The sequence below is a fragment of the Camellia sinensis genome, chromosome 7 (assembly GCF_055761805.1).
Source record: "Camellia sinensis isolate YWXY chromosome 7, ASM5576180v1, whole genome shotgun sequence".
NCBI lineage: Eukaryota > Viridiplantae > Streptophyta > Magnoliopsida > Ericales > Theaceae > Camellia > Camellia sinensis.
Window position 1 is genome coordinate 113,443,299 of NC_138967.1, and position 72,089 is coordinate 113,515,387.

At 39.2% G+C, this 72,089-nt stretch overlaps 3 protein-coding genes and 1 long non-coding RNA gene across 5 annotated transcripts; 2 read left to right on the forward strand and 2 right to left on the reverse strand.

The window, feature by feature from the left end:
- The first annotated feature begins 1,702 nt into the window (after positions 1 to 1,702).
- On the forward strand, positions 1,703 to 16,816 carry LOC114322490 (external alternative NAD(P)H-ubiquinone oxidoreductase B1, mitochondrial). The gene is made up of 10 exons (XM_028269807.2): positions 1,703 to 1,899; positions 5,674 to 5,950; positions 6,573 to 6,779; positions 7,041 to 7,291; positions 13,879 to 14,098; positions 14,256 to 14,360; positions 15,156 to 15,419; positions 15,683 to 15,804; positions 16,192 to 16,311; positions 16,426 to 16,816. The coding sequence occupies exons 1-10, from the start codon at positions 1,829 to 1,831 to the stop codon at positions 16,511 to 16,513; spliced, it is 1,725 nt and encodes a 574-aa protein (XP_028125608.2). The 5' UTR covers positions 1,703 to 1,828; the 3' UTR covers positions 16,514 to 16,816.
- A 1,109-nt stretch (positions 16,817 to 17,925) lies between these two features.
- Positions 17,926 to 18,515, forward strand: LOC145795269 (uncharacterized). Its single transcript, XR_014335878.1, has 2 exons — positions 17,926 to 18,063; positions 18,324 to 18,515. It is a non-coding gene; the product is annotated as an uncharacterized LOC145795269 (long non-coding RNA).
- Positions 18,324 to 24,182, reverse strand: LOC114322492 (Tetratricopeptide repeat (TPR)-like superfamily protein). 2 transcript variants are annotated; one of them, XR_014335876.1, is made up of 5 exons: positions 23,994 to 24,182; positions 23,408 to 23,731; positions 19,617 to 20,668; positions 19,343 to 19,499; positions 18,324 to 18,870 (listed from the first exon to the last, which is right to left on the reverse strand). XR_014335876.1 is itself a non-coding variant. In XM_082879126.1 (3 exons), exons 2-3 carry the CDS (start codon positions 23,624 to 23,626, stop codon positions 19,616 to 19,618), a joined length of 1,272 nt encoding a protein of 423 aa, XP_082735252.1. In that variant the 5' UTR covers positions 23,627 to 23,731; positions 23,994 to 24,182; the 3' UTR covers positions 19,475 to 19,615. The 2 variants fall into 2 exon arrangements, 1 of the variants encoding a protein (XP_082735252.1); XM_082879126.1 differs by lacking the exon at positions 18,324 to 18,870 and having other exon boundaries at positions 19,475 to 20,668.
- Positions 24,183 to 33,822: 9,640 nt separating this feature from the next.
- On the reverse strand, positions 33,823 to 34,251 carry LOC145796045 (uncharacterized). Its single transcript, XM_082881023.1, has one exon. The coding sequence runs from the start codon at positions 34,249 to 34,251 to the stop codon at positions 33,823 to 33,825; it is 429 nt and encodes a 142-aa protein (XP_082737149.1).
- Positions 34,252 to 72,089: the final 37,838 nt, after the last annotated feature.

Below are 72,089 nucleotides of genomic sequence, written 5' to 3' on the forward strand. Positions count from 1 at the left end.
TTTTTGTTTTTACTGAATTTTTTTAATATTTTATGCAAAAATTTTTACTTTTTAGACACACCTAACATTAATACACCTAAAAACTAAAAAAAATGTAAAAAAAATATTTTAAAAATTCACTAAATACCAAAAATATAAAAAAAATACAAGAATTTAGTACATTTTTTGTATTTTTATGTATTTCTTAATTTTCTAAAATATTTTTTCACAATTTTTTTTTACTTTTTAGATACATCTAAGTAAGGTGTATCTAAAAAAGTAAAAAAAATGTTTAAAATTTTAAAAATATTCACTAAAAACAAAAAAATACGAAAATCAAAAAACTCAGTTTTCAAAAAACTTAATCCAGAAAAATTAAACCAAACACAGTGATTATCTTTGGTATCTTTCCAAAGTATCAAACAACTTGATTTAATCTGAAATCTTTTTGATAAATTAACAAAATTTATAAAAGAATTACGTTAGACAAAAAAAAAAAAAAATTAAGTTTTTAAAACCATAGTTTGTTATTTAGAAAAAAAAAAATCAATTTTTTTTTGAAAAAATAAAAACTAATTTAATAAAGATAAATATGAAAAAATATATTTAATTTGTAAAACTTATTTGTAACCAATCAAAAGATAAAATTATATAAAAATGATAATTATTATTTTTTATTTCTTATTTAAAAAAATTTCTAAAAATCAAACCAAATATAGCCTAAGAATCTTTTGATAAGCCATTTCTTGCGTTGAAAACTTATTTAATTATATGTTAATTTTATAATATTTTCATCATCTAATAAGTGTTTTTCCTTTTAATTTTGTATTTCATAACTTATTCAATTAATTAATTTTGTATACACAACCTATTTGAGTTTTTTTTTTTGGTGAGTAGTTATTTTTTGGGTAATAAATAAGTACCATAGAATCCTCTCCAACATGGAAGGAACGAAGAAAAAACACTGAAGTAGCTTGAAATTAAAATATTAGTTTAGAAAAATTCAATACATCATTTTATTTTTTTTGGATTCAATGGATTTTTTAAAAAATTTTTACACAAATCTTATACTTTTTAAATATATCTAAATTAAATTAATCTATTCTAGATATAATAGTGAAAATAAAAATGAAAAATTATATTTATATATAAAAATTTATACAAAAAAATCATAAAACATTCTGATAGTGACATTATTATAAATATATAAATTATATTTATGGATGTTTTGTTTTAAAGTAAAATGTCACTATTAAACTGTATCATTGTGTTTAAAAATTCTATACAAAATTTATGTTTCTGTATCATCACTCAAGAATAATATGTTCAAATAAAATTTAATAATGAAAAGTTATAGAATGTAGTTATGATGATAAGAAGAAGAAATTGTAGAAAAAATGATAAGATGGACACTTAGAAAATTTTAGAATGTGACATCAATAATTTAGGGGATAATTTTTAATGAAATTACAAATCTCAAGGAGAGAAGTATAATTTTTCAAATATAAGAGAGATCTGTATTAAACAAAAACTTTATGAGGTGTCAATCTAATTTATTCAAGGATATTTTAATTAATTTACTATCTCCGTTAATAACATGAATTGCCATGTAATAAATGTAATTTTTGAAACTTTAAGGGAAATTTATAATTTAGTTAAAAGTCAATGGTATTGGTAATTTGGCCTAATAATTAAAAAGTAGAAAAACTTTATAGTTTGGAAAATTATTAAAAGCAATCTTTATCTGCTCAACAACCAAAGCCAGAAAAAACAAAAAAAAAATCCACTGCATACAGAGAGAGTGAGGCTTTGCTTTGCTTGCTCGCTCCAAGAACTGAGGCCAAGAATAATGAGCTTTTTCTCGTATATCAACAGGGTTACCCATGGCCACTATAAGCTTCTGGTTCTCTTCTCTGTCAGGTTTTGGATCTTCTCACCCCCTCTTTTACTTTCTTCTTTATTTCAATCCCCATTCCATTTTACTTCATTTTTCGCTCACATCCTTTGATTTTGCTTTTTTTAGTCTTTGGTTTCTTTCTTCTTCTTCTTCTTCTTCATGTGGGTTTTGTAATTTTAATGTTTAATTTTTTTTTAAAACACCCATCTTTGTTTTTTTGTTTTGTTTTTCTCCTCACATTTTGCTCTTACTTTCCAAATCTCTCCCCAAATTCATGATTCAAACACAGCCTTATGGATCTTGAAGTTTCAGCATGTGATGATTGGCTTTGTTTCTGTTAGTTTAATGGGGTTCATCAACACTGTTTGTTGCTTCAAATGATCTTTGTTCTGTTTTTGATAGACCACAATGGGTGATTTGATTGGTTTGTGATGTTGGAAACTTGTGAACAGAATTGTTAGGATAGATTAATTTGTTACTTCCCTTTTCTTTATGCTGACTGTAGTGATTATTAGGTTTTCATAACGTGGAAGGTAATCAAAGTGATCCACTTTGTTTATTTACTTGTTTATTTAGGAGATTTTAGGGTATTTATTGAGCTGATTTTTTGTTTACCATAATTTAGACAAGTACCAAGTTAATACATCAATAATGTTGTTAGAACAGATTAGGCTTCCCCTCCAGTTACATTATTGGTTACAAATGTAAGGTAGCGTTTGGTTTAATTTTGGTTTAGTTTTAGAATTATAATTTCAGGATGGAGTTGGATTTTGAGTTTGTGATTTGTTGAGCCATGATTTAAGAAGAGAAAATTTCTTTGGTTATGAGTTTTGAAAAGAGTTTGAATGCTTGAAATGAGTTTTGAAATAAAAAAAAGTTGTTTGGTTATGTGTTTTAAGAAGAGTTTTTAAAACTTAATTAAAAAATGTATAACTGATAACTAAATACACAATTCAAAACTCTATTGAAAATTCTATTCAAAACTCATGACTAAACTTTTTAAAAATTCAATTAAAAAAATAATTATTGAAAAAAATTAATTTTTTTATTTAAAAAATTCAAAAAATTCCGAAAATATATTTTTTTAGTTAAAATATTGGAAAATATATATTATTTTTTGTTTAAAAAAAATATTCAGCTAGTGTGTTAAAATTAATTTTAATTGTATATTTGATTGGAAATTTTTTTTTGATTGTTTTGTTTTAAAATGTTTTTCTTTTTATTTTAAATATTACTGTGACAAATTAATTTTTATTTAAATTGTTTTTTGTTAATTTTAAATAAATGGTCAAACAATTTATTATTTTAGTTTAAAAAAAATAATTTCTATATTTTAAACATATCAAAACAAATATAATTTTTTTTTCTTCAAATAACAGGTGGTAATTGCAAAAAAAAAAAAAAAAAAAACAGCACTATTCTGGTCAACTGGCCAGACGTCCTGGAGGATGTCCGGGCGGACGATCGAGTAGACCCAAAAATTCAAAAACTGTTTGGGAAGATGTAGATGACTGGATAGACCCAATTTCAAAATTCAAAATTCAAAAACTCACTATGCCATGCATGTGTTGAAAATAATTTTCAAACGTGGGTGTGGAATCAATTTTTGAAAACTATATCCAAACACAACACTGAAATAGGAGGGTGGAATTATGATTTCGCACCTAAACCAAACACAGCCTATGTTTCTATACTCGTGAAACAAAACTCCATTTTCTTTATGGTTTCAATGAAATCTACATTTTGTTTGCTTCTTGGATCTATGCGTAATTTAGGTTGTCACTCAAATCTATAGTTAATGTCCAACTTGAGAAATTTAGGATTGGTTTGGGATGTTCTAAAAAAGTGTACTTTTTGACTTATTGGCTTATATGGGTTGGGTTTGGGTTGGATTTGATGTGATGTGTTAGAGAGGTGATGTGATTTAAATAAGATGATGTGACTTAAATAAGATAGTGACTTTTTGACTTTTTGTATTATTTAATTTATGCCAAACCAACCCTTAATCTCCTGATTGGAGTGTCCTGTCTACTCAATTATATGGTTCAAGATTGCACCAAGTTCCTATAAATAGCCAGCTATGATGCCCAAACAATCTTGACACGTAGACTTCGAAGAGAAAAGAAAAAGAATAGCTGAATCAAATTGAAGGTGTGATGTCTATTTCAACTCGTGGTAGGGGAGGCTGTTAATTAATGTTTATTATAATTGCTATTATTTTTTCACAAGAAATATTATACTTACTTTTATTGTTATTTTATTAAGACAAATGCAAATAAGAGCCCTTGGGTCTTTTTTTTTTTTTTTTTTTTTTTGAATTTTTTGAAAATCTTGTTTTAAAAAAAAAAGTTTTGAAATCAATGAAAAATATTTTCAAATTAGTGAAAATTGTCTTGTACTTTTTTTGTCTTTATATAGAAAGACCTTTTTATTACTGGTGCTACTACCACTATTACTACTGGACTTGAAGGCATTAAAGGAGGGAATGTTGTGATGGGGACATAAACTGTTTGAAAACCACTTGAATGGATTTCTAGAGAGTGATGAAATCACAATCCTTTTTGTAAATACTGGAAAAGTTCTTCTACAACTATTATGATGTGCACTAATCTATTATTATATATGTAGGGATCTAAATACCTTCGACTAGTTATACAACCATTGAGGATTGGACCTCATAACCTCAAGGCATATGCCTTGCTTCGACAGGCGCTCATCAAGCACTTCACATTGGCACGCGAGTCTTCCCTCGCCTAAGTGCTATGGGCAACCCTCGCTCTGTGACCATTTGCTCACCACACTATTCACTTCACAACCATCAGCTCACCTCACTATCTCCACTCGGTGGCTACCTGTTTGACAACATGCGCCTCACCTCACACACTCGGTGGTCACTTTGCCTTATCGAGGCTCGAACTCCAAAATGTCACCCTGATGCTGTACGGCCTTCCTAGGCCAGGAGCAGGGTCTAGGGACCCCCTCAAGGTTGGTTCCTTGGCCATAGAATGCCCAAGCAACCCATGATCTCTTGGCGGGATCACCACTGACTTGTGGATTGCAGCTGGAGCGGTGGGATTGTCAAAGTTGTCTAGCTCACTCCCTTGGAGTCACTCCCTTGGAGTAGCCCCACTTTGATTAGTCAAAGGCATAAGAGCTAGGCCTCTAGATGAAAAGCTTTGAGGTAAAAGTATAGTAATTACCTCAGAGAGAAGACCGCAATTCCTTAGCGGAGAATCCGTATTTCTACCTTATCCCTGGTTATTCTCTACTAAAAACACTCCACTTGATGGAAGACTAGCTTGGCTGAATAGCTGAAATCTTACAATATAAACGTCTTTTTTAAGAAAAAGTTGTGTTGTCCTGTTGGATCTTATCAAGTAGGTAAATAATATTACATTCGCTCACTTTGTGTTGGAAATGTTGTTGACACACGTACCTTAAGAATGTCAATAATATGGTTTGGGATGAGCAACAAGACAGACTGTGTATATTTATGGCGCTGGTCCTGTTCTCAATTTAGTTGCCTAAAAACCCAGCCCTCCTGATTGAATGACCCCAAAAATGTGATCATTTGTCCCTTCTTTTAGGAATTAGGATAGCGTATCACATTTGTGAGGCTTTGACAAAGAATTTGATAAACTTAACAATTAAGGTCTACAGTCCGCTATCTAGTTTCTCAGTGGAATGGAGAATTTAGATGAATTGTTCTAGATGTTTTACTAACAATGTTCTGATTTTCAGTTTGTAGCCATTCTCTCTTGTGAATTGTATTTCTTACTATATGTTAGTTACTGCAGTAGTGGAGGTCTTGTCGCATTTTCGGAGTCACAAACAAATAGTGGAAAACACAGTGCTGAACTCAGTCAAGCGGAATCCAAGAAGAAGAGGGTGGTGGTGCTTGGAACAGGATGGGCTGGTACCAGTTTTCTAAGGGATCTCGACATGTCATCATATGATGTTCAGGTGGTTTCTCCCCGTAACTATTTTGCTTTCACTCCTTTGTTGCCTAGTGTCACATGTGGAACAGTGGAGGCACGAAGTGTTGTGGAGCCAATTCGGAATATGATAAAAAAGGTAAAATTGAATAATTATTGGAAATTTGTTTACTGCATTTTTGTTACAAACTAGAAATATTTGTTGGTGTTAATTATAAAATATATTTTGTTTTGTTGTGTTGATATAGCTCAAAGAATATGGGAGAAAACATATTGATTATAGATTGCAGTTTCAATTTTTCTGCATATGTTTGAAAAATGTAGTGCCATTATTTTAAGAGCGTGTATCTATTATCAATTTTGCTACATAAAGAAGATTAAATGTGTTGGATAGCTTGATATACAATGTCGGGCCCATTTTCTTACAACTTGAGCGTTTGAGCAATTGGTGATCTAACATAATATCAGAGTTTTGGTTTTGAGAGATCTTGAATTCAAGTCTCTCTTTTTTGGATTTGGTCTCCTGTTTGGAAAGTTTATTTGTTTGGACCCTGTTGGATAGCTTGATGTACAATATTATGCTCATATCTTCACAACTTAAACTTTTGGGATTAGCTGTGATCAAAGTGGACATATTGATATTTTGTTGTGCAATCATTGCTCTGTAATTTGCTCTAGGTTTTGTTGACCTTTCTTTGTGGAAATTTGCACTCAATTGAGTATAGGAATTTTGCTAATGCATTTATGTTTTTCCCTGGCAGAAAAGTGGAAAAATTAACTTTTGTGAAGCAGAATGTCTCAAGATTGATACAGCAAACAAAAAAGTTTTCTGCCAGTCTAATCTGCCAGAAAACTTAGTGGGGAATAATGATTTTTCCCTAGAATATGATTATTTGGTCATTGCAATAGGAGCGCAAGTAAATACTTTTAACACACCTGGTGTCCCGGAGTATTGCTATTTTCTTAAGGTAAGAGTTATCCCTGCTTCACCCAGAATGATCCATACAGAGCATGTATATGAGTGCATGTGTCTTACATACATGCAATGCGAATCACAGATGGGTGCTTCTTATTTTCCCTAAAACTTCTTACATACCTCCTCTATCTTGGAAATTGATAATAAGAACAAAATTTTTTTGATGAGAAAACAGTATTATGAAATTCTATTAGGCTCTTTTGGAAGTTTTGGATTTGGTTTTTATTGAAAGAAACTATGATATTTCATGCAGGAAGTAGAGGACGCTCAAAAGATCCGTAGGTGTGTGATAGATTGTTTTGAAAAGGCTGTCCTTCCGGGCCTGAGTGAGGAAGAGCGAAGGACAAACCTCCATTTTATAATTGTAGGTGGTGGTCCAACTGGTGTGGAATTTGCTGCAGAGCTGCATGACTTTGTCCAGGAAGACTTGGTCAAGATATATCATTCAGTTAAAGATCTAGTGAAAATAACATTGATTCAGTCTGGAGATCATATCTTGAACACGTAAGGATATCGCATTCTTACCGTCTATTTAGTTTTGGATTTGAACATATTGTGATTGAAGTAGTATGGTATCTTAATAATTCTAATCGCTTGACGCTCTTCTTTTTTCTTTTCTCCTTCTTCTTGAATGCATTGGAAATGAGATTTTCTATTCCATCGTCATTTATAAGTGAAGCAAAGTCCCCCATCGCTTGAGTACTAAAGTAATGTTAAGCATATAAGCGTGAGGGCACTCTCACCTCAATAGCTAGCTTTTGGGGTTGAGTTCTATCCAAGATTGTGTAATATGGTATCAAAGTAGGAGTACTCAAGGATGGGTACGGTGCGTGTCCCTAGCCTGCACACCGCAGGTGCTGCCGAGTGAGCACTTTAGGTGTGAGGGAGGATTCAAAGTGAAGGCCCTCATCGCCTGAGTACTGAAATAATGTTAAGCATATAAGCGTGAGGGCACCGTCACCTTAATAGCTAGCTTTTGAGGTTGAGTTCTACCAAAGACCGTATGACAATAAGATGGTTTGTATTTGAAATTTAGGATTTTTTCTTTATAGAGTGATTTTAACTTCCTAGCATCGTATCTAACTCTGTGTAGCATGGTTTTATATGCATCTTCTTATATTCCTAATTTTAATTCCCCCCTCACATCTTAAATAGTCAGGAATGATTCTATAACAGTCCAGGAAAAATATAGGCCAAGAAGGACACAATTGAGCTTCTATTTGAACACTACCCTTTGTCTCAGTTTACACCATTTTTGTCGTTTGGATATCAACTTCCAAACAAAAATCAATTGTTCGGATAACAACTTCTGAGAACAAAATGAATTGTTCAGATATCAACTACCGAACAATGTTTTCGTTCGAACATTGATATACGTACTGATAACAGATGACAAAACTTGTGTGTATTAATTAATCAAAAGAATTACAAAATATATAAGCAATAGAATGAAACGAAACCCTAATAATCCCTAATAATCTAAAGTACTAAACTATCCTTAATGAATAATATAAACTACATAATTCACACCCCCCCTCAAACTGAGGATGCGAGCGCAGAAAGCATCGAAAGTTTGCCAAGAAGAAAACGAAAACGAGCAACAGTATGAGTCTTCGTAAAAAAATCGGCCAACTGAAGAGATGAGGGAACAAAAGGGAGAGTAATAGTGCCAGCTTGAAGATGCTGTCTGACAAAGTGACAATCTATTTCAACATGCTTTGTCCGCTCATGAAAGACTGAATTATGGGCTATCTGGACAGCACTCTTATTATCACAATACAACTGAGTCGGATCAGAAAGAGAGACACCCATATCAGAAAGAAGCCAATGAAGCCAAACGATCTCGGAAGTAGCATAAGCCATGGCACGATACTCAGCCTCAGCGGTGGAACGAGCAACAACAGATTGTTTCTTACTCTTCCAGGATATGAGGGAATCGCCAAGGAAAACACAAAGACCAGAAGTGGATTTGCGATCAGAGATGTCACCTGCCCAATCAGCGTCAGCATAGGCACGGAGAGTCAAGTCCGAAGAGGCAGATAACAGCAAACATTGCAACAAAGTGCCACGAAGGTAGCGCAAAGTACGAAGTAAGGCAGCCCAGTGTGTGGAACGAGGAGCAGAAACAAACTGACTGAGAATGTGCACAGCATAGGAGATATCCGGACGAGTAACGGTGAGATAAACAAGGCACCCAACCAACTCGCGATACAAAGTGGGATCCTCAAGAGGAACGCCATCAGAAGCAGAAAACTTAGCATGCAACTCAAGAGGAGTGTCAACAATTTTCTCATCAGTGAGATTGGCACGAGAAAGAATATCACGGCATATTTAGTCTGAGAGAGAAGATAACCAGTAGGAGAAGTAGCAACCTCAATACCAAGAAAATACCGAAGAAACCCCAAATCCTTCATCTCGAACTCCTGAAACAACTGATGCTTAACCTCCTCAATAGTACTATAATCAGAGCCAGTGATGATCATATCATCCACATATAAGAGAAGGAGAACAAGCCCAACAGAAGTGCGTCGAACAAAGAGAGCGCAATCATGATGACTAGGGCAAAAACCAAGCTGAAGGGCAACAGAGTGAAATCGCTCATACCAAGCATGAAGAGACTGCTTGAGACCATATAGAGCACGGCGAAGACGACAAACAACACCAGGAGGGTGAGAGAGACCCGGTGGAGGGCGTATATACACTTCTTCAGCAAGATGCCCATTCAGAAAAGCATTTTTGACATCTAGTTGAAACAGGGGCCAATGATGGGCAGTAGCAACAGAGATAAGAGTACGAACAGTAGTCGTCTTGGCAACGGGGGCAAAAGTCTCATCGTAATCAATTCCATACTCCTGAGAAAAGCCTTGGGCAACTAGACGAGCTTTGTACCGTTCCAAAGACCCATCAGAAAGGGTTTTGACCTTATAGACCCATTTACAGCCTACAACATTCTTGTCAGCAGGTAATGGAACCAAATCCCAAGTCTGAGTGTTAGCCAAAGCAGTTAACTCATCATTCATGGCAGCAATCCAATTGGGATCATGACAAGCTTCCTTGTAAGACCTGGGCTAAAATATGTATGAAGACAAGAAAGAAAAGACTGATAGGAAAGGGAAAAACATGTATTACCAAAACCATACCAGTTCGGAGGATGATGATCTCGCTTTGGGAAGCGATGTGCAGAAGGAGCGGGATCCAAAGAAACAGCTGGAGGGACAGTAGAGCTAGAGACAGGTGAGCTCGGAAGTGCTTTGTGGCGTTGATAAACAATAAGAGGAGCAGGAGAAGCAGGAGCAGGAGAAGCGGGAGCTGGAGATGAGGTAGCTGGGGAGGTATTAGAAGTGCCAGTAAAAGGCGAAGTAGAGACCTCAAGGTCAGAAACAAACTCATCAGGAGAAACATTAGGAGAAAATGGGTCAACATGAACCAATTCATCCTTAGTAATAGGAACAGGGGTGGAAGGTATAGTATAGTAGGGTAGTTTTTCTAAAAAAGTGACATGCCTAGACATATATAGCTTTTTGGTGGTAGGATCATAGCACCGATAACCTTTCTGATTAATGCCATACCCTAAAAAGACACATAGGACACAACGAGAACTAAGCTTGGAGCGCGCCCGTTTAGGAAGGAGCACAAAGCATGCAGAACCAAAAATACGAAGAAGAGAATAATTGAGAGTAACACCAAAAAGACGCTCATACAGAGATGAGCCTGAGAGAAGAGGAGTAGGCATCCGATTGAGAAGATATGCAGCAGTGAGCACAGCTTCTCCCCAGAAAACAGAAGGGACAAAAGATGAGAGCAACAAAGAGCGAGCTATATCAAGGAGATGGCGATGTTTGCGCTCAGCTCGACCATTTTGTGCAGGAGTGTCAGAACACGAAGACTGATGAATAGTTCCATGAGTAGCTAAATACTCCTCAAACTCAGACAAGTAATACTCACCCCCCAAATCAGAACGAAGAATTTTAATGGTGGTAGAAAATTGAGTGCGAATCATGGAGTGAAAATTAGAATATATTTTGTAAAAATCAAATTTTCGAGTCATCAAATAAACCCAAGTAAACCGACTGTAATCATCCACAAAAGCTACATAATATTGCGAACCACCTTTGGTAACTATAGGGGAAGGACCCCAAACATCAGTATGGACCAACTGAAAATGAGAAGATGAAATAGAACTACTTTTATTAAAAGGAAGAGCAGACATTTTAGCCAGTTTACAACCACGACACTCAGAAATATCACTAATGGGAAAATTGCCTAAATGTCCAGACCTAACTAACATCCCAACCGATCACTCGACAGATGACCTAACCTAGAATGCCAAATATAAAACAAATATGACTTATTGTTTAAACAAAAAGAAGACAATGCAGTAGAAGACACTTCTAGAGGAACATGCAAGCTCTCCAAGATATATAGTTCTCCAACTCTACGCCCGATCCCAATCTGCCTCTTGGATACCCGGTCCTGTACAACACAATGAGAAGAAGAGAAAACAACATCAAAACCGGAAACAGATAATTGACTAATAGAAATAAGACTGATTGAGAGGTGAGGCACATAAAATACAGGAGAAAGAGACAAATGGGAACAGGAAATAGAACCAATAGAGTGTACAGGCATAGAAGAACCATTAGCAATAGCAATAGTGATAGAAGAAGAAGGAGAGACACAATTACTGAGGAGAGATGCAACAGGGGTCATATGATGTGAACAACCAGAATCAAAGATCCACGAAGTATGGATATTACCTGAAGAGGATGAACCAGACAAACCGAACTGAGTGGTAGTCATAGCGGAGGCTTGGGACGAAAGATTTGGATTGGCCACATGAAAGACTTGAACTGCTCAAACATAGACTGCATATTGGAAGATGGATCATTCTCAGAAACTGGTGCAGAAAAGGCGGCAGATGAGCGAGATCCTGAAAATGTCGGCTTAGCGAATGGTGAACCAGATGAACGACCCTTGGGCTGCAAAAGTTTAGGACATGCATGTTTCCAATGGCCTTTCTGATGACAGAAGCTGCACTTGTCCATGGAAACCCGAGGCTTGGGCTTACCAGTAACTTGAAATAAATGAGAAGATGGGGTGGGCAAAAGCGGAGGAGTGGCAAAAATTGACTGGGAAGCAGGAGTACCATGAGCCACCTTAAACCGAGTTTCTTCTGCAATAAGCTCACGGACAGCACCATCCACAGAAGGCAAGGGAGACCGATGAAGAATAGCTCCCCGAAGTAGCTCAAATTGATCACAAAGGGCCATGAGAAATTGAACAAGATGTTGTTTCTCCCGATACTTGATATAACTGTCAAGTAACTGCAAATCGGACGGTTCCATCAAAGCAAGCTGATCCCAATAAGTAGTCATCTCATTGTAGAACTCCTGAATGGACTTATCTTTCTGACTAGCACTGCGAATAGACATCTCCAGTTCATACTGCTTTGCAAAGTTAGACTCAAGGTACATAGTCTTCAAATAGTCCCAGACTTGTTTAGAAGTAGAATACTTGGAAAAATTCATACCAATGGTAGTTTGAACTGAATTATGAAACCAAGTAAGAATTTGTGCATTTTCCTTATCCCATTTAGCAACATCGGCCTCAGTTTCTTGAGATTCCACAGGTCTAATAGTCATACCAATAACATAATTCCACATACCTTTACCCATTATAAAATTTTTCATTACATGAGACCAATAAGAATAATTGGTACCATCTAATTTAGTAGTAATAGCTTGCAATTTATCATCAGCCATATTGTATACCCAAACTACAGTGCATTCAAAACAGAGTGAAAGGCAGCAGAGAAGAGAGAGAGAGAGAGATGAATGACCTGTCAAGAGTAGCAATGCACTCTTCTCATAACCACGGCAACCTATAAACCAGAGAGCAGTGATGGAGGTTCACCGTTTACGAGAGCTAGGTCAAAATAGAGAGAAGATCAGTGAGATACCCAACCTAGGTCTCCGAATGAACCAGGGACCAGCGATGGAAGCTTCCTAGGGTTTCGATTGAACCAGAACCAAAACCAGCAAGTGAGACGAGCTGTTTCGATGACGACCTTGCGAAGAGAGAGGCAGAGCTGCGAGAAGAGCTGCTTCGATGACCTTGCGAAGAGAGAGACAGAACTGCGATGGCCTTGCAATTGAAGGAGAGAGAGCTGCGATGTGCGATGAGAGACAGAGCTGCGATGGTCGATGATGACCTGCGAGGTATGCTACTGTTTGTAACCTTGCTCTGATACCATGATAACAGATGACAAAACTTGTGTGTATTAATTAATCAAAAGAATTACAAAATATATAAGCAATAGAATGAAACGAAACCCTAATAATCCCTAATAATCTAAAGTACTAAACTATCCTTAATGAATAATACAAGCTACATAATTCACACGTACAACTGATTATTGCTCGAAAGTTGATATTTTAACAGTAAAATGGTGTGAACTGAGAATTTTTGTGGTGTGCGAATAGAAGCTCCCTGGGCACTGGCTGAGGCGGTAAGAAAGGACATGATTGCCTCATACCTAACTGAGGACCTGACCTTAATAGTGGCAATTGGAGGAAACAGATCCATTTAATGAATCCATGTAAGTGGTTGGGACAAGGGTTTGGGGTTGAGTTCTATAAATAGAGCTTTAACAGTGACAGTTGAATTTCGCATGCCTAGTCTTGGAACTTAATTGTGCACTTCATCTGTAAACATCTTCCTAATTTGCTTCAAATGGGTCTTACCTAAACTTTCTGTTTTCATTTTCCTGATGTATATATAAATGTTTGTGTTTTGTATAGGACTCATCTATAGGAAGTTTGAGTAGCTTCATGTGTATAGATTGTACTAGCAAGTAGATGGGAAATATTTCTTACTGGTCTTATTTTCACTGCTCGAGAAGCCTTGTACTTTTTAATGCCTCTTGTCTAAGCTTTGTTGGCTTTTGATTATGCACAATCAAGAACTCTATTATCAATCAGTTTAGCTCATGCAATTTATTTTACATGATAGCTCTACAGTGTGATCATGCAACAAAAAGGTGGGAGCAAAACTTGAAAACTCAGAAGATATGTTTTTTCATGTCTCTGTAGGTTTGATGACAGAATCAGTTCATTTGCTGAACAGAAATTTCAAAGAGATGGAATTGAAGTTTTAACAGGATCTCGGGTTCTAAGTGTTTCCGACAAATTTATTAATATGAAGATGAAGTCAAGTGGAGAGGTTCTGTCTATGCCACACGGAATGGTGGTCTGGTCAACTGGAGTTGGGGCTCGTCCAGTTGTGAAGGACTTAATGGAACAAATAGGCCAGGTTTGTGTATTATTGTGCTGTTCAATTTCATAGTTACATACATCTTTATCTACCAATGATGCATGCAACCACAAATCTTATGAGATTTTTATTCATTGAAATTTCATAAACAAGCAAAGCTTAATAAGTAATAATTTAGGGTTTAATCTAAATGCAGGGTAAAAGACGTGTCCTAGCGACTGATGAATGGTTGCGAGTAAAGGGATGTCAAGATGTGTACGCGCTTGGTGATTGTGCTACTATAGATCAACGTAAAATCATGGTATGTAAGCTTTTACCTACTTGGTTAGTCAATTAGCTTACTCATTGGGGTGATTGATCCATCCAGGATGCAGTGTAATAAATCGCTAACTAATCATCGAGGCCACCAACCATTTTTATTTATTTATTTATGGATTTTGATGATGATAGTGAGTAATCTACATGTAATTTGATCAAGTTGTGGGTGACATGGTCGTGTTGGCATTTAGATGTATTGTGTCATTAGTCAATTTGTTCAATTGTCTTTTGAGCAATGCATCATGACTTCCCTTAGAGCAAAAGGGCATAAAATGGAAATAACAGCATAGGAATCTGAATCTGCACTCGGGTATTTGCTTTGTTTACTCAGGAATGATGAGTAACTGTGTGACGTTCATGGATAGAGCTTGCCCTGTCAAACCTCATTAACAGTCAAGAGCCTCAACTGGGGTTTTCACGAAATAGTACCTTTTAGAAATTTAATATACTGTCAAAATTCTACTTTGAAATAATTAAAACCAAGTGAGCTGACGGTAGGAGAATTTTTTTTTTGGTGAGAATGAGAAAAAGAACATTTCATGAGATACTAAAACAGAATGTGTGTGATTGTGGTATTATATTTTGCCAAAAATTCCTTCCTTTCATTCATTACAAACCATGTCTCACACATTCAACCCTCGTATGTTTAGGATTATCATATGTTTTTTGTTGTTTAGTAGTTTAGTAATCACATCAACTTAATTGAAAGCATCATTATGAACCATTATCTTTACTACTTTTACAATAAAACATTTTACTGGACATCATTTTCTTTTAGGAAGATATCTTGAACATATTTAAGGTTGCTGACAAAGACAATTCTGGTACCCTAACCAATGAAGAATTTAAAGATGTAGTTGAAGACATCCTTGTAAGGTACCCCCAAGTGGAACTTTATTTAAAGAGCAACCATTTGCCTGATGTGACATACCTCTTGAAAGATGCCGACGGTAATGAAAGAAAAGAGGTGAATTATGAAGAGTTCAAGTCAGCCCTTTGTCTTGTGGATTCACAGACGAAGAGTCTTCCTGCAACTGCTCAGGTATTTACAAGTTCATTTTCTTAGTGAGGGCTTAAAAGATTCTTACCTCTTAGTTTTTGTTTGTATATAAGATTTAAGGAGAGATTTATGGAGGGAAAGGAAAAAAGAATGGAAGATGTGACAAGAATTTAGCTTCTATTTCATTCATTTTCCTTTGCATATCGTCAAATCCTTGATCCAAATACAGCCTTCATGTTTCGTGGTTTTCTGCTGCCAAGGAGAATGTAGTGACTTCTATTTGTTGTCATATTTTGGCATCTTAGGTCGCTGCTCAACAAGGAACATATCTTTCTAGGTGCTTTAACCATATGGAGCAGTGTGATAGTAAACCAGAAGGCCCTCGCCGCTTCAGAGGTTCTGGACGTCATCAATTTCGTCCTTTCCGGTAATCATAACATTAGCAAGGTTCATCTTTCTTAAATGATTGGTGATAATTTGGCAAGGGAGAAAAAACTTACGATTGCCTAGACCTTATAGAATCTACTGTAGTTTATGAAGTACTGACACTCCAAAAAAGGTGTTGTAATGGTGTCAGATACGAGACGTGGTGGGGACACGTACAAGACATGCCACGTGCCATGTCTCGTTATTTAATTTACTTGTTTTCAGCAGACATATCAACTAGTGTTTTTTCTCCCTCTTTTTTAGTTCTTTTGATAGAGATGTTGGATATTTACTTTTTGCTTAATTAGATTTAAATAATTAATAAATCATCCATAAAAAGACATAAACGATAAGAGTTAAGTTAAAAGTAGGGCAATTTGGTCTTCAGGTACAAGCATCTAGGGCAATTTGCGCCTCTGGGAGGAGAACAGACAGCAGCAGAACTGCCTGGAGACTGGGTATCAATGGGTCACAGCACTCAGTGGCTGTGGTATTCTGTATATGCAAGGTGATTGATCCTTTACTGCTCTCTGCTCGAACTGCATTGTGGTTTCCTTAGATTAGAGTGAGGTGTAATGTTGGCGTATCTAATTCTTTTTATTCTTCTGTTTTACATTTTCAGCAAGCAAGTCAGCTGGCGCACAAGGGTTTTAGTTGTTTCTGATTGGACAAGGAGATTCATTTTTGGGAGGGATTCAAGTCGAATTTGATTTGAGCTTCAACAACTGGGTCAAACTCTAGTCTTTCCAGAAGCGGCATGGTTATGTTTATGCTCTCTCTCACTCTCTCTCTCATGTTCATTTCTGGTGGATTCTTGGACAACTGATTTATGCAAATGTATTTATTATCTACAATCAGGTGGGATATAAACATAATGCTGTCAAGGAACTAATATATAAATTGTGTATGTAATTAATTTGAATTATGTGATTAGTTAGAAAAGTGTTGAATAGGTTAAAAAATTGATCTTAGATCAATAAATAAATAAAAATGTTTTTGAAATTGGTGAAGAATTTCACAATAGTGTTCTAAGTTTCACTATTTTTGAAACTAAAGAATGATGGCTGGTCATGTCAACTTTGTTGTTATGTTGTGAAAAAGTTTGTTTTTTGTTTATTTATTTTTTAATCCTTGCACCATTTAGTAGTAACCAACATCAGCTAATTTGTGTTTGTATTTGATGCTTTACAACTTTTGAAGTTAAAATATATTAAAGCTTCATTTGGGAAAACAAGAAAAAACCACCCAAAAATGTTGTCAATAGTTGTGGTATTGGTACGAAATCTGTTGTTTTCTAAACAAATTATGTTAATAACCCATATTTGATGAAGTAAGAAAATGTCTAGTTTCCCAAAATCTTGTTTTTGCTAATCTTTTTTCTTTTTCTTTTTTGTTTTCTTAAAGAGGTCATTGCAGTTAGATGCTTTACATGCCACCAAATCAAGAAAATCTTACTGTACCAAAAAACAGAACAAAAAGAAGAGAAGAGAAAAGTAAAATGAGCTAAAACAGAGCTAAGCAATCACAGCAATAAACATGGAGCTTTGCAATAGGGTCAGGCTCTACTTTGACTCACATTGCTATTGAAAAGTTTCTAATCAAATTAATTTTGACATTAACTTTCTAAAATGAAGTCTAACAAATAGCAAGCATACAACAAACTCAACAAAATTTTAAATATATATATATATCTTAAAACAATATAGGAGGAAAAGACTCACATGTGCTTCATCTCTTCAAAGAGTCCCAATGATTCCTAAACATTCCATCACATTATGGCATTACAAGGGAGGCAAAACTAGACATTTAAATATCGTAAAGGAAGCAAAAGAATGCTTAACCCCACCATTAGAAGAATTATGCCCCGCGGCACACCAATTATTGTATATTTCAAAACTATACTTTGAAAAATGAGAAATGGGGGGAAACCCTTCCCATGTTTTTCATCTTCTACTGTAAAACTTGAGGCCTGACAAACTTCTAGCTGTGCTTCTCTTCATTACAGAGTATGATTTCCTTACAATCAACTCTGCCATTCTCTTAGCTGGTCCAGAATCCCAGTAACTGGTGAATTGGACTGTCCTAACAGGTTGATGTTTATCAGGCATTTTGGCAATTGATTGTTACTCCATAATGTGATTCGAAGCATCCTCCATCAAGTGATTTCTTACCAGAAGATCAACATTCAGAAGATTCGGCTCCAACAAAACATACTAAAGAAACTAACATGCTGACTGTCAAAGAATCAATGAGAACAAAGGTGGTGTTTGGGAAGTAAGTTCCCAAATTTTTTTCTCATTTTTTCTACTAAAAGACAAAAGTTTTGCAAAACCAAAAAAAACACATCCAAACAAAATATCACATCCAACCCCATAATCATTTCACTTTTTCTCTCACAAACATCACATCCAACCACATAAAAACCCAAATATCTTCCCAAACACTAAAAATTTTTTATCTCATAAAAACCTACATCTACTAAAATCTACATAAAAACTCACTTCCCAAACACCATCAAAGTGACCTAAAAAATTTGTATTTCTCCATCTTTTTCATTATTATTTTAATATGTACTTTTGTATTGAGATTATTATGTAACAAATAAGTTGCATCTTATCTGCCAATCAAAATACACATACAGGTTTTTCAATCAATACACCAATGAATAGACAACTATCATCGACCACCATTGCAAGGCTCATAACCAATGATTTGATGAGGATGACAAAAATCCAAGGCATACCCTGGGGCTGCACCTGTTGTCAAACGCAATCCTGAATTTGCATCTGATTTTAAGTAGACTGCATCTTCCCATATAGATATTCATTACCAGAACCAGTTGCTGAAGATTGAATAGCAAGGGCCTTGGAATGACAAAAGCTTCATACATTTGTTCCAGCATTAATCTTGAGAAAGATAGAAATAAGATTCTCCCACGGACCACAACACTGCTTATGCCTCTTTAAGAGCTTCCACTCATGTAGGAGGATGTTACCGATATGCAGATGTGTTTCTCAATGGCAGCTGATTTTTTTTTTGAACCGCCTGATACCTCTAATAAGCCAACCTGTCATAAAACCCCAAAATTAATTAAAAATATATTAATTAATCCACCATTTTGTTGAACCATAAGGTCATTTTGTTTTACATTTAAATTAATTTGAACAAATCACCTTAGATACAGATGATTTTAATGTATGATAGAATGCTGATGAAATCACAATGCTCATATGATGCTGAGGAGGATGGATGGGAAACAGTAGGAAAATATAAAAGTACCAAGGCATTTCTTTTGAATCAAATTAAGATCTTCAGAGGACGTTGGTCAGTAAGTTTTCTTTTAAGTATATTTGTCAGGTTATATTAAATGCAGATGAACTCAAATAATCTGCCTACAGTTATTTGGATGATGTTGATCAGGATGTTTGATACTACTGCAATGAATAGAAATTGCCTTCGGATTTGTTTTAAGTTGAAGATTTGATCTGAAACAGTATGGGAACAACAGAAAAATTGGCACGGGCAGCAAAATTATGTACCTATATAAAAGAAGACAAGCAACAATTCTCCTTGAGCTTTCTGCTGCGTCAGTGAGGATTCAAAGTCTCAAGCTTGGAGTGCTAAACCATTTTCTTTTTTTTTGTGTATGAAATCCTCGGGGCCACCAACAAGATCTGCAAGAGATATATTCATCTCCTGCAAAAAGGTCATTGCCAACTTCAACTTCCCCATCTTTAATTAGGAAGCAAATTGACGAGCTTCAAGCTATTGCAATCAGTGGAAAATCAAAATATCAAGTTTGGAGTGCTAAACTATCTGTTTTTTCGTCTGAAATCCTTTGGACCAACAAGATCTGCAAAAGATGTAGTCATCTCCTCCAAATAACTCATTGCCAACTCTGACTTCCCCATCTTCTTTAAATTATTGATCAATGACCGGTAAATGTAGATAGATGGCTGAATTCGCCTGCGCTTCATCTCGTTGAAGAGCCTCAATGATTCTTCAACATTCCCCGATCTGCCAAAGCTCTCAATCAATGCAGTGTATGTTCGCAAATCTGGTTCAAGTCCTCTCTCTTCCATCTCTTTCAAAAATACTAAGCACATATCCAATCTTCCCAATTTCCGCAAGCTGTTTATTAAGGTATTATAGGAAATGATATCAGGGATGATGTTGGCCTCTTTCATGGAGGCAAACTCAAAAAGCATTTCATCTGCACGACCAACCCTACCCAAGATCCCTAAAACAGTATTATATGTAATCAAATCTGGTTTGCATTTCAGACTCTTCATGTGGTCAAATATCAACAGGGCCTTATCAATCTGCCTGCATTCAGCAAAGGCAAAGATGATTCTATTTGTTACTGTTGCACTTCTTGGAAAGGTCAATTCTGATACTTCTTTGATCAATCCGAGTAACAAGACCACATCATTTATGTTCATAAAAGCCTTGGCAAGATTAAGATAAGAGGTTGAACTTACGGACTCACTAGTTAACAATAGATCCTTGAAAACTTGAGACAGAAGAGCAATGTCACTCCCTTCACCTGCTGCTATCAAAAGAAGATTATATGCATAGGCGCTAAGGAAGATGTGTTTATCACGCAAGGACTTCAGTAGCCTAGTGGCAACTGCAAGATTTCCATCTCTACACAGCTTTTCAATGTAAGTAGTACAGATTTCCCTAGTGGAGATTGGAGCATTCTCTATAGCAGACATGATTTGATTCAAGAATTCATCAGTCAGTTCTTCTTCAGAAGGAGAAGCTTGTGTTGCTAATGACTGATAATTGCCAATGGAATTATTCACAGTGGCAAAAGATGGCCAGATCCAGGAAACCCCAACTAGGATGTATGTAATAAAATTCTGTATTAGAAATCCAGACATTATTAACAAGGTCAGCAAAATGCAATTTGTAACTTGCTTTCCAAACAGCTAGCATTAATGTCTGAAAGAGCAGCCTTGCATGGCTGAGTAATAATGGGGTTGCTAATTCAATAGAAAATAAAAAGGGTAGAGCCATAAAAAATTATAAATAAAGTCTAGATACATAACTTGTGAAATTTAAAATTTAAAATCATCAATATTATCAACTTAGCCAAAAAATTTAAGAAACATAATTTACAAACGAAACAGTGGGGCAAACAAGCAAAGCATAGTCCAGTATTGGGATTTTAAGCCCCTTTAGCTGAACTTTATCAATCTTGTGTCTAGTCAATGATCAGCCAGCTCCCATCACCTTCTTAAGCTCAATAAGTAGGGTCCATAGATCATGAGCATTCCACAATATGGTCTTTAATCATTTACATCCAAAATACAATGCTCCTATGTTTACCAAACTAAATTTTGTGATTTTAATTTACTGCAAATTGTTATTTAATTCCTCATTGTATCACACTAACTTCATGCAGTCAGCATTTTTCCTTCTAAGTATTTTCTTCAAATAAATTACATTAATCAGTTACGTTTTGGGAGTTGTAATATGTGCTCAAATTGCAACTGTTCACAAGTACAATCAATCCAAGCTTACTAGCTTAACTAGTTCAGTAATGACCAAGCAAAAGAAAGCTTCTTCACAAGTCTAGCTCTTAGCTACTCTGTTTGTTTAATACCCCAAATTTGCAAATGTCCCTTCTCGTCCTTATTCGAAATTTTACATTGATGGACAATGGCATTAAGAGAAAGCCATTTAAAATTTTTTCCCTGACGGGGAAGGGGTTGCCAGGGTGTTCCCCAATCTTTGTAGCACTCTATAACAAAATTTTACTTATCAGAGAAAAGGGAATTGCCCAACACTTTCTGAGTCAAGAATAATCCTCATGGATGCACACAATGCTATGAAGCACGAATACTTCAAATAACGTGACATATCCGTGTTGTATCCATATCAGATACCGATGCTCCTTGGATACTAGTGGATATGTATTGGATACTTAATTAATTTTTCACTAATTTTGGAGTATTGGATAATTGAAGTATCACATACTCCAAGTCATGTGTTACTTGCTTTACGAAATTAGAATTGTAGCATTTCTTGCATAGTATATAATATAATATAGTTGCAAGGACAAATATAAGAACATTATTCTAATACTTTGTTTAATTCTTTGATAATAAGAACATAGTGAGTTAAATAATAGAATTTGTCAAATTGATGTATCCTAATTGTTTCATGCATGTCTCCTATAACTACATAAAAAGTAAGGATTAACAAAAGAATTTATAATACTAGTAAAATTAAATATCAATAAATAAATAAGCAAGTAAACTTGAATACAACATTTTTTACTAGTGCCAAAGGAAAAAAGCACAGAGACAAGTTGTAGATTATTCTATTATTGTAATATAAACATAAATGAAATATTTGCAAGTCCTATCGAAAATTTAAAAGGTAAACTAGCTACTAACTTAAATTAATACCTAATTCTTAAATGTTAGTATTTTGCATTATAAATTATATTGTGGTTTCTCAACATTTTTTAACTTATGTGTAACTCAATCACTACTAATAATTTTAGAAAATATATTTTTTACAAATGTATTCTACTCGTACCCATATTCTATTTTTTTAAAGTTCTTTTCGTATCACCGTATCGATATCATATCGTATCGTATCCGTATTTCATATCCTTATCCATGCTTCCTAGACACAATGACAAAAGAACCACATGCATTGGGTAAGTTGGGAAGACGAGGCCAACTGTTCCTAAGCAAAAGCCTCAACCAGCTCAGACAACATTCCAGGACAAGCCACTTGAATATTGCTTTGTGTTTTTAGGAAGCATAAAATGATTCGATATTATACTAGCAAAGCCATGCCCTGTACTCGCGCATTCTATTTTCAAATGTCAAAGCTCACTTCAATTCAGTTTTTCCCTTTCAATCAAATAGGAATTTTCAAAGCCTTGAACTTCAAGAGTATTGACTTATCATAGTGCACTGGAATCTTCTTTAGTCTCTAAAAGAGATTCAAGCCCCTCCTAAGGATGCTTCATAGACATAAAGGCCATGACAATGATAATAAAAGATTGTGAACTCATGATTAAAGTGTTCTACAGAAGTGTTAAATCTCAACATATTTTATTTTGGTTTATACGTTACAAAGATAACTATTTCCTTTTCATGACAATACTAGGGAAATAGAAAGTGTCTGGTGATTCAATCCCATTCATAAAATTGCGCACCTCAAATAGGAAATGGGACTAGAAGACTTTGGCTTTATCTCACGATTGGGTTGACCATAATTTCTTTATATGGATGTGCTCATATCATTGAGATTCAATCTAAAATCACACATTAAAGACAGAACTTAGACATTCCAAATTTTTTATTTAAAAGGGAAATCCTGAATTAACAAGGAACACTTTGCTTGTGACAACTTCCAGACAAACAACTGACCACAGCCAAGTGCACAAATGAATTCACCAAACACCAAGATAAGATAAAAATGACGACCCAAAATAAGAGTTCTAGTGACTACAGTCTTCACTATAACAAAAAACCCAAGGTAAATCAGCAAACATGGTGATCATAGAATTTACAAAACAACGAGACATTAGTGTTCCTAAGTTCACAAAAGCAGAGCTGTGAAGAGCAAGAACTTACAGTGTGCTGGTAATATCTTCTCCGTCGCAATACATGAGAAGATGTTAGAAGGCACCCATTAACATGCTTATCAAACCACCATGTTCTCTTGCCATTTACTTTTTCTCCGATAAGACGATGAATTTGGTAATTCAAGCATGCCTTTTGTTCAATACTAGAAATGTAGGATTTGGGTTTGCATTGGGAAACTTGCTTGAACCACTTAGAAGTAGCAAGCATTCTTGGGCTTCCCCAAAATGTGCTATCGATTAGTGTTTACCAAGAGCATTTGAATTTGGTGCAAATGAAGCTAGTGATCAATCGATTCAGGTTGGGTTCAGGGTTCTGTAGTAAGAAAAACATAAATCAATACACATATAGATAAACAAAGCAACAAAACTACTGCAATAATCCAAAATCAAAACCCATAAACTAATGCAATGCAAAAAGCTAAAATAATCAAACGCAGAAAATAAAAAACAATGGTCGTGTAGAAATTGGGTTTGCATTGGAAAACTTGTTTGAACCACTAGAAGCGGAGAGCATTCTTGCGAGAAAGGCAAAATGGCTAAATTTAAAACCCTAAAAATTGGGGGAAAACACTCACATATTGGAGCAAATATTCCAAAATCTGAGCAAATCTTCCTCTTGCAAATCTTACAAGGTTTTTGCAGTGACTAACCGAGAGAGGGAGGGAAAGAGTCCTGGTGGTTGTAAAAAGACCAGCAAAAACATATATGATATAGCGGTGAGGATGGGGAGGAGAAATAAGAGGCGCTAGGGTATATTGCTGACTAATTACATCTGTATTAGGATTACTAGTAAAAAGTCAATAATTAATAAAAAATTTTACTATTTATTTATAGTTTTTAATATTTTTATTTGATTTGTGTATATAAATTTTACTTCACATCATTAAAAATATTTAATATTTCACATTATTGAAAATTTTAAAAAAGTATCATATATTAATAAATCATCACATATATAATAGCTAATTTATCTAAGAATTACTTCAGACAATCAAAAGTAGAGTAACAAATACATATTATAATTAATCAAAATTACTAATATATTAAATAAAAATAGCACTAATTTTGCTTAATCCATAATAGATATTACATTAATCATCTCATATAATATAATAAATTAAAATAAAATTAATTTTAATTCCCATTATATTTAGTTAGTGGTAAAATTTTTTACATGCTATTTGTTTTTTCGTTATATTGATTCATTAAACACAAATAGGTTTGGAATGATTATAAAAAAAATTTTAAAAAAAATGTTTGAAAATGCATTATACTTGAATTGACAAACATAAAGAATATAAATATTTAAATTATTCAAAAAAAATTAACATTTTAAATATGAGATATATTTCATTTGCTCAAACTCTGAATCTAAATAAATAAATAAAAACTTTAAACAAAGAAGAAATTTGTGGTTTAGTTTTCAAAGGAAATGAGTTACTAAAAATAAATTTAATCATGAATTATTTCAATAGGATAATCAACAATAAAAAATCAACTGATGAATACATTTAAAGTATAAACCATATCTAATAAATTTTGATGTGTTCTTCATTTTCAATCTAACATCTATACCAAAAAAAAATTAAACACAAATAATCAATAAGTGAGAGAGTTACAAATTGATAATAGCAGTGCTTTTATAAATATAAAAAAAGAATAAAATCTCAATTAAATGACACATTATTAACAAAAAGAAAGAAATAAGGAAAAATACAGATTGTAACCAAAATTTTTTTTAAAAAAATAATAATATCCATTTATATGAACCCACTTTCTTACAAATGCAAAAACTCATGCAAGTACACATTTCAAATGTAAAGCAAATATTTAAGATTTTTAGGTACCGAAAAGGGATCAGAAATGGCTCAATGTTGATTGCTTTCGCTCCAATTTTTTGATCATGGTTTCTTTTGCAGGAACTTGTTTTTATATTAAAAAGATTATGTTTAAACAAAAAGATATGTATGGAATTCTATCATGTTTAAAATTTATACGGATAAGTAATTGATGATTTTAAAAGATAAAATATTAAATTCCACTTAAAGATAAACTTTAAAAGAATTAAGTTGAAATATATAGAAATTCTATAACAAACTAACAAAAGATAAATATAAATCGTTAAAAAAATTATCATCTTTTTGGGATATTTATATCCCAATCTTATTATTTTTTTTATTTAAATATTTTGTTATCTTTTATTTGAATTTTCATTAAATATTTATATTTTTATTTTTGTATATTTTTTCATCTATATTTATTTGTTATTCATATATACATAATTACCTTTTTATTTTAAAAATTATTTGACTCGTAATATTTTTTTATTTAATTTTTTTTAGTTGTTCATATATAAATAGTTACTTTTTATTTTTATAATTAATTGACTCATAATATTTTTATTTATTTATTTATTTTATCTTTTATTTGACTATTTATATTATTTTGTAGTTGAAATTTGAAACATTATCTTTTTATTTTATTTATTTTATATTTTTATCTCTACCTCTTTGTTGTTCATATTTAAATATTTATCACTTTATTTAAATATATATAATCCTTTTGGCTTTTGAGATTTAGATAATTGACAAATGATTAAAAATTAGGAAAAATAGGAGGGGAGACTTGAAAAGTGACACGTAGGAGAGAGAATCCATAAGAATTTAGTATTAAGAGTTTGGAGAATTCTCATACTCCACTACATTTGTTTTTGTTTATATATATAGTATAGATACTAGAGGTAATGTACGGAAAAATAAATTATATATATTTTATGTAATAAATAAATTATCTTAATCTTAAATTATGTCTATGCATAAAAAATTATTAATTATAAAAATTGTTGAGAATAATAGTATCACAATCACTTGATAACATAAATAACTTGTATCAAACTAAACAAAACATTAAAAGAAAGAAATTCTATAAACTCAGAAAAGTTATTATAAATTTACTTAGATTTTTAAATCAATGATGTATATTGTTATTGTGGGATCAAATTATGAATAAATATCAACTTTTAATTATAATTTATAAGTAGTTTTTAAAATTTTTTAATCTAAGTTTGTTGTCTTACTCATAAAAAGAATTTCTCAAACAAATCATTAATTGATTATGCTAACAACTCTCTATCTTTGATTTCCTTCAATGACACATGTATATCATATCAAAGTATAAATCCTTCTCCATAGTTTGAAAAATACTTGCATAGTTCCTACATCATTTTTAAAAAATTAATCAAGATAAGAATTTTTTTAAATTATAAAAATTATATAAAAAAATAGTTTTAATCCATTTTATTTATAAAAAAAAGATGAAAAATTATTTGAATTGTACTTAAAGAAATATAACAAATGATAGCTTTAATCATTATATAGCCAAAAAAAAATTATATAGGTTACTCAACAAAAAATTGGTCGAATACAAAAAAGGTCAAGGACATTAAATTAAATCATATGGGCTCTAAATTAATAGTATAATCTAGCAAATCAACTAATAATAACATAGAGATATTGACAAATATGTAGTACTTTCCTATCATCTTTGTATTATATTAATTAATTTCATATATCATATAAAAGTTTTACTCGTTTTGATACTTCAATAAAATAAGGACCAAGGAAACAAATTTGATAAAAAATCGATTCTAAACTTTATTATTGAAAAAACAAAAATTTCAAAGAAAGAATTTAGAGATGAGATTGAAGAAATACTATAACGAATGACAGCCTTATGAAAAAAATAAAAATAAAATAACAATGATCTAATACAAACTATTTTTAATAACTAATAGAAAGAATATCAAATCATTATCTTGTATAAATATAGTGACAAAAATTAATTTTGTGAGATTTTTGTACTGCCTTTTCTCATGCAACCTTCATTATTTCATTATTAATACTCTTCTCATTCAGAGCCAACCAATTTCATTATTAATACTCTTCTCATTTAGAGCCAATAATTTATTTATTTTTAATCTTTATCACTAGGTAGATAACAACGAATAATAAAAATTATCAAGAGAAGGCTAAGAATTTGATAAAAGATAAAGTTATAGATAAGGGCATTTCATAAGATAAAAAATTTAAAATAAAAAAAGATAATATGCGATAGAAGGAGAAAAAAAAATGAGTAAATCAAAATAAAGATTTAAATATATATGTTTTTGATAGATATATAGATTAATAAATCATATCTTTATCTAAATTTTATTATTTTAATTTTTTGTAAATCAATTATTTAATCTTTATCTTTATCTGGAAGTCACGAAATTAATCTTTATAAATTATTTATCAATATTTATATGTTTATTTATCTATAAGTCATGAAATTAATTTTTTTAATTTTTATCTTTATCTATAGGTCATGAAATAATTTTTCATAAATTATTTATGAATTTTTATATGTTTATCTATAATGAAATTAATTAAAGTACAAAATGAAGGGAAAAAAAAGGAGTAATTACGTTTTTTTTTCTCATCTCAAACAACCTATAAGAACAAGACAAATTACCATATTTGTCTTTCTTCACTTCACGCATTGTAAACTGTTGATACACTTCAATGATATAAAACAAACAACATCCTTGTGAATACGATTTGCTACGTATAACTCAAGTGAACCCACATATTCATCTTGAAATTCTTCAAAGATAGCCTTTATGTAAACATTTCCTACCCGAATCAACATCATAGCTTGGACTTTTATCTTGGGCAACTTATATGAATACTCAGCTTTATATTCTTTATATCGTTTCTGATTAAGCACCCTTTCAAAGTGAGTGCAAAATTGAACAAAATTGTAATATGATCTCAAGTAATCTTCTAAATCAGCATTTAAGTTTTCACTAAGTTGTGTGTTCTTTAGCCCTGCTGACCATATCTACCTAACATGTGCCCTAACTAATTTTTTTCTCAATTGAAAATTTTTTTGCAGCCAAGAATTATCATGAACATCAAACTTATTTAACATAGTTGTTATGACCTAAACCCGCCCCTATAAGTTTAGCATTGTAACCAGCCAGTAATACTTGGATTACCAAAGGCCTCTCTTCAGATTAACATAGAATAAAGGGATGCAGAAGCAAATATAAAAGCATACATAGTCCATTGAGTTATGCAGACTTACATGAGATAGATAATTTAAAACTTTATATATGAAATATACATATATGACGTCACATCCACATAAGTCATACAATACTATACAAGTATTATCAAAAAGGACTTAGCCCAGCGTACAGATAAATAAAAAGAAAATAATAAAACATTCTTGACATGGTTCACAAAACTAGACTTTTATAATCGGGAGCCTTTCTGGGAGGCACAAGGGCTGGCTGACAAAACCCAAGCTCCAGGTCATCAACTTTGGGCTTGGTCACGCGTCTGGTCACCTACATACATAACACAAATAATGAGCGGAAGCCCAGTGAATAATAACAAAGTAAATGGGTTTAACGAATGATGTCCCATAACAGATCCAGAAAACAGACTTCATATCAGAAAGAGATTCATATTCATATTCTTATTCAAATCATACACAGAAATCAGAGTTCGTACTTAATTATACATGGTACATCCCTTAGCATTGACAGATCAAGTACAGAGAGCATAAAGGGGCCATGCTTGCCAGTTCCATTAAGGAACCTCCAGTACTGGGAACTTGTAACATACTTGAGCCACGGTATTGTTACCCTTGGGCAAGGGCCATGAGACCACAGTATTATTACCCTTGGGCAAGGGCCATGAGACCACGGTATTGCTACCCTCGGGCTAGAGCCTTGTGCTAAGGATGCCATGAATACTTTTCAGTATATGGATAATCATTCATTGATTCAGAGCATAACATAAAAGAAAACAGAGCATTTCTTGTCATATCATATCATATTATATAAGAAATTACTTAAACATAAACATAGCTTTACAAAGTTATTACTCACAGATGGCTCTAATGCAAATAGACAAAGTAGACAAATCAGATAACTTGAGGTGCGTGACCTACACAGATACAAAACGAATACATACTGAATTACACACCCGGAATCATTACCTTAGTTCTTTCTTATCTTAATGTGTTTCTACTTCTTATCTTCATTATTATGTCTTAATCTTGGCCTAGGAATGCCTAGGATGCAATGAGGATGCTAAAATGCATTTGAAAACACTTCGACAAATATGCTGGAAATAGGGGCCTCGCTCGAGCGGATGTCCAAACAAGTGAATGGTCGCTTGAGTGCAACTTCCTTCGCTCGAGTGGTCTACAAACTTTGCAAAAGTACTGGTTGCTTGATTTTTCTGCTCGACGCATGCTCGATCGTCACTTAAGCGTGAGACTGAGGTTTTCGCTTGAGCGTAACTCTTGTCACTCGAGCGGTCTGCAAAATGTGTAAAATTCTGGGAGCATGCATTTTACACTCAAGTCAACTTTTGGTCACTCAAGCGGAGGTGCAAAACACAAAGTGGTCGCTCAAGCGCAAGATCTGTTGCTTGAGCGGAGAGGCAGAGTCTGGAATTTCCAGATTGCTCTACCAAGTTCAAAACTGAAATTCAACATGTCAAAACTCATCCTTTTGGGCCAAAAACTTAAGGAAACTTGTGTAAACTTGTCAAACATCAAGAATTCAAAACCATTTCGCAAAATCAAGGCCTAAAAGCATACCAATTGTGTGAAATAGAACTTGAAATGTTGAGAACAAATCATGTATGTAATATCTTGACTTCAAAGCTTCCAAATCATGATCAAATAAGGCAAATTGATGGAAAACATGATGAATTCTCAAAACTATGGTAGACTTGGTGCATGCATGTGAGAATTCTTAACAATTAAGCTCAAGATAGAAGAAAATGTACATGTATGCATGGTATGCTCTTCCTTCTAACTTCACTAGCTCAATTCTTGCATTACCCAACTAAATTCTCTTGAATTCATGGTTTAGACATCATAAGTATACAATTCAAGGGTGGAATTCCTACCTCAACTTCTCAATTAAGCTCTAGTTGGTGAATTCACTAAGGTTCCAAGCCAATTCCTTGAATTCTCTAGCAATTCTTGCTTGAACTCAATTCTCTACTCTACTCTCTCTCTCTCACACGTTTTGTTTGCTTAAGATGAGGGAATGAGAGTGTGTAGTTGGGTGTCTTGAGTCATACAAGCCTTATATAGGCTTGATTAATGATGCTTAATTAACCTTGGCTTAAACTAACCAAATGAGGATTAATTAGTCTAATTTAATTCGTTCCGAATCGAATTTCAATTAAACCTACCATAATTTCCTAAAAATCCCCAATAACACATAATCCAAATAAATTTGATCATTGAATGCCGATAAGGCCCTCAATTCATAGAAAAAAAAAACAGAAACACAAACAAATATGTCTACAACCGACAGATATAAACACAAATAATGCCACATATATGCAATTAATTCAAAATTTCATCTTAATTACTCATTAGGAATAATTAATCATGGTTTATTGACTAATCATAGGTCAGAGTTATTACAGTCTTCTTCCATTAAAGAGTTTGGTCATCCAAACTCAAATTACCTTCGTTTTGGAAGAACACCGTATCCAATGAAAACAAGTCAGGATATCTTTTCATCATATGTTCTTTAGTCTCCCAAGTTGCATAGGTCCCTCCATGGTTTTGCCGATCAACCTTTACAAGTGGGATTTCCTTGTTCCTCAGTTTTTTGATTTGGCGGTTAAGAATCTGTGTTGGCTTCTCTTCGTACATGTAGTCATCTTTTAGAAGCACATGAGTTGGCTCAATCACATGAAGTGGGTCTCGTAGATATTCCTGAAGCATTGAGACATGAAAAACATTATGCATATGTTCCATGACTAGCAGTAGGGCTACCCGATATGTCACTGGATTGATTTTCTCAAGAATTTCATATGGCCCAACATATATCGGTACCAACTTGCCTTTTACTCCAAACCGTATTTGCCTTTTCATAGGAGTCACTTTGATGAATATATGATCCTCGACTTCATATTCTTGATCCCTTCTTCAGACATCTGCATAACTCTTTTGGCGGTTTTGTGTAATTTTTAATCTTTGCTGAATTAATTTCACATTTTCTGTTGTTTCTTGCACAAGTTTCGGTCCTAACAAAGGTCTATCACCTACCTCGGCCCAACAAATCAGAGAAAGACATTTCCTACCATACAGAGCTTTATAAGGAGCCATCCCAATACTTGAGTGATAGCTGTTATTATACACAAATTCGACCAATGGTAAGTAAGTCTCCCAATTGCCTTGGAAATCTAGGGCACAAATTCTAAACATATCTTCCAATGTATGTATCGTTCTTTTTGATTAGCCGTCTGTCTGCGGGTGATATGCACTGCTCAGCCTCAACTTAGTTCCCAAAGCGTGCTGTAGACTCTGCCAGAATCTTGAAGTAAACTTGGATCTCTGTCAGATAAAATAGATACTGGCACACCGTGTAATCTCACAATCTCATTCACATACATGTTAGCTAATTTGTCCGCATTATAAAAAGTTTTAACAGGTAAGAAATGTGCGAACTTAGTCAAATAATCAACAATTACCCAAATAGAATCCATACCTTGAGAAGAGCGAGGTAATCCAACAATGAAGTCTATGGTAATATGCTCCCACTTCCATTCCGGTTTTGGAAGTGGCTGTAGCAAGCCAGCGAGTCGTTGATGTTCAACTTTCACTTGTTGGCAATGCAAGCATCTAGCCACATAGTCAACCATACTTTTCTTCATTCCAGGCCACCAGAAGTTTTGCTTCAAATCTTTGTACATTTTTGTATTACTCGAATGCATAACAAATTTTGAATTGTAAGCTTCGGCCATAACTCGTTTTCACAACTCTAGACAGCCTGGCACACAAAGTCGACTCTGAAATTTTAACACATTGTTCTCCAACACAAATCTTGGTTTTGGTTTTGAGTCAATGTCATTAAGAATTTTCTTCAAGAACTCATCCTCAAGTTGTTTTTCTTTAATCTCTTCCATGATTGCAGGTTGTGCGGAAATGGCGGCTAAGATCCCACCCTGTTCATGCAATATAATTTCAATCTCGTTCTTCTCCAAGTCACGTAACAACTCTTTCTAACCGGTGAGCAAACATGACAAATTCCCAATTGATTTTCTGCTCAATGCATTTGCAACAGTATTGGCTTTCCTCAGATAATATAGAATCTACAAATCATAATCCTTTATCAATTCCAGCCATCTTCTCTGTCTCATGTTCAGTTTTTTTGGGTAAAGAAATATTTCAAGCTTTTGTGATCAGTGTACACCTCACAAGTCACTCCATAAAGGTAATGGCGCTAGATTTTCAGAGCAAAAACCACAACTGCAAGTTCAAGGTCGTGGGTCGGATTATTCTTTTAATGTGGTCAAAGTTTTCGAGAAGCATAAGCAATCACCTTCCCATTTTGCATTAGCACACACCCCAAACCTTTGTACAAGGTGTCACTGTAAATTTGAAATCCATTAATACCATTAGGCAAAGTCAAAATTGGTGTTGTTACTAACCTGGTCTTCAACTCTCAAAAGGCTGACTCTCTTTGATCATTTCAATCAAATAATACATTTTTCTGTGTTAACTGTGTCAAGGGCATGGCAATTTTAGAGAAGTCTTTTACAAATCTGTGGTAGTAGCCAGCAAGTCCCAGAAAGCTTCTGATTTCTATCACATTGGTTAGTCTTGGCCAGTCTATAATGGCCTCAATTTTCTGTAAATCCACTGATATGCCGTCTTTGTTGATCACATGTCCCAGAAATACTACGCTGTCAAGCCAAAATTCACATTTGGAAAATTTTGCATATAATTGCTTTTCTTTCAAAATTTGTAAGGTAGTTCATAAATGATTCTCATGCTCTTCCCTGCTTTTGGTGTAGATCAGAATATTATCAATAAACACAACTATAAATTCATCCAGAAATTATTTAAAAACCTGATTCATTAGGTCCATAAATGCAGCAGGTGCATTGGTTACCGCAAATGGCATTATCAAAAACTCGTAGTGTCCATATCTAGTTCTGAATGCAGTTTTCTCTATATCTTCTGCCTTAACTTTTAGCTGGTGATACCTAGATCTAAGGTCTATTTTAGAGAACACTTGTGCTTCCTAAAGTTGGTCAAATAGATCATCTATTCAGGGTAGGAGATATTTGCTCTTGATAGTTACTTTGTTCAATTCCTAATAGTCTATACACAGCCTCAAAGATCCATATTTCTTTTTGACAAATAAAACTAGAGTGCCCCATGTTGAAGTGCTTGGGAAAATAAACTTCTTGTTTAACAATTCCTGAAGTTGAGTTTTCAATTCTTTTAGTTCAGAAGTTGACATTCTATATGGAGTTTTGGAAATTAGTTGTGTTCTGGGTACAACATCAATAGTAAACTCAATTTCCCTATCAATTAAATCTCTGGCAATTCATTTGGAAATACATCAGGGAATTCATTTACTACAGAGATGTTCTCTACAACAGGATTATTAGAAGTCACAGTCAAAACACAACACATATATCCTCTACATCCTTTTCTAAGCAGTTTAACAGCTTCTTTGACAGAAATCAAGTATAGGGGAGGAATTACCCCATTTCTAGTAAACACAAACTCAGGTATTCCAGGTGGATGGAATATAACAGACTTATTCACACAGTCAATAGTTGCACAGTACTTCATTAACCAATCCATACCCAATATGCAATCGAAATGATCAATCCCCAAAGGTAATAAATTAACATACAATGTCATATCACCAATCACAATATCACATGATGGATAAACATAAGCACATACCATAGAACCCCCAAATGGCATAGATATAGACAACAAATAATTCATGGGTTCTAAGGGTCTAGTTAATGAGAAAAGGCATGCGACACAAATGAGTGGGTAGAACCGGAATCTATCAAGACATATGCATTTTCGGTACAGATGGAAATTATACCTGACACCATAGACTCGGTGTTTTGTACATCCCCTGGCACCAGCGTGAATACTCACCCTTGCCTTAATGTTTCATTTATAGTATTACCTCTAGCATTAGTTCTTGCATTTGACCTCGTTACAGAGGCAGATTCGGTTGAACTTGTCGCAGGACGGGTAGTATTGTCGAATCTCATCGGATATCTCTAATCATGTGGCCGGTCTTGCCCCATCAAAAACAAGCGCCAGATGCACGGTAATACGTGCCTTTATGCTTCCTTCCACATTCTGAATAAACTGGCATAGACCCACTACTTTGGCTTGAATTGTTTGAGGATCCAATATTTTGTTTTTTGTTAGTAAAGGATGAACGGCCCTTCCGAAAATTGGTTCCAGGTCTTTTACTTCTTCATTTTGTTATTGGCGTTTTGACTTGTTTCATTGCTGCCAGGGTGGCCTCTACCATCAACGCTCTGTCCAGTACCTCCACATATGTAGGCAATTTCAGGACGCCTATGTGATCAAATACATCAAAATCTAAGCCCCCTTCAAAATTTTAAGCCTTTTTGTAATACATGTCGACCATATGAGGAGCAAATCTAGCTAACCTAGTAAACTTAGCCTCATACTCGGCTACGGACATCTTGCTTTGCTTAAGTTCTTGAAATTCTGACACTTTATGGTCTTCGAAGCATTGGGGAAAATGTTTTTCATAAAATATTACTTTAAACTGATTCCATGTCATAGTCCCATTAGTATCTCGAATAAGCGTCCACCACCGTCTAGCTTCTTCCTTTAAAGTATAGGTAGTCGAAAGAACTTTTTGAATTTTCGTGCATAGGAACACCTCAAATATCTTTTCAGTCTCTAGCAGCCATGTTTTAGCCTTCAATGGCTTAATACCACCCAGAAAGATTGGCGGCTTCATTTTATTGAACTTCTGTGTCAATGAAATCATATTTGTGTTTTTCGGCTCAATTGACACTGGAGGTAGAGGAGGAAGCACAGGTTGTTGTCTTTGTTGCTGTCTTATTGTTTCTGTCAAGACTTCTAGCATCTGTTCCATACGGCTCATTCGGGCTTCGGAAGATTCATTTGCATCATTACTTCATATATTTTCCATTGTTATAAGTAAATAGAAGAATAATAAACATAGGCATAATAATCTTGTTCTCTGTGTTCAATCCCACATCAATTTACTTCATATTAATTCATGTGTGTTCATATCAATTCGTTTTAGTTCGAGTATGTTCAATAGGTCACACACCCACACAAGCAGATGGAATGCCCCTAATTCTTTCCAAGGACACCCTATAGCTTACATGGACTCGTGCGTGTGATAAAACACGTGCTCTGATACCACTTTGTCATGACCCAAATCCGCCCCTATAGGTTTAGCATCGTAACCGGTCAGTAATCCTTAGATTACTAAAGGCCTCTCTTCAGATTAACACAGAATAAGGGGTTGATGAAGCAAATATAGAAACATACATAGTCCATTGAGCTGTGAAAACATACATGAGACAGATAATTTAGAACTTTATACATGAAATACACATATATGACGTCACATCCACATAAGTCATATAATACCGTACAAGTATTATCAAAAGGGACTTAGCTCAGTGTATAGATAAAAAAAAACAAAATAATAAAACATTCTTGACATGGTTCACGAAAATAGACTTTTATAACTGGGAACCTCTCTAGGAGGCACAAGGGCTGGCTGACAAAACCCAAGCTCTAGGTCATCAACTTTGGGCTTGGTCACGCACCTAGTCACCTATATACATAACATAAATAGTGAGCAGAAGCCTAGTGAATAATAATAGAGTAAAGAGGTTTAATGAATGATGTCCCATAACATATCCAGAAAACAGACTTCATATCAAAAATAGATTCCTATTCATATTCTTATTCAAATCATACACAGAAATTAGAGTTCATGCTTAATCATACATGGTACATCCATTAGTACTAACAAATCAAGTACAGAGGGCATAAAGGGGTCATGCTTACCAGTTCCATTAAGGAACCTTCAGTACCGGGAACTTGTAACATACTTGAGCCACGGTATTGTCATCCCCAAGCAAGGGCCATGAGATCATGGTATTATTACCCCCGGGTAAGGGCCATGAGACCACAGTATTGTTACCCCCGGGCTATGGTGTAGACGCGCCCGCGTGGGGGGCCCTCGCTACAGTTCGGACTCGATTTGTGTCATGGTTCTAAATCTGAACCAAAGAGTCCAAATCTGGCAAATCGTTTTGAGAAATAGATTTTTTTGAAAAGAAGTACCAAACATGGACTGCTTTGCCAGATACAGAGTCGCCACCTAAATATTTTTTGAAATGGGAGAATTTAGGAAACCCTGACTCGGTGCCAAAGGCCACGTGTCCGTCATCACCAAAGTTGCCTCGGCTTGGGAACTTAGGTACGATCGGGGAAGGTCAGCTATGAGCACCCCCTCTCGCCCGATCCGAAGATCGGCCTCTACTAACCGTGATATCCATTTTTGAAGACGTTATGTGTTCTTAAACCAGTTATTAGCCTAGAATTACTATGTTATGCGCATAGCACACAAGTATAGACTAGATTGCCTAATTTGGAAATAAGCATTGCATATCCATTTGTCTTGAAAAACACTTTGGAATTCGCTACTCGCAAGTAGGCTAAAATACGGATTTCAACGAGTTTTTCCAACTCAGACAATCCAACCTTCACCCGCAGACATTCAAATAGTTTATCACATAAGCATCTAGCCACATGGTAAGCATGCTGTCATGATAGCATTCACATGCATGCGATATGCTAAAGCAGGAAAATACTTACATAGTACTCCGTGCCAAAACAATAAACTAGTTAGCCAACATGCATGGTCCTAGTTCATGTCAAATTGCCTAATGCAACACATACGGGATGCATTTAGAATAGGCTCGGCTAACCTAAGCATGGCATGTGAAATGCAGTCAATTGATGCACGTATTCAATTTGGAATTGAAGTACGAATGCAGTTAGCATGATGTACCGAGCCCGGTGCATGCAAGACAAATGTATGGATGCACGCATGCATAGCAGGAGGTATGCTAAATTAAACATGTCCTATTACTAACCATCAAAGCAGGTAAGTAAAAAGGAAGAAAGAAGTGGGGATTGGAAGACATGCACACACACGCACCCATACTTATTACAGATTTGCCCTCGCTCGGAGGGACCGAAAGAATAATACAAATCGAATAATAAATTAACTATCCTAGCTAATTAATTATTACAATTTACCTAATTAGTCAACAAACTAACTACGCTAGGAAAAATAGTAAACCGCCTCGGGAAGAGAGCTCGATGCAATGCGTGCTCGGTCCTGCCTGGAAGTGCACTGCCATGCCTAGGCTGCCTCTATTTTCCTTGATATACTCCTCTGGAGACTTCCAAAGTCTCAGGACTGCTTCCCTAGACATTGGGGGACACCACCGGCTGAATAGGATTGCCACCGGTAGTGGTATGTGGCCACCGGCCATTGGTGAAGCTATTGGCAGAAGAAGGACTTCCGGTCGGCACTTAGCACTGCCGGTCGGCAGAGAGTTCCTGCAGAACCTGCAATTGACAGCAACAGAGGGCAAGGCAGAGCATGGCAGTACAATTCAAGCCATATATGCACCAAACATGTTCCTTATCATGCTAGTGACTCAAAGGGACATGCTCCTTGGCTCTCGGACCGTCAATCGCGCATTTCCATGCGTGATGGCCCAAGGGACCAAGTGTGCACACTTTGATGTCAAATGCAATGCAAACCAACAAACCAAAGCCCAATTCCTATCACTAGATCAAGGAACAAGACATGCATGCTAGATGCAATGCAACCTAGGCATGCAAGCTAAGAATGCAACATGGGAATGCAAAATGTACATGCAAGCATGCAAACAACATGCAAGGCAAGCATGCAAGCAAGCAAAGGATGGACTTATAAATGATTTGGGCAGCCCTAATTAGGCCCAAAACAGTGGCCATAGTGTTATAAAATGAGGGCTAAATGACATGCAAACATGCATGCACACAAGGACCAACACTTAAGCATAAAAAGGCAACTCTCAAGCATACTTGAAAGAGGCATAACATGGACTAATGGCATGCAAGGTAAGCATTGAAAATCATGCGAGAACATGGTGCCAAACCATGCAAGCAAGATAGGCTAAACATGCAAGAAATGGCCCAAGCATTCAAAGCAAACTAATGAAGTATTGGACTACACTTAGTAAGACCAAACATGGCATGAACTTATTGACCAAAAACAGAGTTTTAGCACATTAAGACAAGGCCTAAAGATCACTTAGATGGCATCCAAATGACCTAAATTCAAAGGCATGCACAAATGCCAAAACATGGAGCATGCTACACAAGCTTTCAAAGTATTAAAGAGGTGTCTAAGGCAAGCATACGAGCATGTCAAAGGGACTGAAATTATGCTATAAATGGTGCCAAACCATCAAAATAAGGCAAGTAATGCATGCTACACACTCAAACACTTAAGGCCAACAAGCCAAAATACAAAGGGGCTATACAATGCATGCCATGGCCGACCCAAACAACTATGGAAAGACCTCTAGCATGGCAAAATAAGCACAAAAGCTTCACAAAGCTAGACCTAAAACATGCTTGAACAATGGTTTACAACCTAAGGCATGTTAAGGCCTAAACATAGCATTATAAGGTAGGTATGCTAAGCATGCATGGTGTACCAAAACCAATTAAAAACAGAGGCATATTATGACATAATAAGCATAAAAAACAGCCAAGGCATGGTCAACATGAAGCTTAGCTAGGTGCTCCCTCAAGAGGCCAAAAATGGTCCTTTTCAAGGACAACAAGGAGAGGGGGTGACCCTCTCCTCCCTAGGACCTCAAGGCACCATCCTCACCTCTGAAATCCTTCAAGATTTCAGTGGTGAGGAGGCCCAAACACCAAGGTCCCGGAGCTCACTCAAAATAGCACAAAATGGGGCCTTTCAAGGCCTAAGAGGGGTCAAACTCCTCCAAACCACAAAACACTCTAAGCAAACTATTTAGAGGGCTTAAAAAAAGAACTTTTTTATGTTATACACTAAGCACAAAAATAGTTCTAAGATAGGCAAAAAAACAATGCAAAAATGGGGAATATAAAGGCAAGTTTCTTACCCTTGAAGACTTTCTTCAAAAATGGTGGACCAGCTGGTTCTCTAAGCTCAAAACCACCCAAGAACTTCAAGAACAACCTCTTAGAACCTCAGTAGCCAAGGGAAGATGTAACACTATGTGTTTGTGTGCAATAGTAAGGCACAAACACACCTAGACACACACAAAGGCCAAATGAGAGAGAGGTATAGAGATAGAATATGTATGGAACCCTAGACCTAAAACCAGAGCTCTCACACAACTTTTCTCTCTAACGTGTCTAACCCTAGAACAAGGAGAAGAGCTCTCCTCTTATAGAAGTCCTCCTTTTGTAAAGCTTTCCAAACAAGCTTCTTAGAGGGAAATCTCTCCATACACGTGTATGGAGGGAAGCAGAGTGGGTGCTAGCTATCACAGCTGGCACAAAATATCTACAAAAAGTAGATGAACAGTAGTCGGCTGCTCAAAATTGCCATTTTAACAAAAAGGAGTGCCGACCGGCAATATACATTGCCGATGGCAACAAAACACCAGCCGGTGGCCTCTAGCCATGGCCGGTGATGTGTGGGGATGCCTCACAAGGCATTCCCTGCCCCTCCAAGGCAAAACACAAGTGTTTGGTGCAAAACCAGACACTAAACAGTCGAGTTCGGAGATCCTGAGGCAAAGCGCGTAGCCGAGACCTCCGGGAACTCCAAACGAACACAAACATGGATGATCACCGGGTGTTCAAACGGTGACGTCCAAGTCTTGAGGACGGTCAAAAATGGGGTGTCTACAGTTGCCCCTCTTTGACAGAACTCGAAAGTCATAACAATGACGGGGGTGAATGTCAAAGCCCAGAGACGACCCATTTTTGACAAGGCCGAAGACTTAGACAAACATGCAAGACAAACAAGGTATGAGCCCGAAGGCAGGGGCAAAATGCAAGACAATGCACAGAGCCGGACATAACTTATGATCATGCAAAGAAAGCTGTAATGAAGCATACATGCGACAGTTTTAAGCTAGCATACACCGAACTACACTACAATGCAGAAAGGATGTAAGAGAATTATGCAATTCTCAATACGTCTCACTCGGAGGATACAATACCTGTGCGGCTCGTCTGGTTGCGCCAACTGCAAATGAACCGTACATACAATATCGTGCCTGCAAAGAAAACAACTCAACAGGTACGATGTTATTAGCAACATGCATGACAATGCAAAAGTGGATGCAAAGTGATATGCAATGTATACAAAACAATGTATAAACAATGCAAATGAAGATGCAATGTAATTGAAACAATGCAAACTATATGCAAAGCAATTGAATCATGATCCAATCATGAGCGGTTCGAAACCACACCTATGTCAAATAGATTGATGGAGGTAACAAGTCCGTCTACCATAGAACGGTCCACTGAACTATGAGTAATGTAGACGGACACAAGAACAAGTATTTGGGGGAATGACATAAGTGGGGAAACGACCCGCTGGGGAAAGGACTACAATCCTAATGCTGGATGCGAAAATTACACTACAATGTAATATATATATGGATATGCTGGGGAAATGGCAATGGACATGGCGCGCGGGCCAAACCAAATCTTGCCTAGGCAAGGCATGCACGCATACAAGCCATGTTTAACATGGAACGGTCTACTGAACTATGCTTCGACACGAGAAGTATGGGCACATACCAGACCAAGCTCAACATGGAAAGGCGCAAGCCATAAACGGAAGGTGATGCAATGAATGCATGCAAGCTAAAATGCAATATACACTATATTCTAATGATGCATGACAATGCAGCTATTTATGATGATGCATGACAATGCATGTTTTTTTGTTTTTGTTTTTGTTTTTGAAATGCAAATGATGTATAAAATGCATGTTGCATGGAATGCGCGACAACACGCGGCTTTTGAGATGCACGACAATGCAAATGGGCTGTGCACTTCAATGCACTAAAGGTTTTGCACCTTCCGAGGATTTAAGGTCTCCTAGACCGTATACAATTCACAAGAAATGCATAACAACGCAAGTGATCTTGAAATGCGCGACAATATGCGGCTTAAAATACGTGTATAATGCAACTAATCGAAAGTCGTTCGGGCACGACAAACATCGAAGGACTTGCACCTTCAGAGGATTTAGGGTCTCCTAGACTGTCGATATTGCACAAGAAATGCATAACAATGCAAGTGAACTTGAAATGCGCAACAACGTGCGGCTCAAGACATGCATGGCAATGCAAACGAACTGCTCACATCAATGCGCCAAAGGTTTTGCACCTTCCAAGGATTTAAGGTCTCCTAGACCGTCAAAGGTCTTGCACCTTCCAAGGATTTAAGGTCTCCTAGACCGTCGATATTGCACAAGAAATGCATAACAATGCAAGTGAACTTGAAATGCGCAACAACGTGCGGCTCAAGACATGCATGGCAATGCAAACGAACTGCGCACATCAATGCGCCAAAGGTTTTTCACCTTCCAAGGATTTAAGGTCTCCTAGACCGTCAAAGGTCTTGCACTTTCCAAGGATTTAAGGTCTCCTAGACCGTACAATACCTGTGCGGTTCGTCTGGTTGCACCAGCCTCAAATGAACCGTACATACAATATTGTGCCTGCAAAGAAAACAAACTTAACAGGTACAATGTGGTTAACAATATGCATATTAATGTATTTGAAAATGCGTGACAACGCAAAGCAAGTGGGAAGCATAACAATGCTGTGAAAGGCACAGACATGTAAGTGGAGCATGCGGTCTATGCAGGCAACGAAATTGATCATAAACATGCGGTCTACGCAAGCAATGAGATCGAACATAAGCATGCGGTCTACGCAAGTAATGAATTGAACAAACATGCGGTCTACGCAGGTAATGAAATTTGAATAATCATGCGGTCTACGCAGGTAATGAAATTGAACAAGCACGCGGTCTACGCAAGGAAGACATGCGGTCTACGCAAGGAAAACATGCGGTCTACGCAGGTAATGAAATTGAACAAGCACGCGGTCTACGCAAGCAAAACATGCGGTCTACGCAGGTAATGAAATTGAACAAACATGCGGTCTACGCAATCAAAACATGCGGTCTACGCAGGTAATGAAATTGAACAAACATGCGGTCTACGCAATCAAAACATGCGGTCTACACAAGTAATGAAATTGAATAATCATGTGGTCTACGCAATCAAAACATGCGGTCTACGCAGTCAAAACATGCGGTCTACGCAGGTAATGAAATTGAATAATCATGCGGTCTACGCAATCAAAACAGGCGGTCTACGCAGGTAATGAAATTGAACAATCATGCGGTCTACGCAGTCAAAACATGCAGTCTACGCAGGTAATGAAGCTGAACAAACATGAGGTCTACGCAATGAGATGCGCAAAATAGCGCGATTGAATGCATGTAAAATGCAATGAGATGCGCAAAATAGCGCGATGCGTTAGACAACGCGAGTGCACAAGACAGTGCGATGGAAATGCAATGCACAAGGGGCAACTTTTGAATTTTGTAAAAGCCAAACGGATACACCTTGCACGAATTCGAGTGCCACGCACAGAAGACACGACCCGAGGTCAAAACGGAGGCCGGTTGAGCGTCGGAAATGCACTATTTTGCACTGTTTTGAGCACTAAAGGCCCTGGACCCCACACATGACTCAAACAAGGGTGTAGGAAGCTCCAAAATCACTGTAGAAGACCATCGGATGTCCACCGGCCATCAAAATGAGTCACCGGCCATCATACAATGCCATCGGCACAATATTTTGCCGACCGGCAAAGAGTGTGGCCGACCGGCAAAGAATTCCTGTGTCGGGGGCAGTTCTGTCATTTCGGTACGGGTCTTTTAAAATAGGGTTTCTAACCCTATTTTATTACTTCTCCTTGGTCGAAAATTGCCCCCCTCTCTCTCTAGAGTGTTTTCCCCCCTTGATTCTCGCCTTTTCGTGCGTTCTAGCCCCCGTTCCGTTGTTCGATTCGCGATCTCCTTCGCGTTTCGGACATTTTCAACCGAACAAAACTTCGTTTCGGTGTTCCTTTCTTAATTTTTGCCACTCGGGGCTTGTTTCCCTCGAGTTTTTCTCGATACCCGTGCCTTTTCTGCACTCCGGCTTTTCTGGCCTTTTCCGACCCTCTCCGGGTTTGACTTTTTGTTGACTTTTCACCTTCTTGTCCGGTTTTCCGTCTTCTGGCCATTTTCACATCCACTTCGAGATGGCGGACGACCTTCCACAGGGCAAAGCCCCTCCAGAGCACGAGATGGACCCCGAGGTCGAGCCCTTGCCACTCCGCGTCCGACTGTTCGATCTGGAGACCTACAGGCCCGCGGTTCACGAGATGCTCCCTGACGGACTACGCCAGTTCAGGAGCTTTGATAGGCACGTGCCTCCTGAGCTACTACTGCGTGAGCCTACCACCCACCTGTCCTTTGGCGCTTCCGAGGTAACTTTCTTTCTTTGCTTTACTTTCTGCAATGTAGGATGCAAAACTGCCGTAGCTAATTATGCTCTTTAATTGCTTAACTCTGATATACTGTATACTGTAGTTGGTCGTAAACATACGTGCAACTGATATCTGTTTGAGACTGACACATGCACACACACTGCACTAACCCCGAATCGCCCAAACACACGGCGCACACTGTATTTCACTGCATATACATTGGTACCCGGTATTGGCTTGAGTCTGAAAACATGCACACATGCTATATCTGCCCTGAACCACCCAAACACGCTGACACATCACACGTTGTAGTCCACTGTAAGCACACCGGCACCTGGTATTCGCTCGAATCTATTAAAACTCGCACGCATGCTGTATACCTATATGCTCCTTAGAATTGCATTTTGAATATTGCCTTGCAATTGTTGTTTTTTGATTACAGGGGGATTCCCATACCATCCGTGGGTATAGGAACACCGGCGCTCAGGACTGGTACCTCGAGCTGCCGGATGCGGTTCGTGACATCGTCGACGAGGCCGGCTTTGGTATCTTCTGCAGGGGGCTCTCTCGACTGACTACCTGCCGGCCCTTGCTCGCTGCTCTGGTGGAGGGGACATGACGATGATCCCTTACGACTTCTCGATGCTTACTGGCATTGGGGTAGGGGGTGATCCGATCCCCATCGACACGGATATGGACGAGTGGGACGCTGCCCAGCTGTACCTGCTCGGTACTCAGCCTCCCCTCGCTCGAGCGGGGTTCGTTAGGTACTCGTGGTTTGAGAGCCACTTCCGGATCCAGCCGGCCTTGGCAGAGGAGGCGCAGATGTCTCCAGAGGAGGTGGACTAGTATGCTCGGGGCTTCATTATGTTCCTCTTCGGGACGACTCTCTTCGCCGATCGGGCGAACACCGTGCCCTTATGCTTGTTGAGCACGCTGGTGGACGTCAGGCAGATCCGCCATTACGACTGGGGTGGCGCCGCTCTGGCCACTTTGTACGGTTATATGAGCTCCTCTTCCCGCCTCAGCGGACAGCTCCTTAGTGGCTACTGGCGAGCTTGGGAGGTACGTCTTCTTCCCATTTTACATTTCTACTTCTTGCTTTCTGTATTCTGCACACTGCACATATATTGTACACTGCCTTACACTAACTGTACACTGCACACCCGGCACACATATACTTTGCTTTATACTGACTGCACACTGCACACACTGTATACTCTGCACAATACACTGCACAACACACGGTTCTGCTATTTTGCTTTATTCTGTATTCTGCCTTATCTGATAGTCATACTAACATCTGTTCTGGAGTTGTGGGTGTATGCCTACTTTCCTAGGCTTGCCCCAGTGCCCGACGAGGAGATCCCATTCGGCGTCCCCTTCTCCCATCGCTTCGATGTGCGATGCGTGCGGAGACCACGGGAGTCTCTCATTTTCTTTTGCCGATACTTCGACACCATCACCGCCGCGGAGGTATGTTCAACTTTAGAGTTTATTTTTTGGCTTTGCTTAGCACTATATGTTTTCAATAACAGATAGATAATAAACTGCATTTCATTTTCAGATCACCTGGCAGCCCTGGGCTCCGTTGCCGGCCGTGGTGAGAGATCATTATGAGGGCTCAGGGGAGACTGCCCGATGTCGGATTTTGCTGGAGGGCCCGGTCTGTTGGGCTTGGTACCTGGGTGAGCGCTTCTTACGTCAGACCCTAGGTTTACCGGAGCAGATAGTGCCGGGTCCGCCTCCTGGCCACATGAGAGACACAAAGAGGTTCACTGCCCGGGAGGTGAGAGAGTACACCACCGGCTGGGGTGAGGAGCATCACAGAGGCGAGGGCGACTACACAGAGTACGTCCGGACCTATATTATGCGACCCTTGAGCGGTGGTCGCTGAGCTGAGGGGAAGAGGCCAGCGGCGCCGGCAGCTGGAGCGAGAGCTGGGGCTGGAGTGGGCACATCGAGGAGGACTCGAGGGCATGGCAGGAGCGGAGCTCGGGGGGGACGGGGGACTGGCTGGCCCGCCCTGCCCACTACACTATCATATAGAGGGCAGGATGAGGCGATCTACCAGATCCCTTTTGCTCCTCCCCCGGCTGGTCATGAGTTAGCCGGTATCCCCGACTTACCTCCGGTATGTATTACTTCATTTTGCATCTTGCATTGACATTTCATTTCAGTTTATTTGATACTCCGCAGAACACTGATGTATCTTATACTCTTGCAGGCGTCCTCTGGGTACACCCGGCAGTCCGTGGAGTTGAATGCCTCCATGATGGGGATGCTACAGCGGACTTTTGACCTCCTAGCCCTCTACAGTATCCCGGTATGTCCTTCTGACAATGGCCTCAAACCATTCATACACTGCTTCACATAATTTGATGTACGACACAACACCTGACACACTGATCTCACAGCATCTGATACACTGCATTTATACACTGTACTCTGCAATGATAAACTGCTCATGGCATTCACACACTGTATACTGCATTCTGCACTGATACACTGCTCTCGGCATCCACGCACCGCACTCATACACTGCATTCTGCACTGATAAACTGCTCACGGCATTCTGACACTGTACTCATACACTGCATTCTGCACTGATAAACTGCTCACGGCATTCTGACACTGTACTCATACACTACATTCTGCACTGATAAACTGCCCACAGTATACTGATGTATTTGCCTTTTGTGATTTTCAGCCTCCCTTCCAGATCCCTCCGGTGGGCGGTGCTCCGGCTGGGCCCTCTATTCCTGTTCGGGGAGGGCGTGGAGACACTGCACGTCCCCGTACCAGGGGAGGGCGTACTCATGTCGGGAGTAGTTCTCGGGTGCCGACCCCTGATGATGATGACGATGACGATGATGAGTCCGAGGCAGAGGTAGAGGCCGGGTCATTTGAGGAGGCTGGAGACGACTCAGACTCAGGCTCAGATGGCGACACTGATGATGATGCCCCTGGACCTTCGTCCAGGAAGAGGGCGAGGGCAGATCCCCGGGCCCGAGACTACTGAGGATGACCCAGATTGCTGCTTTTGTTCTTCTTGTACTTTTTTTTCTTTTTCTTCTCTTTCTTCTTTTTCTCTTCGCTGGTAGTTAGATTACCTTGTGCTGCCGCAGGCAGATTTTTGTTTTCCTCAAAACTTTGTACTTAAAAAAGATTATGAAATGAACAAACTTTTTGCTTAAAAAGTGTTACATTTACATATCTCATGTATTGCATCGCATCACATCATGTTACACCTCAATGTAAATGGAATTGATCTGTGGTCTGAATGTTGAACACTTGTATTGTAATAACATGATAACTAAACAGCCAACAGCAAAGCGACCCATACAAACCACTGCTTAACCTGAACACACGGTCCACACTTTGCTGAGGATTAATCTGCATACAGCCCATAACCCAGCACTTGGTTTATTCTGCACACGGCAAACTTTAAACAAAACAGCCCAATCTGACAAGACGGCCTTCAAAGGTGAAGCCGGCTAGGGTTGAACCATGCTCGGATGCCCCAAATTTTCCCTTCATTCTTTCGGTTCGCCCAAATGTAAAGAATGGCACAGCACTCCGAGCACAAACGATTAACTTTCGGAAAAGGGGTTTTCTTAACCGGGGTATCGAGCCTACAACTAAACACAGCGGGGAGGACTCAAACCAAAAGGGTACACGACCTAAATACAACGAAACACGCTCGGAAGAGACCTAAAACAAAGGTTGAGGGAGACAAAGCAGAAGACACGACATACAGACGTGTTAACGACAACGGAGGACCTCAGATCACGAGGAGCCAGTTTCTCTGGGCATTGTTTCCCACCATTTTCTCATTTGTGATTCTCACATCACTCGGCTCTCAGGCTCGGTTTTTCTCTCAGAACCCTTTGGCTCGCTTTTCCTCTCAACTTGCACCTCTCTATTCTTTATTCTCTCATTTTTCGTCCCTCCCCAAGGTGATTAATGAATGAATAGGAAGTTGCGGGTTCATGCCCGATGCCGTTAGCTCACAGCTATTTCTTCTGGTGGGTAGAGTGCCCTCCTGGCAAGTACGTTGACGACCGGGGAAAGATAGAATGCCTGACTCAACTGTGCCCCTAGTTCATCATTTTGACCATTTCTCTCATTTTGGTTTTCAACTAAAACAGTTTCGATCAAGATGAGAGTCGGATTAGCGTACTTGTTCGATTTTTGATTTGAAAACCATGCAAGTCAGGCTGCAAGCACTGGAAATTTTCCTTTTTGGGTCCAAGAAAATGGTCCAGTTTTGGAAAATGGAATAGTTTTTGAGAAAATAGTCAACCTCAGTAAAAATTTTCAAAAACTATTTTTGCAAACAGTCAATGCTCAACGAGCATGGAACTTACTCTTTGAGATTCGCAACCTCGGATCGGAGGCAATGGAAAATTTCCCCTGGCTTGAAGAACGCCGCACGGCAACGGAAAGTTGCCCCTGGTTTGAATGGCGGCTCACGACGACTTGTGGCAACAGAAAGTTGCCCCTTGTTTGGACGGTGCCGCAGCGGTCCGCGAACAGTCGTCATTAGTGATGGTCGAACTCTTGGACACAAAGATGACGAAGACGGTTATAATAGATATATGGACACAATCACCTTGGGAGATGTCGGCGACCGGACTTTGGGATGAAATCGAAACCATTGCATGGACCGAGACGCTATGAAAGCGTTGGGGGCTGGACTTCAAAATGAAGTTGCCTACGTATCCCAAACATGGGAATCAAGCCTTACGTAGTTCCGGTTAAGGTACACTCGGGTATTTTAACCTTCACTTTCTCAGGCTCTAACTTTTGCCAAGGTGCCCGACGTGGGTTTTCGACCTTGCGAGCTTCTTTTCATTTTCCTTTTCTGTTCATTTCTTTTTCTTTTCTTTTTCGCATTTTTTTCTTTTCTTTTATTTTCTGTATTTTTTGAATTTTTTGCTTTTTTGTATTTTTCTCTTGCTCTAACTTTTACCTGGGTTGCCCTTCCGGGTTTTCGGCCCAGCGAGCCTCTCAAAGGGTAAAAGTGTAGCAAGTCCATGCCAAATGATTTCTGAAGTTGAAGCCTCTCTGTATCTAGGAGAACGGCCGTTGCAATGATTTGTAGAAGAATCCATCCCGGTTGCTCCACAAGCTTCTTCCGGTGAGATCTAATCCTTCTGATTTGGCTTTGGTGTCCTTTGCTCGAGGGCTGCTTCAGAACTGGCCACGCGGGCCTCCTCCGACAGTTGACCGTTGAATGTTCCGGATGAGTTCGTGGTTCAAAACAAACAGGTCAAATCTTGAGGCTGAGAGCGATCCTGGGCTGCACAATCTCAAGAGCGGTTCCACACAGGTCTTCACAGGGCCGTGTAAAACATTTGTTTTTGAAAGTTTTTAAGAAAGCGACGAATTGCTCGTGCCGAAGATAGTGTGGAACCAATCTGGATCAAGCCAGGGTCCTTCCCAGTACTAACACTGACAAGCATGATTTCATTCATTAAAAAGGGCTTAGCATGCTTCTCTTTCTCTCATAATGATCAAAATTTTGCAAAACCCGAGGAATTCCTTCCTCTTTGTTTTTATCACCGCAGTGTTCAAGAGGGGTTTTTGAAAAACTTAGGCTAATGCAATGAGTTTGGCGCACAGGAGAGTTGGCGAGATGTACTGTCAGTCGATTCAAATCCTCTGGCACAACTAACTTACACTGGAAGCAAGCATGAAAATGAGATAGGCACAACTGTTTCATTCATATCTGTTGGTATAACTGGCCCCTCGGCAGAAACAAACTCAAAAACAAAAATGGGTAATTACAAGACAAAACGGTGTTCGAGGCAACAACCCCGGAATCACCTGGTATTCTATACAAAAGGGGACTGACTCGATACAACAAGACAGACCCTTAAGCAAAATGACTGACTCAAGACAAAGAGACAGACTCAAAGCAAAAGACTGACTTGATACCCAAGCCAGAATTTACAAAACTCGGTTTCACCGATGCTCAAAAAATGCGTGTCAGACGCCATATCCAAAATATACCGAATGCCGCCCACAGGTGGTTCACTTTCTGATTACATACTTGCAGTATCTGTGTCCTCAAAATCCAATAACTGGGTGGTAACGGACTTGGCTGAGGTGGGCGGGAGGATAACCTCGTTGTTGATCAAATCTTGCACCTCATGACGGAGGCGGAAACAATTGTCGGTGGCATGGCCTGTCTGCTGGTGGTACGCGCAGTACTGGGCGGCATCATGCGTGGCAGGGAGATTCTTTGGGAGAGGTCGAGGCTCCAAGGGTTTAAGGTGCCCCCTCTCGGCAAGGATCTGAAGTGCCTTAGACAGCGGCATGTAGAGAGCATGAAAGACCCTGCGCCCTCGGGGCAGGTATTTTGAAGTCTGAGCGTTCTTACTAGACGCACAAGCGAAAGGGTCGGCAGGCGCCACCTTGGCTTTCTGATCTTTCCCGGGTGCAGGGCTGGGAATAGGAGGAACTGCTCTGGCATGACAAGGCCTATCCCGATTTTTTGACTGACTTGAACTACCCTCAGGTGGAGTGGGGAAAGCATCCTCCACAGTTTTTGCCACAACTGCGGATATCTGTTGCTTGTTCATCCCCCCGGCTTTCAAAGCCTCGACTGCCCGCAGCAGTTGTTCAATGGGATCGGCATCCACCTTCGCTTTGTCTTTTCCTCTGGCCTCAGCCTGATCGAGGGTTTGGGTTGATGTTGATATGTCATTACCATAACTGGAGGCCATCTCCGGTTGGCTAAGTTCAATCACAATTCGCCCTAACAGCGGGGGCTCCTGGGGTACAAAACTCCCGGCATACGGTGCGGCTGGAGGTGAAGCTGACATTCCGTAAGCGAGATCCGCCACAGACCTCTGGAGATCACCTATCATCCCCATTAGTTCAAATGTAGTGGGCTCGGCAGCCTGATATAGCTGGGGGGCCCAGACCGGGTGCGCAACAGGCGACCTGGGTGGATGTGACATATCAATGTTGGTCTCACTTTGCAGAGCGATCCCTTGATCTAACGCAGCTGTCATAACCACGATCTCTTCTGAATTCTGCGTCATCATAAGTCCGCTGTACTGAACGGTAACTGACGGATCAGATATCTGTTTTGCCTCAGCAAGGGGGAATACTATCTACTCTGTATCAACTCTCCGAACCTCTGAACTGAAAGGAAAAACAAACAGCATTTCAGCCAAACAGATCAAATTCAGGTGTAGCCGAACAACTGTACTCCACTACTGTTCACTGTTCCCCAAAATCACTGTCCCCAAAACTGAACTGATACCCGCAGATATAACTGATTTCTTGACAACACTGATACTGGTGCCCTCAGGTCTGATACTCAAACTTGCAAACTGATATGTACGTTCCTGTAGAGATACACTCTAAAAGCATATAGCAAGTAAGAGAGAGCCAAAACACCCCTATAGAAGGGTAGGGTTTCCCTGTCCTATTTTGTCAGGAGCTAGGGTTTCACTATGCACACAGCAGTTTCAAACAACCTATAATCGGGTAAGCAACCTGTCCTAGCTTGGAATGGTCACTATGGTTTCCGAATATGCACTAGGTCGAATGGTCAAAAAGGGTGCCCCGGTAAAACCAGGGTTTGTGTTCCCATACTGTTAGAGCGCATAACCGGTCAGCCTTATGGTCATGCCTTGACAAGACAAGCCTCCGGCAAACCGTTCAGGAATGGTAGATGGCAAACACGGTGTCCTAGGCGCACCAATGCACATGCAATGCAAAGAGACACATAAATGAAATCAAAACAGGATATCACGAGTTCGAGTCAAGCTCTCTAATTTCCCCAGTAGAGTCGCCAGAAACTGTAGACACGTCCGCGAGGGACCCCGTTACAGTTCGGACTCAATTTGTGTCACGGTTCTTAATTTGAACCAAAGAGTCCAAATCTGGCAAATCGTTTTGAGAAAACAGATTTTTGAAAGAAGTGCCAAACATGGACTGCTTTGCTAGATACAGAGTCGCCACCTAAATATTTTATTTTGGGGGAATTTAGGAAACCCTGACTCGGTGCCAAAGGCCACGTGTCCGTCATCACCAAAGTTGCCTAGGCTCGGGAGCTTGGGTACGATTGGGGAAGGTCAGCTATGAGCACCCCCTCTCGCCCGATCCGAAGATCGACCTCTACTAACCGTGATATCCGTTTTTGAAAACGTTATGTGTTCTTATTCTGGTTATTAGCCTAAATTTACTATGTTATGCGCACAGCAGACAAGTATAGACCAAATCGCCTAAATTGGAACAAAACATTTCATGTTTGTTTTGAAAATAGTTTGCTACTCGCAAGTAGGCTAAAATGCAGATTTTGCCACCCTCAAGTGGGCTTTAGAAAATATGGTTTTGCCGCTATCTAGTGGGCTTAAAACTCACATTTTTAGTGCATTATTCCAATTTAGGTAATTCAACCTCCACCCATAGGCATTCAAGCAGTTACATCACATAAGCAAGTAGCCTCATGGTAAGCATGCTGTCATGGCAACACTCACACGCATGCAAGGATGCTAAAACATAAATGCTCATCGAGTACTCTAAGCCAAAACAGAAACTAGTTAGTAATCATATGCATGATCCTAGTTCATGTTAAGATGGCTAATGCAACATATGCAAAATGCAACTAAGATAGGCTCGACTAATCTACAATGACATGTGAGATGTTACAACTAGCACGTATTCAACTTGGAATTGAAATACAATGCAGTTAGTATGATGCGCCGAGCCCGGTGAATGCAAGACAAATGTATGGATGCATGCATGCATAGCATAAGGTATGCTAATTTAAATATGCCCTAATACTAACCATCAAAAGCATGTAAGTAAAAGGGAGAAAGAGGTGGGGGTTGGAAGACATGCACACACGCACCCACACTTATTACAAATTCGCCCTCGCTTGGAGGGACCAAAAGAATATACAAATTAATTATTACAGACCACTTAATTAATTAACAAATTAACTAAACTATGGAAAGCAGTAAAGGCCTCGGGAAGATGATCCAATGCGCGCGTGCTCGGGTTTGCTCGGAAATCCAACGCCATGCACAAGTTTGCCTCTGTTTTCCCTGCTCTGCTCCTCTGAAAATTGCACAAGTCCCAGGGAGCACTCTATGGACACTGTGGAACACCACCGGCTAATACAGAACACCACCGGCCATGTCCGGATGGTCATCGACCGTCTGTAAAGCCATCGGCCAACAATGGATGGCCGATCGGCAGTATAGATGGCCGGCCGGCCAAAGCTTCCTGCAGAACCTGTTTTGACAGCAGCAGAGGGCAAAACATGGCATGGCAATGCATTTCAAGCAAATATGTGCACCAACACACCCCTTATCATGTTTATGACTCAAAGGGGGATGGTACTCGATTCTCGGACCACCAATTGCGCATTTTAATGCGTGATGGCCCAAAAAACCAAGTTGTGCATTTTGATTTCAAATGACATGCAAACCAAATAAACACATAAAGCCCTACCTCTATCATGGTGATTCAAGAGGCAAGGCATGCATGCAAAATGCTATGCAACCTAGGCATGGAAGCTAAGAATGCAACATGAACATGTGAATATGTATAGCATGCAACAACCATGCAAAATGGAGCAAGGATGTGACAATATGCAAGACAAGCACGCAACATCATGCAAAAATGGACTTAAACCAATATAGGTAGCTCTCAAGCATGCCAAAATCATCGGCCAAAATGATGCAACAAAGGCATGAAAACACACACACAAGCATGCATGCACAAAGGCCTAAACATGGAGCATAAGCCATCAACTCTCCAAAGCATGAAAGGTATGGAAAATGTAAGTATGCAAGCATGGAACATGGACTGAAATATGGTCTCCAATGATGCCAAATCATGAGAACAAGCCAAGTAAAGCATGCTAGTGACCCACACACCCAAGGCTAACAAGCTAGAATGCAAAGAGGCTATACAAAGCATGGAAAGCATGACCAAAACGATACCAAATAGAACTTAAACATGTTAAAACATGACTAAAAACTTCACAAAGCTAAGCTAAAATATGCAAGCATGGTGGTCTAAATGCTAGGCACATGTTAAGGCAATTCATGGCATTACAAGACAAGTATGCAAGGCAAGCATGGTGTATCTAAACCAAGTAAAAACAGTGCTATATCATGGCAAAATAAGCACAAATAACACTTAAGACATGGCCAACATGAACTTAAAAATGGTGCTCACACATGAGGCTAAAATGGCACTTTTTGAAGACAACAAGGAGAGGGGATGGCCCTCTCCTTATTAGGACCTTAAATCACCATCCTCACCACTGAAATCCCTCAAGATTTCAGTGGTGAGGAGGCCCAAACAAGGTGGTCCCGAAGCTCACCAAAAATAGCACAAAATGGGGCCAAACAAGGCCTAAGAGGGGGTAAACGACCCCAAACACAAAAGTGACCTTAATGAAGTATCTTAAACACAAAAAAAAGGACTTTTTTATGTTATACACAAAGCCCAAATCCGCAAGCAAGACAGGCTAAAAGGGTGTGCAAAAACGGGGAATAAAGAGGGAAAAAGGGTTACCTTTGAAGACCAGCAAGAACCAGCAGCCTTTAGACCCAAAAATGCAACCCTCAACCTCTGAAAACAAGCTCCAAGAACCTCCAAGTGATGATGGAAGTGTGTGGCTATGAAGTGGTGTGCAATAGGCCAAGAACAAGACCCTTTTGGACCCTCTAATCCACACAAATGTAGAGAGGGAGAGGGAGATATAGAGAGGGAGTGATAAATATATCCTATATATCTGATTTTTCTAACCCTCTAAAGGGGAGGAGAGGCCCTCACTTTATAGAGAAACCAAGGGGGCAAAGCTTCTCTTGAAAGCTTTGAGCAAAAAGGCCAAGTTTCTCTTAGAAGCTTGGATCAAAAGGGCCAAGCTTCTTGGAGAAGCTAGGCAAATGGGTCAAGAGGTTCAAGCTTCTTGGAGAAGCTAAAAAAAAGGATCAAGCTTCTTGGAGAAGCTAAAAAAGGGTCAAGCTTCTTCGAGAAGCTAAAAAGGGTCAAAAGGTTCAAGCTTCTTGGAGAAGCTAAAAAAGGATCAAGCTTCTTGGAGAAGCTAAAAAAGGGTCAAGTTTCTTGGAGAAGCTAAAAAGGGTCAAAAGGTTCAAGCTTCTTGGAGAAGCCAAAAAAGGGTCAAGCTTCTTGGAGAAGCTAAAAAGGTTCAAGTTTCCTCAAGAAGCTAAAAAAAAAGGTTCAAAAGGGTCAAGCTCCCTCAAGAAAAGGTCTCGGCCAGGAAAAGTGGCCGATTGATCAGAAACAGTGGCCGGCCGACCAAACACAATGTCGACCGACCATCAATAGTGCCGACCGGCCATCACCAATGGCCGGTGGCAAGGAAACAAGGCTGGTGGCCTCAAGCCATGGCCGGTGAGGTGTGGGGATGGCCTACAAGCTACTTCCCACCCTCAGAAGCAAAATAACAAGTGTTTGGTGCAAAACCAGACACAAAACAGTCGAGTCGAGAGATCCTGAGGCAGGGCGCGTAGCCGAGACCTCCGGGAACTCAAGACGAATACGAACAAGGATGATCATCGAGTGTTCAAACGATGACGTCCAACTCTTGATGTGTTCTGTTGGCATAACTGGCTCCAAGGCAGAAACAGACTCAAAAGAAAGCAAAAAGACAAACACAAAACAAGATAGTGATGTCCGAGGTAACACCCTCGGAATCACCCGACTCTTAACAAAACAGGATTGACTCATGGCCGGTGAGGTGTAGGGATGGCCTACAAGCTACTTCCTACCCTCAGAAGCAAAATAACAAGTGTTTGGTGCAAAACCAGACACAAAACAGTCGAGTCGAGAGATCCTGAGGCAGGGCGCGTAGCAGAGACCTTCGGGAAATCAAGACGAACACGAACAAGGATGATCATCGAGTGTTCAAACGATGACGTCCAACTCTTGATGTGTTCTGTTGGCATAACTGGCTCCAAGGCAGAAACAGACTCAAAAGAAAGCAAAAAGACAAACACAAAACAAGATAGTGATGTCCGAGGTAACACCCCCGGAATCACCCGACTCTTAACAAAACAGGATTGACTCGATACAACAAGACAGGCCCGACTGACTCAATACAACGAAACAGACTCAATAGGACTAACTCGATATGAAAAGACTGACTCAAAACAAAGAGACAGACTCAAAACAACGGAATTGACTCAATACCTAAGCCAGAACGTACAAAACCTAGCATTCACAAATGCTCAAAACAGTGTGTGCCATACGCCAAATCCGGAGTAAACTGAGCGCCGCCCGCAGGTGGTTCATCCCTCGATCACATCACATTATCCCCCACAAGTTCACTGATCAAGTGTCGATAGACTTTGCAGGACCTGGTGCGGGGATGACCCTGTTGTCAATTAAATTTTGTATCTCGTGGCGGAGACGGACGCAACTGTCGGTGTCATGACCGGTCGGTTGATGAAAAGCACAGTACTTAGTCAGGTCATGCTTTGGAGGGAGAGGATCGGGTAGAGGCCGTTGTTCCAACGGTTTCAGATGTCCTTTCCTGAGTAGGACCCCCAAGGCTTTAGACAAAGGCATAAAGAGTGGGGTGAAAACCCTCTTGCCTCGGGGTAGATAGTCCGAAGTTTGGGGGTTTGGATTGGATGCACCAACAAAAGGGGTGGCTGTTCTTGGTGTGGTGGTGGCGAGCATGCCCACTTCAGAAGATCTTGCAGCTGCGTCACCACTGGTCATCGCATTCGAACTGCGGGTAAACGCCCTCCTGGGCTGCTCCTTCTCCTGATCAATAAGGCCCTGTGTCATAGCATCCTCGATCTGTACCCCCATCTCATGTAGATCCGAAAAGGTAGGGAAGGGGAGCACGATCATTTTCTGCATTAGTTTGGGTTGGAGGTTGCGCACAACCATCCTTATCTGGTCTTTGTTGGAAGGCCTTGTAGCCATCATCGAGGCCTTTGCTCTCCACCTCGCCACAAACTCTGAAAAACCCTCCTTTGGCTCTTGGCGGGTGACTTCAAGATCACGAGTTGTGACCTCAATCTGTGTGTTGTAGGAGTATTGATCACTGAAGGCCTTAGCCATCTCTTCCCAATTCTGTTTCACAAAGTTCTCCAATTTCGCATACCAGATTGCGGCTATCCTAGACAGGGTCCGACCAAACAATGATAGCTTCTGTAATCTGGTGAGGCCCATCGGCCTTAGTATGTCCGAAAACAACCGCAAATGTACCATGGGATCCCCAGATCCATCAAATCGGTCGATGTGCGGCATCTTAAATCTGTCCGGCAGCGTCACAGCCGAGTCTGTATACCCATCTTCAATGTCAGGAATGAATTTCATGCCTTGAGCCTTCTTGAACAACCTTTCAAGCTTGCTCATCTTTAGCGCCGTTGGATCCGTCTCTAACTCAAAAGGGGAGTCCGGTAGGTTGATGGGTGTCATGGATAGCTGGGGTAGAACCGGGGGCGGAGCTGGCCCGACTGGAATGTCCGTATCATCCTGGACGTGGGTTGCCTCCCCGAGTATGGGAACTCTTGGTGGGCGAGGAGCCTGGTACGATGTAGATACTCCAGTTTGCTGCTCCAATCTGGCAATTGTCTCTGCCTGTGGGGCAATGACCACAGCCTGTTGCTTGGCGAATTCTGCTTGACGGACAGTGTCTTGTTGCATGGCTTTCATACTATCCTGGAGTTGGCGCACCATCTCTTCCAAACTCGACATACTGTTCTAATCTAACTGAGCAACTGGTATATCTGTGTCGGCAATAGGCTCGGAAATCTCAGCCCGACTGCTCAAAGATCACTGATCTGGTAGCTGTTGTACTGGTGGTCTGTGCCTGACTAGCCTTTTTTGGCCCTGATTACCCTTGAACTGAGTCTATGACCTGACAAAGTCTATCAGTACAAGTCCAATGAACCTCGGGGGATATTGAAGCCTTCTGAAGCTATGGTTCCAGGACTACCTAGCAAAAGAGAAAACAGGCAGCATCTCAGCCCAATTTCATCAGAACAGGCATAGGCATAACTGAATAACTGTATTCTACTATTGATCACTGTTTCCCAAAATTACTGCCCCAAATCTGAATCTGATACCTGCAGATATAACTGATTCTCAAAACACTGATGCCCGCAGGCCTGATACCCAGACTTGCAAACTGATATATGCATTCCTGTAGAGGCCAACTCCAAAAAGCACATAACAAGCAAATGAGAGCCAAAACACCCCTATGTTGGGGTAGGGTTTCCCTGTCCTATTTTGTCAGGAGCTAGGGTTTCACTACGCACACAGCGGTTTCAAACAACCTATAATCGGGTAAGCAACCTGTCTTAGCTTGGAATGGTCACTATGGATTCCGAATATGCACTAGGTCGAATGGGCGAAAAGGGTGCCCCGGTAAAAACAGGGGTTTGTGTTCCCATACTGTCAGCGCCCATAACCGATCAGCCTTATGGTCATGCCTTGACAAGACAAGCCTTCGGCAAACCGTTCAGGAATGGCAGATGGCAAACACGGTGTCCTAGGCTCACCAATGCACATGCAATGCAAAGAAACACATAAGTGAAATCAAAACAGGATATCACGAATTTGAGTCAAGCTCTCTAAATTCTCCAGCAGAGTCGCCAGAAACTGTAGACACGCCTGCGTGGGGGGCCCTCGCTACAGTTCGGACTCGATTTGTGTCACGGTTCTAAATCTGAACCAAAGAGTCCAAATCCGGCAAATCGTTTTGAGAAACAGATTTTTTTGAAAAGAAGTGCCAAACATGGACTGCTTTGCTAGATACAGAGTCACCACCTAAATATTTTTTTAAATGGGAGAATTTAGGAAACCCTGACTCGGTGCCAAAGGCCACGTGCCCGTCATCACCAAAGTTGCCTCGGCTCGGGAACTTGGGTACGATCGGGGAAGGTCAGCTATGAGCACCCCCTCTCGCCCGATCCGAAGATCGGCCTCTACTAACCGTGATATCCGTTTTTGAAAATGTTATGTGTTCTTAAACCAGTTATTAGCCTAGAATTACTATGTTATGCGCACGGCACACAAGTATAGACTAGATTGCCTAATTTGGAAATAAGCATTGCATATCCGTTTGTCTTGAAAAACACTTTGGAATTCGCTACTCGCAAGTAGGCTAAAATACGGATTTCAACGAGTTTTTCCAACTCAGACAATCCAACCTTCACCCGCAGGCATTCAAACAGTTTATCACATAAGCATCTAGCCACATGGTAAGCATGCTGTCATGATAGCATTCACACGCATGCGATATGCTAAAGCAGGAAAATACTTACATAGTACTCCGTGCCAAAACAATAAACTAGTTAGCCAACATGCATGGTCCTAGTTCATGTCAAATTGCCTAATGCAACACATATAGGATGCACTTAGAATAGGCTCGGCTAACCTAAGCATGGCATGTAAAATGCAGTCAATTGATGCACGTATTCAATTTGGAATTGAAGTACGAATGCAGTTAGCATGATGTTCCGAGCCCAGTGCATGTAAGGCAAATGTATGGATGCACGCATGCATAGCAGGAGGTATGCTAAATTAAACATGTCCTATTACTAACCATCAAAGCAGGTAAGTAAAAGGGAAGAAAGAAGTGGGGATTGGAAGACATGCACACACACGCACCCACACTTATTACAGATTTGCCCTCGCTCGGAGGGACCGAAAGAATAATACAAATTGAATAATAAATTAACTATCCTAGCTAATTAATTATTACAATTTACCTAATTAGTCAACAAACTAACTACGCTAGGAAAAACAGTAAATCGCCTCGGGAAGAGAGCTCGATGCAATGCGTGCTCGGTCCTGCCCGGAAGTGCACTGCCATGCCTAGGCTGCCTCTGTTTTCCTTGATATACTCCTCTGGAGACTTCCAAAGTCTCAGGACTGCTTCCCTAGACATTGGGGGACACCACCGGCTGAATAGGATTGCCACCGGCAGTGGTATGTGGCCACCGGCCATTGGTGAAGCTATCGGTAGAGGGAGGACTTCCGGTCGGCACTTAGCACTACCGGTCGGCGGAGAGTTCCTGCAGAACCTGCAATTGACAGCAACAGAGGGCAAGGCAGAGCATGGAAGTACAAGTCAAGCCATATATGCCCCAAACATGTTCCTTATCATGCTAGTGACTCAAAGGGACATGCTCCTTGGTTCTCGGACCGTCAATCGCGCATTTCCATGCGTGATGGCCCAAGGGACCAAGTGTGCACACTTTGATGTCAAATGCAATGCAAACCAACAAACCAAAGCCCAATTCCTATCACTAGATCAAGGAACAAGACATGCATGCTAGATGCAATGCAACCTAGGCATGCAAGCTAAGGATGCAACATGGGAATGCAAAATGTACATGCAAGCATGCAAACAACATGCAAGGCAAGCATGCAAGCAAGCAAAGGATGGACTTATACATGATTTGGGCAGCCCTAATTAAGCCCAAAACAGTGGCCATAGTGTTATAAAATGAGGGCTAAATGACATGCAAACATGCATGCACACAAGGACCAACACTTAAGCATAAAAAGGCAACTCTCAAGCATACTTGAAAGAGGCATAACATGGACTAATGGCATGCAAGGCAAGCATTGAAAATCATGCGAGAACATGGTGCCAAACCAAGCAAGCAAGATAGGCTAAACATGCAAGAAATGGCCCAAGCATTCAAAGCAAACTAATGAAGTATTGGACTACACTTAGTAAGACCAAACATGGCATGAACTTATTGACCAAAAACAGAGTTTTAGCACATCAAGACAAGGCCTAAAGATCACTTAGATGGCATCCAAATGACCTAAATTCAAAGGCATGCACAAATGCCAAAACATGGAGCATGCTACACAAGCTTTCAAAGCATTAAAGAGGTGTCCAAGGCAAGCATACGAGCATGTCAAAGGGACTGAAATTATGCTATAAATGGTGCCAAACCATCAAAATAAGGCAAGTAATGCATGCTACACACTCAAACACTTAAGGCCAACAAGCCGAAATACAAAGGGGCTATACAATGCATGCCATGGCCGACCCAAACAACTATGGACAGACCTCTAGCATGGCAAAATAAGCACAAAATCTTCACAAAGCTAGACCTAAAACATGCTTGAACAATGGTTTACAACCTAAGGCATGTTAAGGCCTAAACATGACATTATAAGGTAGGTATGCTAAGCATGCATGGTGTACCAAAACCAATTAAAAACAGAGGCATATTATGACCTAATAAGCATAAAAAACAGCCAAGGCATGGTCAACATGAAGCTTAGCTAGGTGCTCCCTCAAGAGGCCAAAAATGGTCCTTTTCAAGGACAACAAGGAGAGGGGGTGACCCTCTCCTCCCTAGGACCTCAAGGCACCATCCTCACCTCTGAAATCCTTTAAGATTTCAATGGTGAGGAGGCCCAAACACCAAGGTCCCGGAGCTCACTCAAAATAGCACAAAATGGGGCCTTTTAAGGCCTAAGAGGGGTCAAACTCCTCCAAACCACAAAACACTCTAAGCAAACTATTTAGAGGGCTTAAAAAAAGAACTTTTTTATGTTATACACTAAGCACAAAAATAGTTCTAAGATAGGCAAAAAAACAATGCAAAAATGGGGAATATAAAGGCAAGTTTCTTACCCTTGAAGACTTTCTTCAAAAATGGTGGACCAGCTGGTTCTCTAAGCTCAAAACCACCCAAGAACTTCAAGAACAACCTCTTAGAACCTCAGTAGCCAAGGGAAGGTGTAACACTATGTGTTTGTGTGCAATAGTAAGGCACAAACACACCTAGACACACACAAAGGCCAAATGAGAGAGAGGTATAGAGATAGAATATGTATGGAACCCTAGACCTAAAACCAGAGCTCTCACACAACTTTTCTCTCTAAAGTGTCTAACCCTAGAACAAGGAGAAGAGCTCTCCTCTTATAGAAGTCCTCCTTTTGCAAAGCTTTCCAAACAAGCTTCTTAGAGGGAAATCCCTCTATACACGCGTATGGAGGGAAGCAGAGTGGGTGCCAGCTATCACAGCTGGCACAAAATATCTACAAAAAGTAGATGAACAGTAGTCGGCTGCTCAAAATTGCCATTTTGACAAAAAGGAGTGCCAACCAGCAACAAATAATGCCGACCGGCAATATACATTGCCGATGGCAACAAAACACCAGCCGGTGGCCTCTAGCCATGGCCGGTGATGTGTGGGGATGCCTTACAAGGCATTCCCTGCCCCTCCAAGGCAAAACACAAGTGTTTGGTGCAAAACCAGACACTAAACAGTCGAGTTCGGAGATCCTGAGGCAAAGCGCATAGCCGAGACCTCCGGGAACTCCAAATGAACACAAACATGGATGATCACCGGGTGTTCAAACGGTGACGTTCAAGTCTTGAGGACGGTCAAAAATGGGGTGTCTACATATGGCCTTGTGCTAAGGATGCCACGAATACTTTTCATTATATGGACAATCATTCATTGATACAGAACATAACATGTCAGAAAACAGAGCATTTCTTGTCATATCATATCATATAAGAAATTACTTAAATGTAAATATAGCTTTACAAAGTTATTACTCACAGATGCCTCCAAAGCAAACAGACAGAGCAGTTAAATCAGACAACTTGCGGCACGTGACCTACACAGATACAGAAAGAATACGTACTAAATTACACACTAGGAATCATTAACTTAGTTCTTTCTTATTTTGGTGTGCTTCTACTTCTTATCGTCATTATTATGTCGTAATCTTGGCCAAGAAATGTCTAGGATGCAATGAGGATGGTAAAATACACTTGAAAACACTTAGGCAAATATGCTGGAAACAGGGGCCTCACTTGAGCACAACTTCCTTCACTCGAGTGGACGTCCAAACATGTGAGTGGTCACTCGAGCGCAACTTCCTTCGCTCGAGTGGTCTGCAAACTTTGCAAAAATACTGGTTGCTTGATTTTTTCGCTTGACACACGCTTGACCGTCGCTCGAGCGTGAGACAGAGGTCTTCGCTCAGGCGCAACTCTTGTCACTCGAGCAGTCTGCAAAATGTGTAAACTTTTTGGAGCATGCATTTTATGCTCGAGCTAACTTTTGGTCGCTCGAGCGGATGTACAAAACACAGAATGGTCGCTAGAGTGTAGGAGCTGTCGCTCGAGCAGAGAGACAGAATCAGGAATTTCCAGATTGCTCTATCAAGTTCAAAACTTAAATTCAACACGTCAAAACTCATCATTTTGGGCCAAAAACTTAAGGAAACTTGTGTAAACTTGTCAAACATCAAGAATTCAAAACCATTTCGCAAAATCAAGGCCCAAAAGCATACCAATTGTGTGAAATAAAACTTGAAATGTTGAGAACAAATCATGTATGTAATCTCTTGACTTCAAAGCCTCCAAATCATATTCAAATAAGGCAAATTGATGGAAAACAAGATGAATTCTCAAAACGATGGTAGACTTGGTGCATGCATGTGAGAATTCTTAACAATTAAGCTCAAGATGGAAGAAAATGTGCATACATGCATGGTATGCTCTTCCTTCCTACTTGACTAGCTCAATTTTTGCATTACCCAACTAAATTCTCTTGAATTCATGGTTTAGACATCATAAGTATACAATTCAAGGGTGGAATTCCTACCTCAACTTCTCAATTAAGCTCTAGTTGGCGAATTCACTAAGGTTCCAAGCCAATTGCTTGAATTCTCTAGCAATCCTTGCTTGAACTCAATTCTCTCCTCTACTCTCTCTCTCTCTCACACATTTTGTTTGCTCAAGATGAGGGCATGAGAGTGTGTAGTTGGGTGTCTTGAGTCATATAAGCCTTATATAGGCTTGATTAATGAATTTTAATTTACCTTGGCTTAAACTAACAAAATGGGCATTAATCAGTCTAATTTAATTCGTTCCGAATCGAATTTCAATTAAACCTACCATAATTTCCTAAAAATTGCCAATAACACATAAACCAAATCAATTTCATGATTGAATGCCGATAAGGCTTTCAATTTGTAGAACAAAACAAAGACACAAACAAATATGTTTACTGCCGACAGATATAAACACAAATAATGCCACATGCATGCAATTAATTCAGAATTTCATCTTAATTACTCATTAGGCATAATTAATCATGGTTTATCGGCTAACCATAGGTTGGGGTTGTTACAATGGCATTCCAAGTGGAAAAAAATTCCTCCGCCTTCTCATACTCATCGATAACCTTTCACAAAACACTTCTTACCCCAGCAGGACCTTTAAAAATGTCACTCATATGTTTTACAATATTTTGCATCTTATGCCATGTGCATAGCCTGTGATATGTGTTAGGCATCACACATGAAATAGCCTTAGCCATTACCTAATGCTAATCTATGAAAAAGGTTTTTGGATGTTTATTTGACATTGCCTCTAAAAAATTTTTAAACAGCCATATAAACGAATCGGTTGTTTCATCATACATCAATGCAGCTCCAAAAACAATGGTATCTTAGTGGTTATTAAAGCCAATGAAAATAGCAAAAACAATGGTGTCTTAGTTGTTATTAAAGCCAATGAAAATAGCAAAAGGTTGGCTCTCTCTATTAATCTTGAATGTTGTGTTAAATGTTACAACATCCCCAAATTGACCGTAGTCAATTATCATTCTAGCATCTACCCAAAAAATATTTGTTATTTGCTCTTTAAGTATCCAACTGCACAGAATGAAAGAATTAAGGATTTTGTATTGTTTGATCTTGAAAGTACTTCAATATGCTCCCTACTTCACCGAATGCCAACATTCTTTGTCTTTTTGTTCTTAAATAATTCTATTGATCTTTTTTCAAAAACCTAACGCATTCCCTTCCACCTGCCTCTCTACCCATTAACTCATAGGATCACCTAAGAGGTATTCCACAGTCATCTGCCAAATCTATTTTAATAGATTAAGAGATGAAAATTTTTCTTTGGGAATGAAGCATATGAGCACATGCACTTACTACAAGAGGATGGTTGTATGTTTCTACAAAATGGATAACTCTATACTTCCCAATTTGCCTAATTAATTTAATACTCATCAAAGCACCACAACCGGTCCTATCTTTGCCCTAGGAATCCTTACAACAAAATCTCTTTTATCAGATTTTCTAAGACCCTCTTTAGAACAAATATGTCCTTGAAGTAATTTTATCGGTCTTACTTTTGTGAGCATATTCTTTTCTAATACTAAATCCAACTCTTCCTCCATAAGAATTATAAAAATCATAAACCAATTGTTCAAAGCCAAATTCCATACCTAGTATGCATTCACACTGTGTATCATCCTTGCCATGAACATCCATTTGGGTAGCAATTGCTAAATCATCTATCTTCGATATATGCAACACCTAAAATGCAAAAAAATAAACATGATTATCATATAAGAAATATGTCAAAGCAATACATGACTAAATATGATATTTAGATAGATAATTTTCTTAAATGATTCAAGTACAAGATGCTTCATGTGCTTCAACACCAAAAAGAATATACCAAACACTGTATATTTTAATACCTATAACCCTAATCTATTTAAAACCCCAATCTGTTTCAAAACCCAATATCAAATTTGTTTAAAATCTGTTTAAACATATATATTCATTGAGGCATTTCAAATCTGGTTACAATATATATATATATATATATATATATATATTCAGTGAGTTCATGAAAGATAGTGAAACAATTAAACCAATCATAATAATGCTTTCTGAGTACATTATATTGTTAATGCTCTGTTTTTCACAAATCAAAATTATCAAAAAATATATATATATATATGTATTGTATTATTAATTAATATATCATGTGAACCCACTAGTTAATATATCATTGAACAAACTAATATATTATATAGTTTTGAACAAACAGATATGTACTGTATTATTGATTGCACTTGTTCAAAATTGATATATTAATTAATAATACATTCAAATATGAAGATTGCTTGCACTTGCTTAACACAAATGAAAAACTTATTTAAAATCTGATATACTAAAATCTATTCAATGAAAAACTTATTGAAAAACTGATATATTAAAATCTTTTTAATATATCATTATATATTTCAATGAAAAACTTATTGAAATATATATATATTCATTGAAGCATTTCAAATATATTTACAACATATATATATATATATATATATATATATATATATATTCATTGAGGCATTTCATCATTCACTTGGAATGGATTTATACCAACAACAACAACAACAACAACAACAACAAAAAATAAAAGGAGAGAAAATAAACAAATCTGACCTTTGGTGGCTACAATGTGTTTGGGTAAACAAAGTTTCTCAGACGATAGAGTCCAGGGACACTAGAATGCTAACGTTGGAAGCCTTCTACCGTTGCCAATGGGTTTGCTGATGGAGACGAGAGAGGCTCAAGAATGTAGGTCTAGAGAGAGAAAGAGAGGGATTAGGTTGTGAGTTTTTGAAAAAGACGGGGGAGAAGGGATCCAAATCTGTGTATGTAGTTCAAAATAAAATAATTTTTTTTTTCTGTTAGTTACCTCCGTTTGCCCAAAACAATAGAAATTGGTGTCGTTTTGTTTAGCTCTTCAACTCCACAGACGCGGCGTCCTCCTCACCATTGGATCCATGGCTTTCCATATGTCTTCATTTGCTGGACATGATTGGACAGTGGAGTGCAGGAGAAGAGGGAGATCCATACTATATATTTATGTGAATATGTCACTTGGTGTCCAAGCCTTCTTTTTTACGACACGTGTCCCTTATTTTCTGAGATAAATAAAAATATTAAATATCTATGCGAATAGGTGTAGCTTGGTTTTTCGCGCCCCTTTCGGAAACTCGAAATAAGCCCTATAGTTCTGACTCCCGGGGTCCTAAATCTAATCTCACAAGTGCAATGTGAAATTGATAATCACCAAAGAGTCTAAATCCAGCAAATCGTTTTGGAAAATCAATTTTGAATAAAACATGCCAAAATTAGACTGCTTTGCAGATATAGAGTCGCCACCTAAATATTTTATTTTGGAAAAATTTAGGAAACCCATGACTCGTGCCAAAGGCTACGTGTCTATCATTACCAAAGTTGCATCGGCTTGGGAACTTAGGCACGAGAGGGGAAGGTCATGAATTGAGCACTCTCACTCGCCCGATCAAAGATCGGCCTCTACTAATCATGATATGATTTTTATGTACATTATATGCTCTTGTTCCGGTTATTAGACTAGTTTTACTATGTGATGCACACAAGCAAGTATAGACTAGTTTGCTTAAGTTGGAACAATTTAATTTCATGTTTGTTTTATGAAAAAGGGTTTGAATTTGCCACCTCAAGTGGGCTTAAAGTTGTGAATTTTCCACTCAACAAAGTGGGCTTAAAACTCTGAATTTGCCACTAGACATAGTGGGCTTTAAACTGTTTTTATGCATTTTTGCCTTTAGTTACTTGCATTTCTTGCAATGCCTTTATCGGATTCACCTGACTGCATTTCATACACTGCTTTATATCCGTTGCATTTCATGCACTGCCTTATATCTGACTACATTTCATACACTGCCTTATATCTGTTGCATTTGTTCTCCGCGAGTCTCGCGCCTTCAGAGTCTACGGTGCTACGACCGCTCGAGACTGGTATGATGAGCTCTCAGCTGGAGTTTGCGACATCATTAACGAGGCAGGCTTCAGCCTCTTTTGCTCTAGCTTGACTCGGGTCACTACGAGTCATTCCCTCCTAGGAGCACTCGTGGAGAAGTGGTGGGATACCACAAACTCTTTCCACTTTTCCACCGCAGGGGAGATGACGATGACTCCTTATGACTTTGCCCTGATCATCGGCTTAGACGTAGGGGGCGAACTGATCCCTCTTGATATAAATATGGAGGAGTGGGAGGCAACTTGGTTCAAGCTGCTGGGGGCATACCCGTCTATATACCGGACGGGGATGGTCAGATACACTTGGTTCGCTAAGCGATTCAGAGGGACCGAGCCCAAGATGATAGAGGACATCGAGCAGTACGCCAAGGGCTTTTTGATGTTCGTCTTCGGTACCACCTGGTTTTCGAATAGGTGGAACACCGTAGGCCTGCATTTGCTGAGTGCCCTGGTGACCCTTCATCGGGTTCGTTTTTATAACTGGGGCGGAGCCGGCCTCACCACGCTATACGGATACATGAGCTCTACCTCTCGTCTGCGGGGAGACTTGATTGGAGGCTACTGGCGAGCCTGGGAGGTACACATCTCAACTTCCTTTTAGTACCTTATAGTTTCTTTACAGTTTCTGCTTTACATCTATTTCAATACATGCTTTCTGCTTCGCATTTCTGTATCTAGTCAAACACTGTTCATACACTGTGCTTTCTGTTTTGCACTTTCTGCATTTGCTCGATACTGTACATATATTGTGCTTTTTATTTTGCACTTTCTGCATCTGCTCGGTACTGTATTGATCACATACCACTGCATTCTCTTTCCAGCTATGGGCATACGTATACTTTTTGACTCTCGCCCGGGAGCCTGTAGAGGAGCTTCCATTGATAGTTCTCTATTCGCGGATATATGACGGTCGGCTTCGCCGTAGGACTCGTGAGCCTTTCACATTCTTCAGGCAATACTTCGACACAGTAGCTGTCCATGAGGTAATCCGAAACACAATCATTTTTTGTTTTGAAATTGTTTTGCTTCACACATTTAGCAACTGACATCAACTAATAATCTGTACAACTTCTATTTGCAGATCATGTAGTAGCCGTGAGCCACGATGCCAACGGGGGTTCGAGACTAGTTCCCCGGCGCCTGGGCCACATCCTGCTACCGCACTCTACTCGAGGGCCCCGTTTGCCGGGCTTGGTTCTTGGACGAGCACTTTGTGCGCCAAATTATGGGCCTGCCTGACCTGACTATCTCGATGGCTCCACCAGAGTCCATGCAATCCACAGAGAGCCTATCTGTTGAGGAGGTCATCCAGTTTATGGTAGGCCTGGATGCTGACTTCTTCTGAGCGGAGGGCGACTATGCAGCTTTCATCAAGACACACTTGATGTCGCTCCTGACCGGTGTTCGTGGAGCTGAGGAGGTGAGAGCTCCTACCATGAGAGCGAGGCCCATAGTGACCTGAGCGAGCAGAGCCCGTGGTAGAGGGGCTTTCCAGGTGAGGCAGAGGGCTAATTGGCCAAAGCTTCCTACCATGCTGACTTGCTAGCGACACACTAGGGATGCCTACCAGGTCCTGATTGAGCCCACAGCGGCTGGTCATGAGCTTGTCGGGGTCCAAGGCCCGACTCCGGTATGAACCACACTTTAGCACTTGTACTCTATATTTCATTTCCGATATATCTATGGCAGATAATAATCATTCAAATACATTTGCAGACATCAATCGAGTACACATGAGGCGCCCTCAAGCTGATAGCCTCGCTGATGGGGGTGGTACAGAGGAGAGCCTCTATGGTATTCAGGTAATTTCTTTAGTTTTTCATTCTAGGCATCAAATTTCCACTGACACACTGACACTGACATTTTAACTGAAAACTTCCCAAATTGCACTGATACATTGCATTGATAGACCACATCTGACATACTGCGCTCGCATACTGTATTCACACACTATATCTGACTTCTGCATATACTCATTCTGCATACTATGCTTGCATTTGATATGCATACTGTAAGTGATATGTGACAACTGTCTTTTCAGATTCCAGCCATACCGATGGCACTAGCAGCAGCTGCAGCGCCTGCACCAGTAGTACCTTCTCCGGCAGCAAGGAGGAGAGAGAGATAGGCTCCGACACTCGGCTAAGGCAGAGCTAGGGGCACCCGAGATGAGAGTGGTCCTTTAGAGCCTATTCTGAGTGATGATGATGTTGAGACGAGCGACTCTAAGGAGGTAGTGAGTCAGCATTCAGATTCATCTGAGAGTGAAGGTAATGACATCGGCTTGGGTTCCGAGAGTGGAGGTGATGCCGAGGCGAGCTCTGAGGCGGAGAACGGTGATGACACCGGCTCGGGTTCTGGTCCAGGTTCAGACAGCGGCGCTGACAGAGACAGTGCCCTAGAGTCCTCTCCTCCGAGGAAGAAGACAAAGAGGGCTTCTCTTGCCTAAGGTGACCAATGCTGATTTTTTTTTTTATATTTTTGCTTAGTTTCTTTTTGTTTATAGTTTTAGCACATTGTACAGCTTCAGACAGGTTTTATTTGCTTTAAAAACTTGTACTGCACTTTTGTAAAAACAACCATGATCGGAATGAAAACCAGTTTTTATGAAAAAGTGTTGTATTTTGCATCATGAGCACCACTTACCATGGAAATGAGATTGGATTTGATAATGAAAACTGAACACTTGTATTGGCACAACGTTCTTAATCAAGTAATGAACTGACCAACAGCTGAAATAGAAAGCAATATAAAACTCGATAAACAAAACAACTCATTAAACAAATCAACATACAACTTGATAAACAAAACAACTTAACAAAGATACAAACTCAACAAACTTGCTAAAAACCAGAAGGACTCAAAACACACAAAAAGCAAAACAAACACATGCTTTTAGCATTGTTTAGCACAAAGGAGGACAACAGGTCAGAGTAAGAGATTGTCGGCCACAAATGGGGGTTGCCGGCCATGAGAGGTAGCCTGCCGGTCACTAATGTCCTTTGCCAGCCATCAACGTGGCTTGCCAGCTACCTGCCAGCCATCAATGTGCCGGACCTCCAGATTGTTGACACCTGGCTTCCATCCATTGCTTTATCTTCTACAAAAGGTTTAAGCTTCGTGGTTTATTCATTTCAGCTTCAAATTCTTCACAAATGAAACCATTTTTTGCCAAAAAACTCTCAGATTGGATTGCAACTTTAGATGGCTCGGAAAAGATGAATTTACGGGGTTTCGGCATAAATGCGCTTTTCCCGCTGAGCCGTTCTCCATTTTGTTTTCCTTTCCTTTATGCCGTGGCTAGATGCTGGAACCCGATTACACACGTTTTTAGGTTCGGGGGACATGAGATATGCCCGACAATCGAAGAATTTCAAGCACTAATGGAATGCTGACGCGATTAGGAAATCACACCTCAATCCCGTTTCAGCCACATCCAAGCTTTGGGACGGATGTGTGGGATCACTCTACATGATGCTCGATCCTTGGTCCACAACGGAGAGCTGGACATTCTCAACCTGATTCGTCGATTTTTTGAGGTCGGTGACTGAGGTAATCTTCTTTGGTGAGGTTTTCGACAACACGCCCTTTGTTTGTGTATGCTAACACATTTCCTTCTTGCCCCTAGTTTTGGTGGGTCTAGCATTCGGCTAATTGAAGTGACGCAAGGCCTAAAAGAGGGCAAGAGTTGCATTGGCTTGGTGTTGGCCGAGACTTTGATGTGCTTAGACGCCTTCCATCGGTGAGTGTAGACACCCCATTTTTGACCGCCCTTAAGACTTGGGCGTTACTGATGGTTTACTTGGTGGAGAAAGGTGTGCAGGGCAAAGGTTCAGTTTCTTCGGTAGGAAGAGAGACAAATCTCAACTTCACACCCCATTTTGGACCAAAGTTATTTTGGATGGTTTTTAGACCTTAAAACCCTCTCTTTCAAAACATTTTTGAAATAAAGTTTCTACAATGTTCCGAGGCTCACATTTTGTCAAATGATGTGCTTTTCGATAAACCGAGCAAGGACAAAGCGGAAATTAATAAAAGAGAGATGAAATCTTTGAAAAATCTTTCAAAACACCTTACTTAGGGGTTTGAAGTTGAAGAAAAGAGGAGAAGAGGAGAGAAAACAAGTTGGAGGAGAAGTTCGGCATGAATCCGGGTAGAAGCGAGTCGAGCAGCCCTCGTTGAATCGGGCTTATCTGTCTGTACACTTGGAGTTTAGCTATGGGGCCACCACTTTCGGAAAGCTTACTTCCGGGGCTTCATTTTGCGCTCAAGAATCTCTTAAAGCCAAGTCCGGGTGGGGGAGATATGAGCAGCTGAAGTTGGGCATCATCCCGGTTGGATCGAATCTGCGCGGCTTCACCAAAATGGGCATAACTTTTTCCACAGGAGGAATGTTAATGCATGGTTTGCGCCATTGGAAAGCTAACTTCCGGGGCTTCAATCTGGACATCCACCGGCACTTTTTGACCTCATCGGCCACCCATCGGCACTCTATTTATACGACCGGCAATTTATTGTGCCGACCGGCCATTTATT

Excerpts from the sequence above, each read along its gene's own strand:
- LOC114322492 (XM_082879126.1), bottom strand. The coding sequence starts at position 23,626 with ATGCTTGCTACTTCTAAGTGGTTCAAGCAAGTTTCCCAATGCAAACCC. Across the intron at positions 20,669-23,407 it reads GAAGATATTACCAGCACACT|AATTTTATTACATACATCCT; the intron begins GTAAGTTCTTGC and ends TTTCTAATACAG.
- LOC114322490 (XM_028269807.2), top strand. The coding sequence starts at position 1,829 with ATGAGCTTTTTCTCGTATATCAACAGGGTTACCCATGGCCACTATAAG. Across the intron at positions 5,951-6,572 it reads TTCGGAATATGATAAAAAAG|AAAAGTGGAAAAATTAACTT; the intron begins GTAAAATTGAAT and ends TTTCCCTGGCAG. Across the intron at positions 7,292-13,878 it reads GGAGATCATATCTTGAACAC|GTTTGATGACAGAATCAGTT; the intron begins GTAAGGATATCG and ends ATGTCTCTGTAG.
- LOC145796045 (XM_082881023.1), bottom strand. The coding sequence starts at position 34,251 with ATGAATTATTTGTTGTCTATATCTATGCCATTTGGGGGTTCTATGGTA.